The 72089-nt window shown below is 24.3% G+C and overlaps 1 protein-coding gene across 7 annotated transcripts; it reads left to right on the top strand.

The window, feature by feature from the left end:
* Positions 1-12722: 12722 nt before the first annotated feature.
* Positions 12723-69739, top strand: LOC129613574 (pericentrin). Of its 7 annotated transcripts, none has more exons than XM_055527696.1 (17): positions 12723-12841; positions 24268-26541; positions 26610-27200; positions 27275-27682; positions 27743-27886; positions 28942-29169; positions 39232-39357; positions 39444-40670; positions 42515-42682; positions 44001-44030; positions 46199-46393; positions 46700-46882; positions 47570-47911; positions 64127-64840; positions 65681-68394; positions 68454-68564; positions 68663-69739. In XM_055527696.1, exons 1-17 carry the CDS (start codon positions 12800-12802, stop codon positions 68907-68909), a joined length of 9744 nt encoding a protein of 3247 aa, XP_055383671.1. In that variant the 5' UTR covers positions 12723-12799; the 3' UTR covers positions 68910-69739. The 7 variants fall into 7 exon arrangements, with proteins under 7 accessions (XP_055383671.1, XP_055383673.1, XP_055383674.1 ...); XM_055527697.1 differs by lacking the exon at positions 12723-12841 and adding an exon at positions 17256-17549; XM_055527698.1 differs by lacking the exon at positions 44001-44030.
* Positions 69740-72089: the final 2350 nt, after the last annotated feature.

Raw genomic sequence — 72089 nt, 5'->3', positions numbered from 1 at the left:
TATTAATCGAATGTGGTAGACATTCGATTACAAAATTCGGTAATGCAAATTGAAATTTAGTTCGCTACTTAAGAGAACAGAAGCCAAAACTATTTCCTAAAGAAAACTAGATAGTTTTAGTTTTTGAAGGTTCAAAATAACTATAATTAATATTGATTTTACACTACGATTGAATTAATGAAAGTAATCTACTTTAATAATTCAATAATAAAGTATTATTTTTACTATTGGTATGTGTTTAAGTTTTACCCCATATAATATTTCATGGGTAGTTCTTAAATACTTTACATGCATACCAACGTTATAATAATAATTTTTGAATTGAATACTGTTTAAACAGTGTACATACTAATATTATCATTATTTTAAGGATATAGTTCATTATATTAAACAGGGAAAATAAAAACGGGAGAAAAAACAATAAAAAAAACAGTTTGTTTACCTTCATTGCTAGGATGCAAAAAAAATAATCGCGTGCAAATTATTATGAACTTAAAAATTTCATACGTGCATACAGTTGTACCTATACCTACCTATGTATGTTGATATCTACTGTAACGTAGATAGTTAGAGTTAAATATTCACCTATGAACACATTATTATTTTAACGATTTTGTTTTCTTGTAGAATTTACAAATGAAATATAAGTAGGTATATGATAGGTAATGAAAATTCCTTTAAAAGTTGTGGGTTTAAAATTTAAATGGGTTATAAATAAACAGGTATGTTAACTAGAGCAGTATAACAAAATTTAAGCTTATCTAGCTAGTTGGGTTATTCACTATTAAAATACATTTTTCTAATTCCAAATACTAGGTGTTTTCCTATTTAAATAAATAATGCTATCACTAAATTGGTATAAGTTTTATGTATATCTTATCTCTTTTATAGCTTGATGTTACATAATTGCTTAAGAATTTATTAGATTCTTTATATATTGGTATTTACTTCCATATATACTTAGAATTGATTCGGAAAAACAAATTGAATATTTTTGACACACAAATTGATTTTATATTGCTTTTCATAACAACTACAATAAATTTAATGAAACTATTCCATTATCTTATAAGTAGGTATTTATAATTTAGGAAAATGCTGATAACGCCGCCGGAATTATGTTATACTCTTATTGAATAACTACTTATTTGAATTATTAATAACCATTCTTATTATGTAGTTACGTGTTCTACCTTGCATTATCATGTATGATAAGTCAATTGCTTGGTGTATTGGATTTCTGATAAACTAAAATTAGATAGTAGTTTTAAATCAATTGCTATTAAATTATTTTTAGCTGAAGTGAAAGTGAAAGTATTAACCCACTTAACTAACTTAACTATTGCGATTATTATTCACAATGAAATTTTAAATTATTGAATTCGAACCAAAATCTATTGAATTTTATGAAAGAGCCCTCATAATACGAGTACATACATACATATTTGATATTGTATTTTATTTTCTGATGAAAAGAATTCATTTAATGTAGCATACAAACAAAAAATTTTATTACTTATCGATGTTTTCTTTGATTTAAACAATTTTCTAAAAATAATTGAAAAAAAAAAGAAGAATAAATACAAATTATTTTTTTACTTTTGTTGAATAAAATTTTTGTGCCAATTTGCCGATATAGTATACAGACAATAAATAATTTATTAGCACATTAAAAGTGAAAAAAAAAAATAAAAATAAAAAGAAGAAGAACGGAAAAAACCTTAAAACAAAAACATTGTGTAAGGTAATGAGTTTGATTACTTATTTAAAAAAATTTCTTTGTATATAGAAGCGCATATGTTGGATAATATCATCATCTATCGAATTACCTATGGAATATAAGCAATATATATATTCTTTTCAGCTCCATATATAAATTTAATAGTTAAAAATGAAAGGATCACGAAACTTGTCAGAAATATTTGCATATTTAGAAAAAAAAAACAAAACAAAGGAAATTGGATAAATTTTGAATATCGCGTAGGTATGTGAAAGTAAATCAAAAATTAATTTAGGTCAAATGAAGAAGAAAACTGTTTTTGGAATACATGTGGAATAAATATTATTTTAGTTGAATATGAAGTAGATGAAAGAAATGGAAATGTTATTGTTTTAAATCATGTAAGATCTATTTTTATAAGTGATAATAATTTTCGTCTTCATAATTTTTAATGACTATAAGGTTTTGATTTAAAATTAATGCCAATCATCTAGACACTAAGACGGTGAAATGTTTGTTTTTTTTTGCAAATGACCGTAAATGTAGTAAAAGTGAGTTTATTATCTTCATGACAAAAGTAATTCAATAATTTCATTGTTAAATTTTAATAATTTCTTGTAAGTTTAACAAAGATAAAATGATGATCTAAAATTAATCTTTAATGAACATTATGAAAAACCGAAGATATTTATTGTTTATTTCAACACAAAGGATTTAATTTTCATAAATTTTAAGAACTAAAGTACATTTTAAAAATGTGATCTACTCCATAGCTGTAAGAAGTAATCGAAGTTAGTAATTTTTGTGTTCTATGTTGAAAAATATTAAGAAATTAAGTTTTGTCAGTATTTGAAGAATTTAAGAAAAGAAAATTGTTAAAAAGTTAAGAAAACAAAATTCAGAATTGGAATTTTCTTCAAAATTTTGAATAAGGGATTTTCAGTAGTTGTTAATTTTTAATTTGGAAAGCGTGAATTCATCGGAGGAGTCGCTGATATTTTATACTTGTACTACTGACTGTGTTAATATAAAGTTGAATAAAGTGTTTTTAAGCATAATTTATTAGGAAAATATTAGAGTCCAAGATTAATATTCAACATTCACAAACAAGTAACTTGAATTAATTCACAATAAGGTACCTTACTCTTGTACAAATATTTTAATTTCATTCAATTTTGATTTAATTTAAGAATTCTATTTCAAATAGTGATCGATGCTTGGGTTACTTTTGTACAAATTTACAATTCAATATTGCTATGAAACCCTTTTTCATTGATAAATAATAATCAAATTTTCATATTCACCATGAATGAAAACTTTTGCAATAAATTCACAAAAAATTATTTTTGATAATATGAGTAGCCCGTTAATAATTGCGTTTTAATTACTTTAAGATAATTTAAGAAATACTTGCGATTTACTCAATTAACAAAGTGAGTTTTTTATTTTGTTTTCTTCATTTAATTAATCAAAATGACCTCAGATACTAGTCCATTTCATTTCGTACGTATTAATGTACTTACTACACATTCGCAAATTATTTTTTTTTGTTTTGTATTGTTAATATTTTTAGGAAATGTGAATGGGGGTAGCAAAAATTTTTCAAGAGTGTGAAAAAAAGCTGTTCTTTTTGTAGATATTTTAGTTATAAGTATTAAATTATTTGTGAACGACTTTTTTTTTAATGAATTAAATTTTGCTTTTTTAAGCTTTGTGGGATGTCTGCATTGAATGAGTCTTTCAATTAAATTATTTTTAAGTGATTAAATCTTAAATTTTATTTTCCGTTTTTATTTTTTTGTTTTTATTAAAAGAGATCTTGAAATTTATCATTTTTTCCATGACTTTCAACTTTTGCAAAAATATTTTATATTATTTCAAGATGAAATAACATAATTATTTCAAGAATCATTGAAATTCGGGGTTTTTTTTGTGGTAACTATAATAGAGACTATTGTGAGAATTAAAATGACCGGCTCTTTGAAAGCTGTTTAAATCATTTGACTTATTAACATCAAGTAAATTGAAGTTCTTCATGTAAGATCATATTTTTTTGTAAACATGAAGTAGGTTGAAGCATAATGTACTTGAAGCTGTGGCTGAAATAAAATAATCATTTTTTACATATTTGTCATTTAGTGTTAATTATGCTAGGTTTTAAAATGAATTTAATATAAGAAAATAACGTTGTTTATTTATAAGAACAGCAGTTCTATTAATTCCATATTGAATATTGTCAGGTCTCAACAAATTAAATCACAAATGGGATCACACAATGCAGGTCCATTTCTAATATCAAAATGAAGCAGATTCAAATAATATCTGAAAATAGCATTCAGGTTAAGCTCCAAAACATAAAATATTTAAAAAATTTTTTTAAAAATCTCATACTACTCGTAAATCATAATCTTGCAAAAAATTCACTTTATATTCTTCTCATTTCAGTTGCTTGCACAATTCCAAAAATATTTTTATTAAAAAAAAAATACCAAAAACTCAAATCAAAAATGGAAAATTGAATTTTAATCATACAGAATTTAATAAGCATATAAAAAGACAAAGTGGCACTACATGTATAGAGAGCAGAGAGCTTATGTTATGTACACATGTTGCATACATTCTTAAAAAAAATGAATTTCAACATAGAATATTTTACTTAGAAATTCCAAAAAAAAAAAATATAAATAATTCATTTGATTTCATTTATTATTTTTAATTTGCTTTGCCCCCGCGATTTTTATCATATTTTATAAACAAAAAAAAAGAAATATTCAGGGGTATTAATTACTCATGTTCTTGTATGTTTCATATACTCAACAAGATTTATCCACTATATCATCAAATTGCAAAAAAAAATGAAAATCAAATGGAATAAAAGAATAACAGGAGGAAAATTTTTTATAATCCGCTGACCAAATTAATAAAATTAAAATAGAAAATAATGAATCAAAAATTTTTTTTAACTTTCAGTTCAAAAATTAAAAATAAAAAAAAAAATATTTAAAGATGGATTGCTTTTGTTGTTGCGTTTTCTTTCTATTTTTTTTCTAATGAATCGTATCTGATTTGATGAAGAGAACACCTTAATAAGTGGCACGAAAAGGGCAATCGTAAAACATATTAGAAAGAATTCATAATTATGGTATAAATTATAAAATCATGGAAAAATAAATAAATAAAAATTTTTTATTGAGTTATCAAATCCACATTGTCATAGGATAAATCAAACTTGTTTTTATTTCACTGTGTTTCATGAAGACTGTAAAGTATCTACAGTCTTCGCTATATTATTGTCGTAAGATAGAACAGACTGTATGTACACTAACTAGAAATAGATTTAAGATTTGTAAGAATATAAGCTTCAGAGGAGTTTGCTGTCGATAATAAAATATCATTAAGCAAGCTTAATGCAAAACCGAATAGCTTGTACAAATTTTGGGCTAATGGTGCAACAAAATACGGTGTTGCACTCCTATTTTTTAAATCTGAAAGTGTTTGTTCTTGAAGACGGTGAAATGCTATGCAAGAAATAGAGATTGCAATGTAAATCACTCATTAAATATTAAAATTCTTCGATATAAATGAAAATTATAATTTATAATACCAGTCGGAATTAATAATTTACGAAATTTAATATTTTTATTCTGCCTTTTTTTTTCTTGTTTTTGTAAAGCAAACCATATTGCATAGGTCTTTTTTTATGATCACTTACACATGAATATTAAGAAAAATTCTAATTTTAATGAAATTTCACCATAATATTTTTCTTTTTATAACCGTACAACCAGTAAGTTCGAAGCTTGTTATATGTTTGCCACTCCGTTTGCATGGAATAATGGTGTGTTCGTCCGTCAATCTGTCCGCTCCGGGTTTATTTTATTAGTGCTGTTGTATTTGATAAGATTAGTTGAAATTTTTTTTGATGAACGATTTTTTGCGGGGTTGTAGCTGCCACACAACTTTGAAAATCATTTAGTCGTATAGAATCGAAACTATTGAAACTATAATGCTAAAATTTTACATAAACGATTGTGGTTATATGGCCATTATTTTCTTTAAAAGTCTTTAAGACTTTTCTTTAAAAGACTTTCGTTTTTTTACGAGAGGTCGTATGAAATAGTGTACGGGTATCACAAAGTTGACACGGTCAAATCTACCTATTCTCGTGTTTTTTTTTTATAAAATCTGTTGAATAAATTCTTAAAAAAAAAATTACTGGAAATTCTGAAAATAGATTTTTTTTTTCTCTATTCTTAAGAGATCATTTCGTTTTTGCTTAATTTACTTTTAATTACTTTTTATGTCTATTTGACGAAAAATGGCTTAATGAATTTTTTATTTTCAAACAAAATTTATAAGTGTATGTAAGAATATTTGAATAAAATAAATTTGAATGCATTTTGTTGAAAGATTATTGACTTTGTATACTTAGTTGGAATTTTATTAAAAAAATATATTTTAAGTAATTTGTTAACAATTTCTCAAAATTTAATCATAATGAACATTCCTGTGAACATTTATTGACTGTGCGTATTTGTAGGATATTGTGAGGGATTAAGTACATTATAGGAATTTGATTTTTATGCAATATTAATTGAATCGCTAATTTGTAATTAGATTATTATGGTATTCTTCTTTCTTTGTTTTAGATTTAGGGGATTTAAAAGTATGTAGGGCAAAAAATTAAGGAATACCTTTCAATGCCACTTTCGATTCTCTTAGAATTGAGATTGTAGTTAAAGCAGTGTTAATCAGGGAAAAAATTAATCGTTAAAGATGTTAAAATTTTCAGCTCAATAGTTTTTCAACTAAAAGCATTATATTTTAAAATTGCATATTTTATTCTTTTTCTAAATTTCAGACAGTAGATATTATTTCATCCATACCCAACATATAATTTCACCATAATGGGTCAATTCTATTAGAATTTTTTAATAGTGCATTAGAAACACTTAAGTAATGTGTTCAAGTATGTGTTTTAGAATTAATGCCCATGTGTAATTTAATTAGTACATAAAATTCCAGTAACATGAAATCTTTTGAAATCCGGAAAAGCTTTAAAAATAAAAACAAAAACAATTGTAACTCTTAATCATCTTTACTATATAAATGTAAAATTGCCTGCTATTGCAGTAAAACCACTTCAAAGTTACATAAAAAATTTCATAATAAAAAGTGGAAAATATTTTTGTATGGCATGGCAAGTTTTTTTTTTCGCCAGACAAGAACACTTCATTTTTAAAATTTTTAATTTAATTACTAAGAAAAAAAAAAAGAAATTTTTTTTTTAATTTAATTTCCCGATAATTCTTTAGAATTACCTAAACATTGTGTTTTTCATGATGATTTTAATGACGGTACTCTTCCGTTTCTGTATAAAATTAACCCAAATTTTGTGATAGAATTTTACAATTCTTATTTAATTTTCCTATGAATAAATTGAATTTTTTTTTCGCATTTATTTCAGGATTTTAAGCACATACCAAGAGGAATGATTTTAACTCATTGGTATTTTTACTTATAAACATTGCATATAGATATCAGTTAAAATAACCTTATACACACTTATACAGTGTGTCCGAGACTCGAACACAAAACACATACTGATATCAAACGCTTATTTTAAATCAACCGTTTATTTGATATCAACGGACTGATAACTAGTATTAACTAGTCAAAGAACATTTCCTTGAATTTGGGAAGAAATCAGCTAAGATCTGCTTGATTTATTGTAACTGTTTTATATGATTATCTAATAATCTTGTTTGAAATGCATGAGCTAATAATTTTTTGATTTGGAAAATTACCTAAAAGCAAGCCTAAAAGTTACAGTCTAGCCTAAAAGATCGAGCCGATGATTCTCACTTAATTTAAGTCTGAGTGTAATTTTTATTGAAAAAATTAAGTAATATTTCCGATTTATTAAGAAATGGTCACCTCATTATTGTAAATCTATTTATTTGACACAAAATTTCGAATATGTGAAGATATTTTAAATTTTCCGCCCGCTTTTCCTGGGTGAAGCAGAATGTTTTTTTGCTTTTGTTTTTGATTTTGTTGTGTCTGATGTTCAAAATTTTGTATTGAATTTGTATTCTTTACCTCTTTCCTCCTTTTTCAAGAATATTATTGGGATTTGTATTGCAACTTTTCGTATATTAAAAGTAAATTTGTTATAAAACATGAGTGATGTCACTGAGTGAACACTTTAAAGAAAAAAAAATATTTGTTGAAAAAATGTCACTTTTATTTAGGCAAGTTTTGTGTTATTTTTATTAATTTGCTACTTTAATGCCGTCGAAATGAACAAGTATATATTAACTTATGTTAGTTTTGTATAGTGAGACATTAGATAAATGGTATCAACAGGAAACAATGAATAAAAATTTCAAATAAGACCTCTTATATTTTTTTCTCTGTCTTGTTATACCCTGCACCTTAATGAAAGGTATATTATCTTTGGTATAGAGTTTCTTTTTAATTTCTTTGAAAATTCTTCTCCATAAAATTCCTTTTTTCTTTTTGCCAGCTACGAAATCTGTTTCATATTTTAATCGCGTTGTTAATAATAATTTTGTTTGGGCTTCCGTCCAATTTTCGTTTTTTTTTTTGTTAATTCATTACTAAAAGTTAATATTATCAAAAAAAAAATATAACTTTGTTAGTTATTAATTTATAATAGTAAATTACTTACTTCTCAGCATCCATTTTTAAAACTCTGCATCAACACAAAATCACAAAAAAAATTGATGCACAGCTGATTTAATAAATGACGCATACGATGCCTATTTTTGACATTTTTGGACGCTAAACTTTGAAAGTGCTACCGTATTGATGCATTTTCGCACATGATTTTTGAATGATTACGCATCGATGCTGCATCGATTACTTTCCGATTATACCCTTTGTAATCACTTGGAAGAGTAGTTTGCGGCATGAACATGGTATTTGCATTCTTGCTAAGCGTAAAATTGTGCGTTGATTTAGACATGTTCATCCGATCGCGTTGTAATGCAAAAACGAATTAAGCAACACTACGAAACTTTCACAAATTGTATTTTTCTTGCCAATTGACGGTTACTATTGTACAAGTAATTGAACCAATTCGGACTACAGGTTCGGGTCGCTGCCATGTACAAACCATAAAATACTGTATGAAATTTGTTCAGGCTCAGCTCAAACATGCCTGTGAAGTTTTTGGTGGAATAACTTGGCGGGTTCCAGTAATAGTTCTTAAACCAATACAGATTTTTATACTCAGATTGTTAAGGTGTAGGGTATGATTCAGTCGGTTTAGACCGACTGAAACGTTTTCACTTGTTTTTTTTTCGTTAAATTCTTTTAAGTTAGAAATCAATTTATATGCGTCAAGTGAAAGTAAATTTATTTTCGCGATATTTTTTAAGTATAATTTTAGGTCTTTAGTAATGTAAAGTTCAAGATTTTTTGTTTTGTAAGTTTTTTTCTTGATTTTTTTCTAAACTAATTTTTATTTATTAACACTAATGATATTTGTTTGTAATTTACTTAGATCTACATATTTATTATTAGATTAAAATTTGGTGAGTTCAAAGAAATTTTGTGCATCGGGTGAGATTCAGTGATGCAAAAACAGAATTCGTTTAAAGGTTGATGGGAAATATTGAGTGAGTAATGTGGAATTAAGTATAAAAAATTAAAATCTACGGTATAAACAAAAACTTGTATTAATTTTAATTATAGTCTAATTTCACTTTAATTTAAATTTATTGTTTTCATTTCGAAAATAATTTTAATAAAATAAATTTCCTAATACTTGTCATATGTATTTGAAAAGGGCGCTGACCTTTAAAAACGAACATTTAATAATGAATGTCAATTTTATTAGGCCATATTAGTAAATGCTTACATATACATACATATACATATATTATGAATGAATACACTATTTGTGATGAAATATGTGTGTGTTTTGTCTACAAGTTTACAGTATTTCTCAAATTGAGACCATGATGCAATTTAAATTGTTTTATTTTAATATTTTTATTTTAAGTTCTACTTCTTATTGAATATATGGAATAAGAATTAATTTTAAATTGGTATAACAAATTTGAAATTTCATTTGTAAGATGATAGAAAAAATATATGTATATGAATATGCTAATATGAGAATTTTTCGAACTCTTTTTTCACTTAATTCTTTCTTTTTCTCCATTCAATTGGAATGCAACTGATATTTATTCGAACTTTTCATCAAAGATTATCGAACATTTGTTTGTTGTTATTGTGGACTTACCGCAAAACTGTATTTTTTTTATTATTTATTTCCTGCTTTTTACAAATATCGTAATCACATTTAATTCGAAGTAGAGTCCGGACTATTGTATCCCAAAGTTGGTGAAAGTAATTTTTTCTTCGAGCACAGATGCTACATTTAATTTATTATGTAATTTTCCAAATATCTATACTTACATAGTAATTTAACATTAAAAAAAAAATCTTTAAAAAAATTCTAATTGAAAAATTTACTGTCTATTAAAGCGACGTATAGTGTTTCTCTCCCTTCTCTTTAAAATCGATTACGATTTCATATTGTCATATCATTCAATCTTTTGCATTCTTTGTCCTCATTTAAAATATAATTTTACTTTTAAGCGAGTGCCTTTCTTATTTTTTATATTAAGTATATTTTATTTTAACAGTTGGTTGTACGAAATAAGACCAAGGTGTATTAACATCCAAAATTTCAGTAGTTTTGTTGTGGTAACAGAGTAATTGAGAATGTTTGAGAGTTTTGAGGGTTTGTTTTTTATGTGATAACAAAATCTAGTAAAATTAATTATCAAAAATTTTTGAAAATAAATATTAGAACTTACGGAATATTTTACGATATTAAGCAAAATTTACGATATTGGCCACTAATTTTTTGGCAGTATTAATTTTTTACGATAAATCTTTTGTTAGTAAATTATTTAGGGATGTTTTGTTGTATGGTTTTGTGATCATACCAAAATTTTGATGTGATCACAATGTAAAATTCACGCAAATGACTCGTATCTAAAATAAAGCTTTATAAACTTTTACGATCAGTTAGTGATTCGATACTCAGAATAAGAATCATTGATTGTTCAATTGCGGTGAGTAAAAATATGAATACAATACTGATTTTCGAAGTGATCGAATTGATTATCGTAAATTGGTTTAACATTAAATAATCTCGTATAATAACGTAATATTATTATTAACTTTTTATAACACTGTTTTTTATTTTGGCCATTATTCATTTTGCCCCAAAATTTATTGTTAAACACGATTAATTTTTTCTTTAAATTTTAATTTCAAATTTTTCCTATCAATAAACATATATCTTGTCATTTTACCACCACCATACCAAATGTATAACGTATATACTATGTACGATATATGTATATTAAAATAAACATCATGTTTATTTACAATAACAAAAATTATATTCTAGACTCTATATAAATTGAGAGCTCTTCTTCTAAATAAATCTGTATATTTCGAAAATTTTTCAGATGATAGTGACTGACTCGCCTCGCCATACGAAAAATAAATAAATAATTCGTATAAGTATGTAGTTTTCCCATCAAAAAAAAAAAACTATAGAAGAAAAATTGAAAAAAAAAGAAAATTCTCCCAATCCAGAATAACGTCAAAGGAAAAATAAAAATAAGAAGGCACACACACGGTAAACAACAATAAACAAAATAGAAAAACAAAAAATTTTTAAGAATCTTTGTGTGGTTCACTTTATCACATCTCCCTCAGTAGTATAATGCCTGCAGTTATACTTTCTCACATAAAAGTAATAAGTAAAATTTTTAGTATTTACGTGATCACTGGAGGAATCGATGTATCCGTTCGATTGAACGGATTTTTTTTTTTGTTTTCGGTTCGCGCATTTATAAAAGATTAATTTTTTTCGGTTTTTGTAATTTTGTTTTTGCATCATTTACTCGTACGCTTCTGACGGTTATTCGACATTTTCATCGAATTTGTTTATTTATTTGGTGTTTTTTTTTCTGTACTCTTCATATACAAAATGTGAAATTGTGATGATAAAAAAATGCATTTAATTTGTTTTTAAATTTTAACTTTAGGGTGAACATTAAAATAAAAAAACAAAAAAATTGTCACCGATCAGATCTTTATTGACATCGGAGTAGGATAGAATCTAAAAATATTTCAAAAAAAAATTTGTTTATGTTGCATTTTTCACTTGCTATACGCTTTCTGTATTTTGAGACGATAAAGACAAAAGTCACACGTTTCAAAACCTAAACTATAAATTAATGAAATTAAATAGAAAATAGAAGAGTTTTGAGATGTTATACATGGACATTTTACATAACGTAGGGTTTTTTTTATATCTATCCCCACTTGTTATTCGTGGGGTTCTTTAAATATACATGTATATGTAAGTGCATATAGCTTGTACGTCCAAGTAGATACACTGAATTCGTACTGATATTTTTCTAAACGATTGATGATATTTTTTTATCTGTAGTTCTTTAAAGGAATTCTTTTCTCAGTTTAGAAAACACACAACAGTAACAAAACAAGTCTTTTTTTTTGAAATCACGTAAAAAAAGTGCAAATCCGAGAAAATTTTAATAATAAAAGATTTTTTTGCGCGCGCATTTCATATTATATTTTGTGTTTATTTTTTATGGCTGGCATAGAGCTAGAGTGAAAATCTGCAACAGTTTAGATAATTAAATTATTTTCGTCCATAATTTTGGCTCATAATCAAAAAAAGCGAAAAATTTTTTTTGTCGTCGTCAAATATAATAATTTTGTATATTTTTTTTCTCTTCTGCTTATAAATGAATTAAATTTTATAAATATTATGTTTTTGTGCAAAAAAAAAATTTATTATGAATATTAATCAAAAGTCATAAGAATATTTGTTAAAAAGAGGAGACAACTCTGAAATGAATAACAAAAAAATGCTCTTGAAATAAGAATAAACAAGAAGAGTCTATGTGAAATTTTAAAAAGAGTTTTAATTCAAGAAAAATAATTTTTGTATTGAAAATTTTTTAGCGGAAATGCTTTGATAAATTTTCAGACATAATGGACTTTTTAAGTTCAACATCAAATCAACTTTATGGCTGGGTAAGATTTATTTTAAATTAAACATGGCTTTGTATGTTCTATAATGTGATAATTGTAAGGATAAGCGTCTAATAAATAAAGAGTGACGGAAATTGTGAGTTATTAGGATGTATAAAATGTCAAATTATTTTTGAGGTTGTATGGCAGATATTAGTTTGTTTTTGATTTAGTTATAAGGTAAACTATTTTTTGGATAAAGGGAGAATCGGCTCAAAATTTGTATATCAAGGAGAAATTGTAAGCGTAATATTTTAGGAATTAATTTATTAGCGTCACAAACGGAGTAGCAATTTCGTAATATCCTTCAAAACGTGCAGCTTGTATAAGGGGAATTCAATAAAATTAGAATAATTATTTTTCGAAATTATCTATTAAATTTCGGAATTTTGTGTCATTTTACTTAATTAATAAAAATTTAATTCTTTTTGAATTTTAGAAATTTTACTTGGTGGCAGACATTAATAGAAATACACAATAGCTAGTAAAGGCTGTGTTATTTTTACTTGTACATAGTATACCTACTTACAGTATTCTTAAAAAAAAATTATAAATAAAATCATAAAATAATTAATTAATTAGGTTTTGGATGAGTAGGTAAATGAAAAACTTTAAAAGAATAATTTGAAAGAAGAAATTTGCCAATAATGAAAAATTCTCTTAAAAGCTTAAAAAAACATAAACTTTTATTAAAATTTAATTGACAGGAATAAATTATATTTAATACTATTAAATGGAACTCAAAACCTGATTGATATTATGATTTTGTGAATCAGATTATTAATTTTAAAAAAACTAATTCCAATTTTATGTGTTTTATGAATTTTCTTTTGAAAAAAATTGATTTATTCTACCAACTTATTCACTGATTCACTTAATATTTAAAAATTTAATCCTTTTATTGTCATTTGTGACATGCGTCATAATCTCATTTCATACGTATACGTAAGTATAATAAAAAAGTGTGAACATGAGTTTATTTTGGTTTTTTAACGAGATCGTTCAATATTGTGGTTGTTAATTTTTTTTGAGAATATTTCATTTTTTAATTTTATATTTAATTATAGTTTACTTATAGCAAAGACCCCCAAGGTCTTAATTTCTTTTGCATATTTATGTAATTGTTAAATCATAATACCTATAATAGTATTATAGCGGTATATGTTAAGTGCTATCTGTAGCTATGATATATTTTTTGAAAATGAAATGTACATAATTAGATTAGGAGATGAAATATTGTTATAATTATGCTTTATTTTCTAATTAAGATTGTTAAAATTTTGAATTTCTCGTGGATTTATATCGAAAAAAATAACAAAATCCGCTATATCTCTTAAAATATAATTACAGGCTTTACTTTTGCCAGATTGAATTTTGAACATATATTTTTAACAACGACCGAAAATTTGAATTTTCATTATTCATTAGAATTCTGATAAGCTGAACTAACAACTAAAACAATGATATACTGTGATTTTGTATTTATAATTTATTGTCGAATCATAAAACAATACAGTTAGCACTATTTTAATTTTAAAGACACGTTCTTACTTATATTTGAATTTAAGATTAAAATTAGCATTTATATACAAATTTTATTCATAAATATTGAAAAAAAAATTAGGGCTCATCGATTTTCTTTAAAACATTTAACTGAGTAAAATCATACCGTAAATTATTACTAATTATATAATTTTTTTTGATACATCAAGTTCATTCAATATTTCATAATTAATTTCCGTTCAGAATCGAAATACCTACATAAATATCGATTCTAAATCTCAATTTACACATTATAAATACATTTATAACAATATTTTCGTATAACAGAAAAAACTATTTTTAATAATCGATTTAGAAAACAAAAAAAAAATTGAAAGTTGTAAATTATATTTTTTATACATAAATAAATTATTTATAAAATGAAAATTAGCGTGACTTCATAAAAATAAAATGAAAATAAAGAAAAAAAAAACAATTTTCATGAATAAAATTAATGCAAATATGAAAATGATAAACTAAAACAGGTTGATATCGACTGAATCCTTTTGCAGATACCGAGAAAAAGGAAAAAGGAGAAAAATAGCAAATTTTTGTAATTTTATCAGTCTGTTTTCGCCTATAGTATTGAAAATTCTTGTTTTACACAAAAATTACAAAATTGTTTCAACGCGAAAAGCAAAAAGAATTTAATTTAATTTTGTTTACATTCACAATTATTTTTTGAAATGTAAAGAAAAAAAATAAGGAAATTTTTATTTTTCGTACATTTGCGTGTAATTGTCTTTTATTTTGTGAAAATAAATGCTAAGTATTTGTGTAAACATTATCAAATTGACACTTCGTTTACAATATGTTATGCGATAGAGATGGTTAAATTAATTGAAAAACTAGTTTGACAGTTAAAAGTTGTCAAAATGTAAATCGTATTAGTGATGATGAAAATAACGTAATAAAGATGAAATAATTGTGTGGATCTAATTTCGAAATAATTTTTGAGCTCATTTTTGACAGATCTCTGACTTATATCAAGAGAACAATCTAGTGAAAATTTTTGAAAAGTGTGAAAACTAAAATATTAGGTACGTACATATATGGGTCATAAGGAATATATTTGTACTTATGTACATTAATATTTATCCATAGTTTAATACGTAGTTTTCAATATTGAAGCTACGTCAAATCTTTGTGGTTGTCTTTAGTTATAGTGAAAGATTTTACGGTATTAGAAACACTAGAACGGACAATTATTTATATTCCATATAGGAATCTACTAAAATTACTTAGAAAAACTATTTGTTAACGACTGTTTTTGACTTGGGAACGGAAGACAGAGAAGAAAAAAGTGATCACAATCTTAGAATACAAAAATATCAGGTAACTAGAGTTGCTTTATTTGCATATGATTGTCACTAATTTGCAAATGAAAGTGATTGTAACTATTAAATTTTGTCATTCCAATTTGAATTATTTATACGTAATTTCATTTTTGATTTTAGAGTTCAGTTCATAAATGTCAAAAATGAAAATGATTTGAAATTTTTGGAGAATATGACAGCTCAAATTTCAAAATTAATCTGCTCAAGATTTGTATTAAAATAATAATTACTAAATAAGAAAATAGGCAATAATTTTGCATCTTTCTATACATCGAACGATTAAATGCCATAAATCTTAAACCATATATTCTATAGTAGACCATACTCTATAGTAGGCAGATATAATTTGCACCCTTCATAGTACATTTGCTTTTACGTATGTAGATATATGCATAAAGAAGCGCATATATAACAATAAGAACCTACAATATCTATGCTAAAAGAAAGAACAAAACAAAAATATTAAATAAATTTTTCTTTTTTTTTTCCCCCGTTAATAATTTTGAACCGTTATACATTTTTATATTAAATATATTGTTGATATTTGATGTAAAAGTCGCGGTCGCGATTTTTCATTGTAAATTTTCATTTTAAATTTTTTTTTTATGGTTTTCTCTTTTTCATATTTTTAAAAATGAAATTTTTGCACTAATTTTTTTCTGAACAAAAAAAAAAATCAAAAAATCAGAAAATATGAATTAAATTTTAAATGGAATTAGAAGAGATTTTTGTGTACTCGCGAAGAAAATCTAATAAAAAATTAGAAAAAGAGAAAAATAAGGTTCTCTATTCTTTAGAATTTTTTTTTTTTGGTGTAATTTATAAAATAATTAAAGGAGAACTGAATACGGTGAATCAATTTAACTAGAACGTACTTACATACATACATGTGTACCTAAATACATTAATTTGTGTTTGTGTGTTTGTGATTTTTTTTGGGTAAAAGTGTACAAATTTTCAAAAAAATATTGTAAAAATTTAAATGCGATTTTTTTTTCTTGTATTTTAAATGAAAAAATTCATTTTAGTAACTCGCCCATAAGGACCATACGCGGTGCGCTATTACGCTTGCTGACAGCATAAAATCAGTGAAGAATTTTCATTTTAAGTTTTTGGTTGTTGCGCTGCTGCTGTTGTTGTAGTTGTTTCTGTTTTTTTTTTTTATTAGAAAGAAAAGTGAAATTTTTTTTTTTTGGAAAAAGTGAAATTATTTTTCTAATTTTATTTATAGAAAAAATCTATTTTCAACACAGAAAAAAAAAACACATAGAATTTTTTAAAAGACAAAATTTTCAAATTAAAAAAAAATTTGTTTTTTGTTTTGAAGAAAAAAAAAATCTGATAAAAAAAAAAGTGAATTTTATTTTTGCACGTGAATGCTTTTGAACTTGCTATCAGAATAAAAAAAATTATTGCGAAATTTTCTAATAAAACTTCAGAGGCTTTAAACTAAATAGAAAAAAAAAACAAAAATTTTATTTTTAATTCAAATAGAAAATTGATTTTATCGTACGTGTTTATTTTGAATAATATAAGAAAAAGAAAATCAATAAAAGATATTCTAATAATAGAAAATAATCAAAGCAAAGCAAAGAAAAGAAAAGATTTAGTGTACTTAAAATCTAACATCGGCATTGTTTCCTAATCAAACACCAAATAGAAGAAACAAAAACCATTGCAAATTTTAAAATTTTATTAAACTATTGAGTGTAATTGAATTTGAAATACTTAGACTGCACTAAGAACACATCTGATAATAAAATTACAGAAGGTACAAAAAGGATTACTTAATTTTTTTTGGAATGAAAGGCACTAGAGTTACTCATATTAAAGTACGTCTCAAATATTTCATTTCATAATCACTTTTCTTTACACTTTTTTTAACTTTAATTGAAATTTAATTTAAAAATTCGAAAATCAAATTTTCTTTTACAGATTAATTAACTTTGAATATCGAGTTCTCTACAAATTTAACTTTTTACTATCCAAAAATATTTTATAAATATTCGAAAATTCGAAAAAGTATTATTAAATAGTAATTAATAAAATAATATAATTCGAAATAGTACTTTTAGTACCTAAAATACTAAATATGTACTTAAAATACTAAATACTAAAATACTAAAAATACTACTAATTTAAATTAGTAAAATACTGGAAGTAATAAGATACTAAAAGTATCTACTATTACTTCCAGTATTTAGTAAAACAAAAATTAATTTCTACATGAGAAATTGCCAATGATTCATATGTACCCCTGCGTCTCTTGTTCTTACAAAGAAAAGCAGATGACTGTTACCGGTGTTGTCATTTGTAACGAGTTTTCGCTATGGTAACTTTTTTCACAGAAATTTACCTTCTAATATAAGCGTTTTTGCAGCGAATTCTCAGATAATAACTCAAAAATAAAACAAATTTTGGAATATATTTTGGTTTTCATGCGATATTTCAAAGTTACCAAATTCAAGTGACACTTGTAACACAAATTGCTACATAATATATTTGTTAAAATTACTATAATCAAACACTTCAATAATCAATCATAAATTTCAAATACAAATTACATACATGATATCGAAACTTTTGACATACATTCCAAAATTTTCATTAAACGGCAAGGTGATCTTTATGTTTCAATCAAATAAAAATGCTCTCATTTAAACATCAAATTCTTATTCCACCTCAGAACAGAGGTAGGGCTGTTCTAAAATTTGTTCAAATAAAATTAAATCAAACAAAAATTTTTTTCTTTTTGATTGTGAACCAAAAAAACTTGTTAGAACCTAAAAAATTTTTTTTTTCTTTTGGGGTCGTTGTCATGTTTTTTTTTTATGTATAAAAATGACATGCCCTTTGCCAAAAGTTTATTTTTGATCTTTCAATTTAATAATTGAAAATTTTGTTGAAAAATTATTAACGGAAATGTCTGCTATTGCGGGTACTCAACCATCAATATTTTAGTATATTTGTATACATGTATGTAAATCCGACCCAATGACCTAAATTTTATCGGAAAATTTTTAATAGCTTTTAACAAATTGTATCAAATTGAAATTTACAGTTAATTGTTAAATAAACTTCTTAATGGAAATGAAATACAAATCAAGTGATTTTGTGTGATTTTATTTGTGTAACAATTAAGTATATGTTTTTAATGAGAAGAATTGAATGTTTAAATACTTTTGGATACGCATTTTAATTATCTTAACTTTTTTAATAGAAAAGTAAACCTCAACTACACACATTAGTCACTAATTCTTAAACTGTGAAGTACTCAATTTTAAAAGCAAGAGCAAGATCCTGGTTTTGTTCTGCGATTGGTAAAATAATTTTGTAAATATGAAAAAAAAATCTTAATTTAAATGAACCTGAAAACGTCACCCAAAAAATCAAAAGAGTCTTTGTTGAAAATTGAATGGAAGTTTGAGATTTATAAATGGCAAGCTAATAAAAAGGGTTTAAATTATTTACTCTTTTATTTATTTCTTTTTCTTATAAAATTAAAATTGGCATTTTTGTTAACCTAATTTTTATCACGCTGTCATATTTCTTTGAATGTTTACTAAATATTAATTAGTTTGAGAGTATTGTCACAATTTGGAGTAAAATTTTAAAAATTATGCTTTTTTATTATTATTACGCTAGAATCTAGATCATAAAAATACTCACCTGCTAAGAGGTGTAAACGCTTTTTTAAAAAAAACATTTGTCACACTTTTTCTTAATGACAATAGGACATTAGATATTGCTTTGAATTTACGTCATAATTTTTTTTGATTGTAATTCGCATATGCTGAGCATCGTTGCTCATGCTTTATTGAATAAATAATGTTAAAAATTTTCCTTGAACTCATTTCAAATATTTTACAAAAACAAAAAAAAAAATGAATTGTTTTTAATTTTTGGCATATCTACACTTGCTCAGATTATGCACTTGCATATTATTCAGATATCTGACATAATATTGTTAATTTTTCTTTATATAAATTTAAGCAAATCTTCGTCAACGAAAATTAACAAGAAATCACAGAAGAAGAAATTTATTTCAATATTGAGCTCATTTATTTTTATCAAATTTGCTTTTATAAATTTTTTTATAAGAATAATTAAAATAATTTATAAATTTATTTTCTGGTAATGTAAGAAGAGCAACAACAATAAAGTAAAATATTTTTCAAATTTATACTTATATACAATCTATAATATCTAGACGGACAGGTTGTCTACCCATATTTCTAATAATAATATTTAATTAATTAGAAAAAAAAATTACGTACATATTTTATTTTGTTTTTCTAAATAATTTATTACAACGTAAAAATGATTGAATTTTTGAGAAATTTATGAATTCTAATGGCACATTTTAGCGCCATATGACTGACGTAACGTTTTATGTCGTAAAATTTAAAGTTGAAAAATTGTTAATCAAAAACTTCTTTTCAAAACCTATAATTTGAAATTCTTATAGGATTCAAACCTGTGCCACATTGTAAACTATATTACTTTTAAAAGTACTAATTATTTGTTGTATTTAGATGACAACTTTTACATCTATGGTTATCATACGTTTCATTCTTCTTGTCAATAAAGTTTGTGCAAAGGAAACTGAGCGTATGTATGTCAACAATTGACGCGAAAGCTGTCGTGTAAACGCTATATTAATGACAATCTCCTATGACAAAATTCAAAAAATTTATATTTCAGAAAAGAGACAATGAAATGTCAAAAATGAAAGTATCATAGGCATGTTATTGCCATATTGAAAACATTAAATTCAAATTTAAAATCAACAATCATTTTGATTAAATCATTCATCCGTCAGAATTTAACAAAGGAAAATAAAATGTGTTTTAATTGATTGAATTTCCTTAAGTTGGTTTTGGATTTTTATAAATACAAAAAAATAAAAACCGCAACAATTCACTTCTTATGTAAGACACCAGTGATATGTATAAGATCACTTGCAACCACAAGAGTAAAATTTACATTATTGTATTTAAATATTGTTCGATTTTGTGTTTATGAATGAATATTTTATATTTGGATATAATTTGGTTTATGAAATAAGTATTAAATTATCGTTAAATTAGAAACTTATGTAAGTAATAATCAATCAAGATGAATACAAACAATTCAAAATAACAAATTGAACTCAATATGCAAATGTACATCATTCAATGGTGCAATTGTAAGTGGTAAACTAGGTTTGCCACTTATTTCTTCGCTACATTTCTTTCTGGTGAAAAGATTGAAATTAAACTTTAAATTATTCAAAGCATAAATAAAAAAATCACTGCTGCCTATTACATTAGAGGGCTTAATAATAGTCATTGCCACAATAGAACTTACTAAGACAATGGTCAATCAAATTGTTTACTACATACATACACGAAATTTGTTGGAATATTGGTAATAATTTTATTATATTGCTGTTCTTTTTTAATATCGCCCCTGAAATCGAGACCATTGAATTTTTGATAGTTCAAACCGATTAGGATTTAATCTCATTGTTCCATTCAACATCCAAGTTTTACAATAACGGAGCTTATGAGTTTCGGATTTTTTAAATTTACTTCTTATGTGTACGCATGTATGTATTATTCTTATTCCTTTTAATGAAAAACTATATTATTACAAAAATCGTGTTCATTTTTCCATTTTTTTAAAAAGAATTCTTAAAATAAAAGATTTAAGCAGCTTAAAAATTAGGCAATTCGAAAAATCAATTTTGTTTATAAGATTTCGCAACACAAATTTTAAATGAAAACAAAAACTTCAATAAAAATAAATTAAAACTCGAACATTTTAATTAATTTCTTTAAATATTTGCACTTAATTTTCTTTTTATTAAATTAAAATTTTCATTTTTCATAATATTATTAGAATAAAATTTATGATTCATATATGAATTGAGTTTCTTTATTATGCAATTATTAATTTATCATTGTTTATTTGTTAAAAAAATATTTTCTATTCTTATTTTCTCCCAGTTTTTTTATCTTAACCACAAAGAATAACAACTCGTTCAACATCGTCATCATACAAAGCACCAATTATTTATAAAAAAAATATTGATGTGCTCAGCACATAATCGACCGCATTGTTAAAGTGTTGCATAAGAATATGAAAATTTCCTTTAAATATTTAATTCAAATTCTATATGAAAGATAGATAGTACACTTTAGTTAATGTATGCCTCGAAAAATGTGTCTTCCGCTTTTGTTACAAATTTTCCCATAGTTAATTTCGTTAACAACTAGATTTCAAGTATTAAATTTCAAGAAATTTCGTCAATCCGATTCTAAGATATTGTCAAATATGTAAAATCAGCCCGTGTATTAAATGTTCACATGTCCATACCTGGTTTCCTCAAAAATTTTTACCTCGGCCGTATTGGAGGTACTGATCTATGCAGAAAGATTACAGGTATCTCTCTAATAATAATTTATTTACGCTTTTTTTTACCATGGAGAAGTTCGTGTCTATCGAAAAACGTGCGAAATTTCGTCCTATCACATGACCTCCCTTATTGTATGTATGCAATAGGTAATAATATTATGTACAAATAAACTACATAGATATTGTACATATGTTCTCTATTCAAATGTTGATATTTTTTATTTTAAACAAAAAAAAAATTATTTTTTTTCTTATAATATTGCATTTAACGTGATACAAGACAAACATACTTTTGAAACTTTCAGCAGTTGTACGTTTATATAATTTACATATTCTGATTTCTGCTGACCTCAAATTTTATAATATTTATAAATCTTGCATATACATATGTATGTATGCTTGTATGCATTTCTTTTAGTTTCTCATTCAATTCACTTCATTCTGTAACAATTAATTCAAATGATTAATGAATTTTATTTCGTCTTCTGTTATTCCTCTAATTTTTATGTAAATATTTTGATTTGAGTATAAGCCCCCCCATTGAATAAATATATACACTAATAATAATAAAGTCTGCATTTTAAAAATTCGAATGAAATCAGGTGCAATTTAAATGTAAACATTAATTAATGTTAATTTAATAAAAAATGGAATCCCAAAACACATTATAAATAGTAAATAAATAAAATTTTAAATGAATATACTTAGTGTTTTTAAATTTCAAGTTGTTTAAAACCTTTGTGCCAGTAAATAATTTTAATGGTCAAATGGAATTTGATTTTTAGATTTTGGAAATTATCCAACAATAAAATGAGTCACTCAATATGATGAACATGTCTTAAATTGGGAGAAATTGGAGTGCAAGGACTTGATAATTGGTCAAATAATTTTCTTCTGATAGTAATATCTCAATATACAAAAATACTTTTTAAATGTTTGGCTGTGCATAGTTTATTGGTGAAGTTACATCTAACAAAGTGGCAATAGCTATGTATGACTCTACTTACAATTACAACAACAGCGTATTGCACTAGAAAGTTAATATTTGTTTGCCATTATCTTCTCAACCAATAATTTGTCCGTTTGATCTGCCATAATTATCATAATCTAGATCGCCATAATAGTGTGCAATAACGCCGCAATAGTGTGTTTCTATTTTGTAACATAAAAATCATTTAAAATTAAATTCAATTACTCAAAATTGTTTTTAAAATATCATTTTCTGTTTAGAGGCTCAACTGCAGGCTCATAACCATATTGAAAATAGCTAAAAATATTGAAATTTCGATTCACTTCATTGCAATTTTCAAAAAAAAATTTATTTAAATATACAAAATATGCGGTCACGCACTTAAGAAAATTTTGATTTCAAATTTTTCTACTTAAAAATATTGATTTAATGATTTTGCACTGAAGAATTACGGAAGCAAATAAATTTATACAAAAATTTTTTATGTTTTCTTATCAAATTTTAATATCTTGTAACGACGAGTATTTGAAGTATTAATTTCCATTTCTTCCAATGTAATTTTACTTAAATAATATACTCTCGAGTTTTATTAAATTGTTTAGAAGAAATGATAAAAGAAAATTGTTTTTTTAAATTCTTTCATGCTATATCTTAATTATCAATAAACTGGTAGACCTAATTGTTAAGTTATAATATATTTAACATGAACGCGGAAATTCTATATATGATTCTTATTTGAAAATATCATATTAACCTACTAAAATAAGAATCTATTAAAATTTTTGTTTTCTTTATTTCATACTCATGAAAAGTATTTCTAAGAATCATTCTAAATTTCTCAGTTCATTTAAAAAATAAAAATTTTACTCTTTTCATGTCCCTCGCGCATCAGGAAAATTAAAAATTAAATAAAAAACTTTGGTACTTCAGTCCAGCAATTTATGATGCTTTTGCATGTTCAAATGCAAAATTCAATTTATTTTAAGTATGAATAAAATTTTAGTTTGTAGTACCGAGTTTCATATTTAATTTTAAAATCCGTTTCCTGATCTTTAATTACCATAAAGCTTTAAGTTGAATTAATTATTTATTTTAAAATACTTTTCTCACTATACAATAGTATTTTTTTGTATATCAAATAAAATATATTAATTTATTCGTATTTTGTTCTTCTATTTTAGCTTTCAACATTAATAAGAAAAGCTAGCCGAAGAAAATCAACTGCAACAACAAGCGATACAACACAAGAACAATCACTAGATGAAGAAAGCTCTTCAGAATCCAATGAATCAATACAAAATAAATCTGATCAATTAATACCAAATTTAACATTTATTGCAAAAAATGATGAACAACAACAAGATGATCGTCTACCACCGCCAATAGTACCGAGAAAAATATTGCCATCAACTAGTCGCAGCTGTAGCACAGAAAAACAATCAAAAAACAATTTGAATGACTTAAAGAAATTGCAAAATAATAAAAAAAATCAACAAACATCTGAAGACATCAATTCTAAAATGGATGACTCGAAGAAATCTACAAGTGACGATAATAGTATTGAAGAAGATATTGAAGAAATATTACCAACTGCTTCTTCATCCAATGATAGTGATAAAAGTAGTCCAAAGAATATAAATAAAATTGATGTCAACAAAAGGCGAGATTTATTTGGTATATCTTCGCAGGATTCAAAATTTAGTATTGATGACGAAGAATTGTCAGGAATTGGATTAACTCATCATTTTTTCATAGTTGATGAGATAAATAAAACTAAAAACGGTGAAGAAAAATTAAAACCTATTCAATCAAATAAACCAAAGTTATCAGAAACATCATTAAAAAATAAAAGCTCTGAAGAGGCTAACGAAACGGCAACCATAAAAAATTTAGCACAACCTAGTCAAAGTAATATTAAAGAACAATTTAGGAAAAATTCCAATGATAGTATTGAAAAAACGATTGATAAAAATGTACATCGACGTTCATCATCAGAGGCAAAATCCACCGAAACACATTCACAAGAAAGTATAAGCAACAGTACAATTAAATCAGAGGTTCCAACAACGTCTGATGTAGGTAATTTTGAGAAAAATTCACAAACTTCAGAAAAGGTTTTGCCGCACAGAAGTAGTAGCAATGTAAGTAATAGATCCGAAGATACTGAAAAATTTGAAAAGTCGTCAACCGTAGCTAGTAAATCGGACGTATCAGAAAACGTGTCAAACCATAGAATTCTAGATGATAAAAAACAACAATCCAAAGAACAATTAGAACGTCATTCTTCAGATGATTCGAATGTAAAAACAAATTCAAATAGCGATAAACTTGCTAGATCATCTGAACTAAATGAGTCTGAGAATGTTTCGGTTCACAAGAGTACTAGCAGTTCCGGCGGTAAATTACTGAACAGAGCCTCTACTAAAGAGGAGTCCATAGAAGAATTTTCGGAAAATATTGTTCCTGCCGAAAAAGTAGAACGTCCACATTTAATTATTAAGATAAATTCTCAACCAGATGAGTCAGGAGACGTACTAACCACTGGGCCAAATGAAAGTCTAACTAATCAAAGTACGGCGAATGAAGTCTCCGAATTGATTGAAGAAAGTAGTGATCAGAAAGAAACCCAAAGTTTAGGTTTGAGTAGCAAATCAATTAATGATAATAATCAGCAATCGTCCAAAATTATAGCAAAATTGTCTGAACGTAAAAATTCAAAAGATTCAGTTACTGATACTTCACGTAGTGATACCCAAAAAGCAGATGCTCAAATTTGTAATGAACTTATTAAAAATTTAAATACTGATCTGAGGGAAAATGAAATTTCAAAAATTAATAAAATTTCTACAAATTTTTTGACTGTTCCGAAGGAAACGATGGAAGAAGGAGGTAAAAATTCAATGCCATCTATTCCGTCGTCCTCACAAGAAGACGACATGGATGCATTAAAAGAAAAAATTTTGTCAATAAAATTGACTCCAAAATCTGGTCCTCCTGGACCTCATATGGCTCGTGATGTGTCTTACGAACAAGCTGATGATCAACATATTGCAATAAAACCAATGGAAAAAGTACAAATTGATTTTAATAAAGACATTTTAGAAGATATCACTGAAGAATCTGAAAAAATTTCAACAGCCGGTTTGGATCAATTAAATCAAATTACAGATTTTGACAATAATACTTCAAATGATTTCGATAGTATTGTTAGTTTAAATATGATCCAAATGTTGGAAAACAAAATTAAAGATTTACAGGATGTAGTTACTGCTAAAGATATTTGTTTAAGTGCTCTTAATATGCAATTAGATGCTGCTCAACGGAGAGAATCGTATGCCACAATAGAGAGTTTTCGAGAAAGTTTTGATAAATTGCCCCCCAGTGGTAGAGATTCATCAAGTTTAGCTACTAATTCCACTGAGTATAGAGGCTTGCAAGAAGAGTTGGGGAATAAGGTAATGTTATTTAGAAGTAATTACTTATCTTTTATGACCTTGTATAACTGAACTTATTTTTTTTTTAGCTTTTTGATTTTCATTCAGAAATTACACAAAGAGATACAGTAATTGAAAAACTTACAGAATCTTTACAACAATCTATACAAATACGAGAAGATCATCAAGTTCAAATCGACAAGTTACATACGGAGCTTCAATCTCTAAGAAAACAAATTTCAGAACTAACTCGTAAGCCATCATTACCACCATGGTCTAACCGTATTCAAGATCAAGAAAGTAATGGTCAACGTTTGTCTGAGATTTCAATTGATTTGGTTAGTGAAAGTGATGAAGATTTAGATCGTAACTTTCTTACTGATAATGAGGACCGTAATTCGAGGCACTCAAGAGAACGTAAATTTTCACTTGATTTGGGTCAACCATCCGGTGTTGAAAATTTCGAGCAGCAACCCGGGTCGCAAATGTCAGTTAGTAAGCAAATAGAACAATTTCAAAAATATTTAAATCCAGAGGAATTAAGAATATTTTTTATGGTTCAAAAAAAGTTTGATGATTTTTTGAGTCAAGAAATTGCAAAATTTAAAGCAAAATATGATAGTGAAATTAAAATTTTGGCAGATCAAATGGAAGCTGAAAAACATGACCGAGATTTAGAGGTATTTTTGAAAATTTACAATTTAATGAAAAAATTTTATTTTTTTAAAATATGTTTTTTTGTTTTTTATTTTAGATTGCTAGATTGAAACAACTTTTAAGTAGCGTTAAAAATGGATCTACGGAATTAATTCAATTACGACAAGAGCTTGATCAAATTCATGCCAAGGAAATGGAAGATCTTAGGACATACTTTGAGAAAAAATGCGCTGATTTGGAAAAGCAGTACTCTGAAGAAATATTTTCTCAGCATAGTTTACGTAATGATGTTCAATCAGATGTTTCAGATCAAGAAAATTTACCTCATGATGATTCTCCTATCAAAAATCAAACATCTAGTAAAACCAAAGAAACAAATATTCGCAAAAGAACACGTGAAGAATTGTATGCAAGCCCAAGCCACCGTCAAATGACACCGACTGCTATTTCTCCAGAAAGAAATCAACGAAAATCATCGTTAATTGAAGAAAATGCTAAAGAAGGGGTAAAAAATGAGTTCTATACTTTGCGAAATGATAATTAACAATTGAAATTTTACTTTTAGGAACCAGATATTGATGTTAATGAACTAAAAACTTTCTATAAAGAAAAAATACAAGAACTTAATGATAAACATGAAAAAATAGTTAAAAACTTGAATGAAAAACTTAAAAGATTTGAATCAAAATATGCTGATGATGAATTTATGGTAATTAATAGGATGAAAATAAATTTTAAGCATGTTTTTTTATTCATTTAGAATTTTGTCTAATTAAAAGAAGTACATACTTATACATAATTTGGCTCATACATGAAATTAAAATACAATTCATTTCGGTTGGTAAAGGTATTTGTGAATGATTAATTTCAGGCTTTAACTTTATATTTTGCACATCGAATTTATGATAATTTATGATAAGACATTACAGTCTTCATTATTATTACATATATACCAAATTTGTGAAGTCTATATATTTCTGCACAAAATATATGCGAATTGTATCTGAAAATCAGCTTTCATATTTTTAGTCGTCTTTCACGTTCACCATTTTCCGTTGTTTTATAAAGATTAAATTGGAAAAATATCAATATCATATTTTTTTAATTAGATAAAATTATAGATACTCAAAGGGCTCATAATTTATTTTAAATTTTCGAATTTAATATTTAAATTTTAAAATTTTTGTATGGCACTAATTATTTCAATTTTTCCATTACTAAAAGTTTTTAAACTTTTTTGGTGAAGAAATAAGTCAAAAATTTAAAACGTGCCAATTCCGAATTCTGCGTACTTATTTGATCAAATCAATATTATGAATTAATGAGCGTCTTACATATTATACGACTTTATGTATGTATTAGAATTCTATTCGACACAACTGCAAAATAATAAAGTAATCGGCATAATATAGTAAATATTAAGCCTTTAAAGGTTAACAAATTTTGATATTTTCAGGATTAAAACTAGAGTTTAGATCATATTTATCTTTATGGCTAGTAAGTTTTATTTTCAAATAACTTTACTGAACGAAATTATGTATCGTTTGTTTTCAATTGAGCTCAATATTTAGATCAAAAATCTATTTTTAATAATATATTAGTATGTTATGTAATAACCGCATGTAATTTAAATTTACTTTATTTTTATGCTAACTTCATCAAAATATTTAAAAAAAAACTTTAATGTACACAATACCTAACAAAATCAATAATCCTGATTCCTACATGAATGTTGTATATAATTAAATAACAAAAAAAAAAAAGAATAAATCCGATCCAACAACAGCAACATCTGGAATTACAAAATCTGCTGTTGTTAACGCTTATGCTCAACCGGAACAAATGTCCTCTTATATAATTATTGATGAAGATGAAATGATGAATGATGGTAATGAAATAGAAAAAATCGCAGCTGAATATGAGAGACGTTTGGTTGAGCAAGTTCAATTAGCAAAAGAAGATTTATTTAAAGAGTTGGAAGCTCAAATACAGGTGAGTAAATTAACATGTGTGTTTGTATTATTTGTTGTTTTTTTTTTTAATTAATCAATTATTTTGTTAATAAGCACAGATTCTGCAAATATTATAACCAACTTGTTGCTGTATGAAAATTCATACATAACGTATTTGCACTTTCATTTAATATTTTTAAATGTTTTGTAAAACACTTTTGTTTTTTATAATATTTGTGTTCATTATATCTTTATCATTCTTAAATAATTTATTCGTTTTGCTTTTAACTTAGTTATAAGACGTAAACGTGATTAAAGTATATTATTCAATTCAATTTTTAAAAAAAATGAACTGTTTAGTTCAATTTGAATTATGGTGTATTTCATCTTAATCGTAAAAATGAAAGGAAATAAAATTGTTATCGTAAAAAATTTAAAAACTTATCATAGACAAACGTCAAATGTATATTAATTATATATGGTTTGTGTCTATAATAATGAATTTTTAAAATTTATACGATATATATTTATTCCTTCATTTGTACTCTGAATGCCAATTGAGTATCTTGCGCGATGAAATGTGATATTTTTTTATTTTGTTTTTTATTTTAATTTAGAAAGCCAATGAATTTTACAAGTATTTAGGGTTCTATTATTAACATTTATTTTATACCCTACACCTTAGTGTTGAGAAAATCGAACAATACCAGAATTTCAGAAATTGTTTCTTTTCTGCCATGGAAAATCCTTTTGTAATTGAATTAAATCGACCGTCGGGTTCGAGTAGCCGGCATACTTAAAATATACAACTTAAAATATTATTTTAAATATTTTCAAACCAATTAAAGATAATAATATTTAAATTTTGGAAATGTGTCCAGTTACCTTGTGTGAAAGTTTTAATAAAGTGGAATTAAAGTGAAGTAGTTTTTGTTCAATGGCTTGACATGTTCCAGCAGTTGCCATACACACAATTTTAACAGCTAATTTTAAAAATTTGAAAAAATAATAAATCAAGCTGTATTAAATTTGGCAGATATCTGTCCAATATCTGTTCTCTCTAAATTCTTTAAACTCCTAAGCACCTGAGTGATGCGAGATAGATTTGTAAGCGATACGCTTTACTTCTATTAAATTACATAATACTTTTTCTTATAAGCAATTAAATTTTTTAAATTTGCATTATTTAAATAATTTGTATCGCAATACGCTGCGTTATTTTTCAACACGCCAATTGTTTTTTTTTTAAAGTTCATTAGCCCTTTTTCTAATTTTACAATGACGCCACTTTATATTTTTTTTTCTTTTTTTCTTATCAAGTTTGAAAAAACCGACTGTCAACAAAAATTCTATAGTTGACAAACTTTCATATAGAAAATTAAAATAAATGCATACGTCATCAATACATAGAACTTTGGAATGATGAATTAGTTCAAATTGGTTTTCTCTGTTAGAATTTCTGTTAGAAGTGTATAATGCACATGATTACGAATAACTTAAACGTTCTTGACTTTCAGAATATTTTTGCATTATTTGAAATTCATTCCCTTTATCATTGTACTTTAATATTTGATATTTTTAAGTTTTGGAATTCAAAATAGTGAAATTATTTTTAGAAAAAATTTTCAAATGTTTTATAATTTTCTGTTTTATTAGCTTTATAACAAAATATTTGTATAAGATGAAAGCATCACACTTATATTTTATGTGGTATACATCATTTTTGTCCACTTCCTTTGTATTCTGTGGCATTTGTTTTCTTAAAATTAAAGGAAGGGTAGGCATGTACCGTAACTGAACAAAGTTTGTACGCTTTGAAAATTAATTATTATTTTTAGCCATTTATTATTTTTCTGTATAAAAGAAGTCATAATATTTCTATTTATAATGTATTTAATGTATTTTTGTATACTTGAAAAGTTCATGATGAAAAAGTTTGAATTTCTAATAAATTATAGAGAAACGTGTAGAATAGAAAAGTGAAATGGACTGCAGTGATTGAAATTCTATACAAAAATAGAAAATGTAAACAAATGAATTTAAAAAAAAAATTATAATGTTATTAATTTAGCAATTTTTCAAATATTACAAGATTTTTAATTTTTATGCATAGGGTCTATTCAATCTGTATGAGTCTATTTAGTGATGTAAATTACAGTATAACAATAATTACAAATATTGATATGTATAATAATTCTTTGCAGTATGGGGATTACTCTTACTATCGCTATTACTTAGCATTTGGTCCGTTTACAAGCAACTCGAAATAGTACATTTTTCGTTGCTTCTGTTAGGGTTTTCGGTATAAGTGAGTGTATTTCTTGTATTTGAACAACTTATTTGAAGCGATGTTTAATCACTGCCAAAGGAGCTTTTCTTATATAAGTATTGCTTACACATGAATCTCATTATAATTCTAATTAAATTTTAACTATACTTAATATATGTCGTTTTAATTGTAATGCCTTTGCATTTTTTTGAATATAAAGAATGAATAAATGTGAAGGTTACAGATCGCAATTAAATTACAATTCTCTGTATTCGGAGCCAAAAAATATTTCAGAAGAAAACATTTTTCTTTATAATTTCTATATTTTAAATTTGGTTTTTAAAGTAAAGGTACCGGATTTAAATTTTGTAATTTTCATTTTTGTCTAATTTTTTTGATTCAATTGAATTTTTTTCATGAAAGTAATGATATCATTATTTACCTGTATATCAAGTATTATACTTATACATTTCAATTTTTTATATTAATTGTGGTTTTTGGTTGCAGATGACTCAATATACAAAAATATATTCAATTTCAAAAATTTAATTGTACAACAATGAAATTATTGTGAAGATTGTAATGTGATTTCTAGTATGTTATGTGGAAATCAAAAGGTGATGAATTGATAAACAACAAGTTGACTCCTAATGAAATTTCTATTTATTCTGTGGCCCGACCAAAACTAGTATTAGGCGTAATCAAACTATTTTTTGTTTTGTTAATTCAAAATTTCAGATGGGAGAACGCAGGATCTATTTTAAGATAAGGATCTATTTTGTTTTTTAAATTCACTAAGAAATTTATGATACGATTGTAGTTGCATATTGGCGTCATAGCTTTAAAGTACCCAAACAATTTTTTAAGCTCAAAATTTTTAGAAACACAATTAGCTCTTATTGCCTATAATTAAGTTGATCCAGGCCGCTATTGTAGATTGAGGCCACTATGTTTATCAAGTTTTTTTTGAATGCTAACAATTTTTACGTGTTCTACCAATGAAATACGAATATGATTTATTTGTTTTTTGTTTTAATTTGTGTTATTCCAATTTTGCCTCCCTATTTTTTGTTTTTTCTTGAAATTTTTTAATAAAGTAATAAATTACTTTTAACTTTCATCATAATGTCTAGGATACAATTAAAAATATCCTGAAAAATATTTATTATATCATTAACAAAAATCTTATTAAATGAAGTTATGGAAATTTAAAGGGAGGGAATTTACAAATGCACCCGACGTGTCTTATATAAAATTAATTTTTCATTCAAACTTTTAAAAAGTAAAATAAAGATTAAGAAAGTTCAAGAGAATTCTATTTTTAGAGAAACTAGTCAACAATAAATGAGGGATAAGAAGGAATAAGTGTGTTAAATATAAACAAAATGTGTACTTCCGGCAAAAAAGAACAAAAAAAAAATTAATTAAAAATCTCAATGTGCGCACATAATGCATTTATTTTGTTTAAAATGAATGCATTTTTATTGGATATTTTTGTTTTAATTATCATAAATATTTTAGAAATTTCAATAAAATTTTATGTTTAATCATACAATTAAATTTTTATTTGATTCAGTTTATATGTTAATTTATATGCAAATTGTTTTGCAATATTATTGTTATAGTGTTATTTTAATTGTAGGCAATTTCCGGTATAGTAGGGATACCATTGCGATTTGATATTCTTTAAAGAAACCGTAGAACAAAGTGCAACCAAAAATTTATATCACAGGAGCTGAATCAATTTTGAATTGAACTAAATTCTAATATGAAATTAACACGATTTTATGCAAATGCTATTAAATTGCTAGCCGTCTTACTGCAAAGTTAAGCTCTTTGAATTTCAGTTTCTTGATGCCTTTCAATGATAAAACTTTAATATTAGAAGTTCACAACAAAATTAGTACAGTTCAACAATTTACTCTCTATCCTTGATCTTGGGGCGAAAAACGTGTGGTTATTTAAAATTTACAACTTAATTAATTTAATTTTAAGCTTTAAATATGATATGAGAATTTTATTCAGTAATTCAGCAGTATAATAATAGTATTCTTATTTAAAAATAACGTTTTTAGTACTCTGCGTATCCAAGCTGATACATGTAGTCATATAAATTAGTAAGTTATATAAAATAGTACAAACTAAAAAAATTCCCTTTTTCTGATTCTTATAGCTAAAGCTTTAACCGTCACTAAAATTCAATTTTTCAAATAAATTTTCTCTTTTTGCTTTTTTCCTCTGGTTTACAGAAAATTTCTCAATTTTTATTTAAAATTTCTTTTTTTCTGTTATACTGTTTTATATACAGTTAGAGTTCTGTATAACTGATAAAATTTCAGAGAACTTGAACATTTTCTCTAGGATTTTCTTTTTTTTTGTATTGAAAATCTCTTTCACTCTATTTATAAAAAAAAAGCTTCTATATATTTGCTCTCTCAAATTTCCCAAACAAATTCAATATTCATTTTAATTTAATTGATAACGGTTTGTTTTGTATGTCAAATTTATTGTATATAATAAAATAAAATATCTAGGTATTAGAAAAGTAAATTATGTTATTGATAAATTTTATTTATTAATAACAATAAATAAATTTTATTCTTGTCTCTCTTTTCATTTATTAAAATTTTAAATTTATGTCTATACAAAATAAATTACAATTTCGGTAAATACTTTTGTAGAGGGGATTTTGTTGCGGAGTCAAGAGAGAGAGAGAGGGAGAGAGCTAAAGAACGTTTGTTTAACAAATGAACTGTATGTAAACGCAGGTTACACATAATGATAGAACAAAATCATAAAAACTATATATATATATAAAAAATATAAATAATATAAAAAACATAAAACGAAATGGGAAAGTGAAATATTAAAAATTTCCTTAAATTTTCTAAATTTGTTGATCAAGAAATTTTTAAACAGAATTTATTTTAGTACTTTTCGGGAGTTTAATGCATTCGTGTCGTTACGGAATTATTTTTGTTAATTTTATGTTTTTTTATTGTTAATATTGTTACAATTTAATAAATATTAATAAAATTATAAAATAATATAAAATAAATAAATAATAAACAAAATTTTCGAAAAGAAATAAGAATAAAAGTATAACAAGGAAAATAAACAATAATAATTAATTTAAAAAACTAAACAAACAAATTGAATATAATTTTGGCGCCCTCATCCGGAGTCAATTAAAATTTCAATTTGTGTAAAAAAAAAAATAAAGTTAAAAGTTTTAAATAAATTGAATTACTTTAATAATATTTCTCCTCAAATATGAGGGACATGATTTGAGTTTTTATTTATTTAGGCGTTGAGAGAAATTTTAAAAGGGTTCAATTTTAAACTACTTAGTATAAATGATTCAATTGGATTAAATGACAAATAAAGTAAAACCAAAATCGGATTACTTACAAATCTATATTTTGATGAAATTGGTAAATATTTTTTATTTTTGTTATTATTGCTGATGAATTCAGAAATAATTATACGCAAGCGCGGCCGTATTTTTGTGCTTTTTCTTTTTGATGCAAAATTTTTATGTTCTGTTAAGAGTTTTGCTGTTGTTAATTGTTATTGTAGTATGCGTTCATGTTCAGCAAAATCTGTTAAATGACAATGCACTATTGAAGCGACCTTCAAAAATTTAAATTATGGACATTCAGTTGAAAATTAGCATCAGACTTTAATAAAATACAAATATAGAAGAAAATGTAATAAATATAAAAGGAATGAGGTTGAAATGAGAAGACAGCAAAATCTATTTTTAAATTTGAATGTTAATAATCTAGATCAGTGTTTGTTACTGATTTGATATTGTTAAGTATATGAAATATTTTTTTTTACTGGAGGTTCCCAATTAATAGATAGATTGATTTGAAAATGATTTTTGATTAATTTCAATTTATTTGTGAATTCTTTAGTGTTTGCCATTTAAGCAACAGCAATTTCTAAAAATTTTTACATGCTAGAGTCTAGCAGCTAGACTTTATCAAGAATCTCGTAACAACTAAATACTCTATTAAACTGTTAAATACTTTAAATTTACTACATATAATGTAATATAATTTTAATAAAATCAAAAATCTTCAATCGTAGGAAATCTTAAAAAAAATTTGGCTCAATGTCCGAATTATTAGAAAGACGTGAAGTTTATTTAGAGGTCAAATTTATAAAATTATTTTTTAAAACATTTCAATATTTTCCGTTAAACATAATCATTTACTAAAAAGTGTATATAATGTTATATAGATCATATTATTATATTTGCAATATTCACACGCGTGTTATCAGTCTTTTGTTAAAGAAGAAACATAAGACAAATACGCCTCTTTATATTCATTTGTTTTTTCTGGAATTATTAAGAGAAACAAAGACTAAGTGCAAAACTTTTGTTTAATCAAAAAAGTCATAAAAGGGGTTAAGCAAAATGTGTTACTAGGAAATAAAATATGTATGATGTAAGGCAGATTTTGAGCTGTATCTTTCACATGCAGATAATGTTAGACTAATTAAGTACTTATTGTAAAATTTAAATAGTAAGGGAATAAGTTCGTAATTAGACTCTAAAAGATATTTTGTCACTTATTTTATTTTGGTTCAAATTTAAAATTTTGTTAAAATACATGCATCCTATTTCAATTTATGTGAAGGTAAATTACACTGAAAATTACTTTACTCTGAAAAACGGAACATATTGACTATTAATAAGATTTTGTTGAGACAGAATGCACAACAGTGTTAAGTCTTATTTATAACCACTTTTAATTGAAAAACCATTAAACTCCAAGATAGCGTTCTCAGTTGGTATTTATTGTGTTCTAATGACTATACCACAATCTTTCGTCATACATTTCTAATAATTTAAAAGTTTACTTATTAATTATTTTGAATTTTGAGAAAATAAAAAATAATTTTCATTTAGTTTAGACTATAAATAAATTTGTTAATGTTTGTGGTGATGTTCGTTTTTTTTTCTTTTAGTTCCTGAAGGCCATTATCACCTATTATTCTTCATATATTATTATTATTATTATTATTTCAACTTAATTTAATATTAATGTTATATAGAATGTTAAAAATAAACCAAAAATAGATCACAAATAAAAGAATAATTATAATGTAATAGACTCTATAGCCCTCTATATTATTTTATTTTTTAATTGATTTTACCCCATCGTAATAAATTTTCTTTATTTTCTATATTATTGTGGTTTCTCATTTGATATGATGATAAAGATGCTCCCTTAATCTTTCTTTAGTTTCTTTATTTTCTTTTTTTCTTATTGATTACTTTTCGATTTTATATTATATTATTTATTGCAGAACCTATTGAGGCCGATCTATTGTGGCATAATATAATATAATTAAAGTTGAATGAACGTTTTCTGTTATAAATTTCAAAGTACAATTTCTATATGTTAGAATGGCACAAATTTATTGAGATTAATTTCAACGAAATTTAGTCTGTTGTACACACACATACGTATACCGTATATCTTGTGCCATTCGTGCATTATTGTTATACATGCTAATTAAATTCAAGTAATGGTATTTATTCTATGCATTTTTAAATTCAAATCACCTAAACAACATACTTACAATTTAAAAACATAATTTTGAACCAGTCATTTAGAAAAAATCAAAATAATTTTTTAAGTATATTTAAGAATACATTGAACGCGGAAACAATTTAATTTTGAAAATATTCTTTCACGTTTACCACCTATAAAACAAAAAAAAAATATTAAATAACGTGATAAATTTATTAGTCTTAATTAAAATTGCATTTGTTATGGGGTAAATGCAGTTGTTTAGTTGCAAGTACATTACACTAGAGAATTGAGATCAACGTCAGATAATTTTAGACCACAACAAAATAAAAAATTTTCTTCTTTTGTTTTTTGGTTTTTTTTTTGGGGCTTATAATTTTGTCACTTTTTTACTTATTTTTTATATTTAGTTGTACTTGTGTTGAATCTTTTGCAAGATACCGCTACAAAAATTTGAGATTTTTGGAGCGTGAAAATGATGAAAAAAAAGAAGAGAAGAAAAACTCAAAATTAATTTGATTGTGAGGCTACATTGTCCTGTATAAAATTAGGATGATTTATAAAATTATTTGGATAAGAAATTTTTAATTTTATTTCGCGATTCTTCAATTTTTGAAACATTAACGGAGTTTGTACCACTCCGTGAATACGGATATTTACGAATTGTATTGTTATTACTTCATGTATTGAGGGCAGAATAACACAGGAAAAAGACTGAGTTTAAAGTCACAAAGAAATGTTTCAAAAGAGTGCGAAGATTAACATCCATGTGCATCACTGGTCCATTAAAATGTGTAAAATTACAGTGCGCGGAATTTTCTAAAATTCAAGCCTTTAAACCTTACAGTGCAAGCTGCCCGAATAATAGTGGTGTGAGGTAGGTTCTATCTGTCTTGGAGACTGTTTGTTTTGATTTCCCACTTAAAATTAAAAAAAAATCCTCATCTTGATAATAGCCATTTTATTATAATATCAAAAATTTAAATTCAAACCCATATAAATTATTTTACAAAGCAAAATTTAAATAATGAACGCAATTGTAACATCCACTTAATATACATCGTAATTTTAAAGTTTTTATAAGACGGATTTAAAAATAAAAACAAAATTGTTCTACAATTGGACCCTTTCATTATTTTCAATCTGTAAATCATTATTTTCATGGTTAATATGTAAGTCCCTTCGGAAATGAAAAATAATTTCAAAATTTGTAATGTGTAAATGCATAAATCAACAAACCTCTTAGGATTGAATAATTGTTAAGCGTAATGCAGAGACTATTTTGTTTTTTTATTTCCTTGCTGTCAAAAGACATTAAAAAACAAAAAGAATAGGAACTTTAAGAAATTGGGCGGGAAAATTCTTAAAGAATATTAATTACATTCAAAAGACTTGCCATGAAATGCGATACACTTCATCAACAAAAAAAAAAGAAATTATATAAAAATTAAAGTTTATTTTTTAATACTTAGTTTTTAAATGGTGATTCAATGCTATGGGATTTCTTGTAATATAGAAAGATATAAAACACATGTCGTGCGACGACATCAACTTTGTTATTGCAATATTCCTTAAAAAAAAAAATTCCGGTCGTTGTTTTATAGAGTTATGCTTCGGATAGCCAAGGAAATTTTAAAAGATATATGGAAAAATTTTCTTTAATAAAATTGTATTTGGCTACATGTTTAATTTTAAACAAATTTCTTAAATTTTGCAATTCAAAATATTCAATTCAATTTTTCATTTTGTGTTCACCACTATTTTACTCAATTTCATTGAAGTGTAATTTTGATTGATGCTCTGCAAAAATTTTGCGCGAATTTTTAATTTTTAATTTCAAGAGCTCTCAAAATAGAAATAAAGAATTACTTATTTTTAATTATAATAGTTTTTTGAAAATAATTCACTTGAAATGTGCTTTAAAATGTAACAAATCATACAGTCATGATGTGATGCGAATTTTTTAATGAAAGCACCCGAAAAATTGAATAGGACAATTATGAAATTTAGGTAAAGAAAAATTTATGCATTTCTAATTCAAATAATCAATTAAGATGAGCTTAAGTAATTAAGATTGTGATTGAAATTTGATTTACAGAATTTAAAACTTAAGTTATTAGTCAATGAGTGAACAACAATATTTAATATTCAAGTTGTGAACTTGCTTATTTGCAGTGGCAGTAAGAAATGGTTTCCACATTTAAAGAAAGATTTGCTTTTAATTTTTTTAATTAACACATTTATTTTTGAATGAAAGATTTTAATTTACGCTTTTCTTTTGCAGGCTTTACTTTCTGAAACAGCAGCAGAAGATCAACATTGGCCACCCGAGTTGATTCTGCTAAGAGAAAAATTCACTGCTAAAAGTCAATTAGAAATTGCTCAATTACAAATTAAACATGAAGAAGAGGTAAAATTCTGAAAATATTTAATTAGATTTTACAATATAATAGAATTGATAAATGAAAAATAAAATTTATTTATTTTATATTTCAGATGGCTCGTCTTAAAGCTAAATATGAAAAACAATTGAATCGAAAAATAAAACGGCAATCAACATTTGACTTAAGTCGGGACTTAGATACTATTATAAGTGAAAGAAATAGTTTAAGGGAACTATCATTAGCTTTCAGAAATGTTACTAGTGAATTAGCAAAATGTGTTTCATTATGTGAAGATGATTTTAATTCAACATTCCTTGAAGATTTACAAAAACTTTCAATATCACAACATGGCCAAAGTACATTAATAGGTGATATTTCGAATGTTTCTGAATCGGGAGATAATTTAGATAATTCATTCTTTAATGAACCGTTAATGAAAAAATTAATCTTTGAAACAACACTTCAAAAACGTTTGGTTCCTGATGTTTCATCTCTTCTTAATGTTGTTGATGATCCTGAATTACTTATGTATATATCTACTAATACCGATTCAAATGATAATAAATCACCGAATACAATTTTAACTAGTGATAAGTTCAATTTAAAAGATTGCATTGAAAAATTAAAAAATGAAGCACAAATGTTATTAGAATTATCTGAAAATCTATTCCAAAAGAAACAATTAAATGACAGTGATTTACCAACTACTACAAATGAAGAAGAAAAACAAGATGCATGTGAAGAAGATGGTCTTAGAAATACAAGATCGCCCAAGAAAGTGTTACGAGCAAATTCAATGAATGAAAATTTATTACGTGCCGATAGTGAAAGACAATCAAACTATTTAAGTCATTTATCAAGTCTTCCGCCTGATTTAAATAAAATTGTAAATTTTGAATTGAATTTAGAAGATTATACATCATCAGGTGGTCCTGTTAGCGAATTAAATTTCCATGTAAATGAATTAAGAAGTCGATTAGTCAAATCAGAAAGTGATAAAGTAAAATTACAGCAAGAATTAAATGCAACAATAAAAAGAAATTGTGAACTTGGAGTAGAATTAGCTGCATTACGAGATCAATTAGAGCATTTAGATTCAAATCGTGAAGAATATACTGAGGGTTACGGTATTGGTGATATTAAAAGTCCTCAGCGTATGAAAAATATTAAACATTCAAATAATTTTGCCCAATTACAAGAAAAAGCTAGAAATTTATTGGGTACACCAAAGAAAACTAATGATGCTGATATACTTTTACAAATTATTGAAGATTTTTGTCGTGAAGGTGATAAAGTTATAGAATGCGGTAAAAAAGATCATGATGATTTACAAGCACAGGTATGGTATTGTGCTTTTATATATTTTTAAATTAAAATGGTTTTTGTGTATAATTAGTAGAGCTATAAACTGTAAATAATTGTAGATATTGGTTTAACGCACAAGAAAACACTTAAAATTTTCAAACATTTTACAATAGTGTGTAACACACTTACACTTATCATTGTTTTATTGTGTAGCACATCCATAATGGTTATTTCATCTGTAGTAATAATTACAAAAAGAACTTTAAGTAGTGATTAATATTTTATTATATTGTAGAATTACTTAAACTTTTACCCTTGACCATTTTAATATTAGGAAAAAATTTTGATTTCGGTAACCTCAAGGTTAATCTTATCTGCCAAAAAATAAAGGGAAAATAAAATTTTTAATATTTATTTTATATTTGGAACAATTTTATGAAATTTAAATATAGATTGTTAATATTTTCATTTTAATTTTTCTTTCAAACTTGCCCTTGATATTATAAAAATTTTATATTTTTCATGAAAAAGTCAAATTTTGTGATTTCATAGTGGCAAACCACAAAACTTTTGTTTTGAATATTCAATCGATTTTGTGAAAACAAAACGTCTCGCTGTTACTCATACAGTTAAAATTATTCATATATTATGAAAATGTTTGCCGCACAGCTCGGTTAACTAAATTTTATGTTTAAGATGTAAAGAAACATATGTATAAGACGCTCTGTGGCATTAATATATTAAATTTGTCTATATTATACAATATTCTATATACATTTTAAAATAGAATAAAAATTACAGAACTAGTATCCTCTTAAAAAAAGTTTATTTCGTTTTTCTGGTAGTACTTATGCTTTAATAGTTAGTATGCTTCAGTAGATTAGAATATTAGATTTAAAATTATATTTTAAAATTTATTCGAAAAATTATTTATATCTCTTGAAAATAGTTTAATGTCGGTATATTGTAGCACATTTCAAATGCTTATATCTCTAAAAATTTTAAATTTAATGAACTAAGAGCTTTTCCAAAATATTTTTTAGTTAAATATTAATTTTGTAATACAAAAAATTTGAAAATACAAAAACTCTTAACAAGTTTTAACTGATATTGAAAAAAATCCTTTAATTGGTTTTCTTGAAAACCTCAAATATAGAGAAAAATAAATGAAAAATAATTTGAAATTGTATTTGGTCTATTGAAATTTTTGTTTTCACCAATTACAAAAGGCATTTAGACCTAATTTTATTATTAACACATTGAAATATTATTTATTAAAGCAAAAGAAATAAGTTTTCTTTTATACCATTATAAAACTAAAAATTACTAATTTGAAAAGCATTTGTCTAAAAATTTTATATGATAAAATCCAATTAATATGTCTGTTTTATTAAAAGTGTTTTTGAATCCTTTAACATATCCTAAAACTGTGATAGTGTATCCTCAATTTTATTTTCATTAACTGTACAAAATTTCATTTATATGATCATCACATCTTTATCAAAATATTAAATTGGGGCAAAATAATGGTATTAACTATAATTCATTTTTCTTTAATTATAATCTTATTTTGGTGAAATTATGAAACTATGGTGAAGGAATCCTTTATTATTTTACTTTGTAAACATTGTCGTCCATTTTATACATGCATATTTCAATTGAATTTTATGATCACACAAAGCACAATATTTTTTATTAGATCAATACAAAATTTATATGTACACATAATATTGTTTGTGTGTTTTTTCCTTAAAATTTTAATTTTAAAAAAATTTAAATTAATATTAATGAAATAAAATATCATTAATATAATATACACGAAAAAAAAAATTAATAAAATAAAAAAAAATACAATAAAACTAAAAAAAAAAATATCAGATTGATGCTGCTGATAAACAACTGAAAGCAACAAGAGTATTTTTGGAAGAGCAGGCTGCTGAACGTGAATTAGAACGTGATGAATTTGTAAAGGAAATTGAAAAATTAAAAAATCTTTTACGTGACAAAGACAAGGAACGTACTTCATTACAAAACGTTTCTAATGAGGTGAGTTTTCCGTTTTTTTTTCGTTGTTGTTGTTGTTTGTAGCTTTTAAATTTGGCTCTGTAGGAGCTAATTTGAAAAAGAAAAACAAAAGCAAGAAGAACTTTTCTACAAACTTTTTTAATTTTTTTTAAATTTCTTCTTTTCGTTGTTAAAATTTCTGTTAAGCTTTTATTTTATTTATAATATTTTAATTATTTTATAAGTTTTTTACAATTTTTTTTTTTGTAGCTCATTTTATTTTAATTTAATTAAGTCTGTATTTCCAAATATCAGTGTGCTTTTTGTTTGGATTTATATTTTTAGATTTTGCTTTTATATATTTTCTAAATTTTATACACATATTTGGTTTTACATACATTTAATTTTTTTTTTTAATTAAATATTTATTTCTTTTTAAAATTTTAGTTTATATGGCTTTGTATTGAACATAGCTTTGTATTGAATATATAGAATAATTATTTAAAATTTTGATCAAAATTTTGTAGGATTGCAAGGGGATCACTTTTAAAAGAAGAATATATTGAATAGAAAATTATTCTATAATCATTTCAAGGGTAAATAATTCAAAATTTACGAGGTAAAATATACGACCCACAAATTATGAAAGTATGATTTTACCTCGAGCAGAGCTGAAATTGAATATTTCCGTAAAGTTTTTAATTTTAAGAATATGAAATTTGTAATCTTTTAAATTTTTTGCAAATACTTGTTAAAACAATTACAAATTTTCATACTATATTTAATGAACTAGACAATAATTTAATATTTAAATGAGTTGTGTTGAAGCCAGCTCAGTAAACTTATTAAAAATGGTTTTATCAAAAATAAATAAATGAAAAACTATAATTTAGAGTTTAGGGATAGTTACAATATAATATTTAAGCTTCAAGTTCGAATATATCAGTTAGAAAAATATTATTTGGCATGAGTCGGATAAGAATTACAAAGCGAATGACAATTTTATTTTTTCAAACAAACTTAGAAAATGCATTTAAACTAATTAAACTATTCTGCAATACAAAAATAAAGCTCAAATTTTATGTTATTTGTGTTTTTGTTATTAATCGAAATTATTTTTAGTTTTTGATTAATATTTCAAATATTATTGATATTGAAAATGTTATTATTGTATATTTCTTTTTTTTTTTATTTATTTATTTTTAACTTGCACTCACTCGTCCAAATACTAATCGCATTATGAAAAAAATTCCTGAAAAATTTTGCACTTTGGACCAATTAATAAAAACATTTAATTAAACAAAACAAAAAATTCAAAACTGAAATTTGCACAAAATTTCTGCAAAATCAATGAAAACAGAATGTGAAAATTTTATCCAATAATCGACCTGTAAGTTTGAAAATTAAAAATTAAAACAAAAAAAATTTAATAATTGCTTTAAAATTTTCGAAAAGTAATCGCATGCATTCATTAATTTTTTTTTTCACAACCATTAATTTTTGTTTAATTTTGATATTTTCATTAAAATCATTTTTTAATTATTTTGCTACGTGCATCAGCTCATCCCATATCATGTTTGTAAGTTAAGTAGTTGATTTACAATTAATTTATTAAATTTAGAAGGCAGGAGGGAAATGTTTTTTTAAATCTTTAAAATAAAAGGTTCGGAGTTTCCAACTTGATCATTTTGTTGTTCTTTTATAGATTGCAGTTCTTCTCTCACAAATTGTTAGAAAATCTGGAATATTCTCTTTTCCTTAGCAATTGTTTATAGTACCGAATTTAATAAATATTCTGTAATTTTAAGCTTCTTTTAATAATAAATCTAGGAATATATTTTTAGTTTTAATTTACAATGGAATTCAGGGATTATTATTCAAAATTAAATGATAAATTTTTATTTGAACAAAGAAATTTAATTTTTCTAAAAATAATTATTATTTGGCAAACATTAACCAAAATATTATTTTTTGACAATAAATAATTTATGCGCGTATTGAAAGTTCATTCTAAGAAATTTTAAAATTTATTTTAGTATTTTAAACACATGATTTTTCCAGTAAATTATTTTAAAAATTCTTTGTTTAAATTAAGTAAAATATTAAGTAAATTTTTTTTTTCTCTATAAATCGAAACACTCATTTTTAAATAATTTAATATGAAATTTTTAAATTGTTTTATTTTCGAATTAAATATACTTTTTGTTATGAAAGAACCGGTCATAGTCACCTTTTTATAATTAGATAATTAAATATATTTTAAACAACGCGTGTGTGTAATTTTATTTTTCAAATTAAATGTTAAGAAATTGTGGTAATTATATTATTGTCTTTAAGTAATTTTTGAAATAATAAAATAAAAAATAGTAATTAAAAATTATATATATATAAAATGTTAAATGTAATTTATACAGTGATAATTATATATGGATATTGTGGTCTGATAAACAAATTTTATGGTTAATCAAATTGTAAGTGTATAAAAGCACTTTAATAAGTGGAAAATATTGATGCTACGGGAGCCAAAAAATGAAGAAATAAAAATAAATTGTAATATAAAATTGCTTTCCATTTTGTCGAATTTCAGGATCCCAATACAGGAACTATTAAGATGAATAATTCAATAATTAATTTAAAATAAGTTCTTATCAGATAATTGAGAAACGGGTTTTATTTAATACCATTATAAAGCTTCTGCGGACTTTTAATATGTATTGGCTAAGAAAGAGTATAATAGGAGTACGGGTAGATAAAAATTGTTTTTAGTTAATGGGGAGCTTAAATTACCTTTAAGTCTGATGATATTCTTTTGAACAATTTTTCATATCACTTCAGTGTATTTCTAAAAGAACTTGTTTTTGTTGTAATCACATGATATAATATTACTCTGGAAGACAAAACGTAAGAACTTTTATATAGAAAACTTAACAATTTATTATAATTTAGCACATGTAAATTGTGGCCATTTTTCATTAAGAAAAATAATTTTTTAAGAAAAATTTAAAAGAAACCAAATGCCATTGAACTTAATGATGGCAATGAATATGATTTTCCATGAAATCAATTAATAATATGATAGTAAATTTAAAATTTTAAAATATAGTTACAATTATATAGCAATTTCCGTCCTAGAATCTCATCTTATAAAGAAAAAGATTTCTTTATACTTAAATTAATTGAAATTTTTCGATTATAAATTTGATAAAGAAAATAAACATTTATTTTGCATTTAATTTCATACATTCATACATACATACATTAATTTTCTTATAATAACAAAATTTTCATTATAAATAAACATACACATACAATCATTACAAAATATTTTGACTCATTCATTAAAAAAATTTTCCATTTTCATCTACAATTTTTTTTTAAATTTTCCTATTTATTTTTGCTCGTTCAATATAAATGAAATTGAACGTGAAAATTTTTAATTATTTCACATATTAAAAAAAAAAAATCAAATTATTTTTTTAAAAAAAAATTAAAATTTAATTATTAAATAATATTTTTTTAATTAATTTTTATAATGTTTGTTTTTGACTTCCTCTTTAGGCTGAACGTATGGAATATCAAATAAAAGAATTAAATGGTCAAATATCAGAATATGAGGCGAAAAAAGATAAATTAGAAATTGAATTGAAAGCATCCATTGATAAAGTTTTTGTTCTAAGAGAAATTATTTCTGATTTAGAGACGCAAGTGGAAAAGAAATCATTAAATGAACGTGTTCTGAATGAAAAGGTTAAGGTGAGTGAAATGAAAATGGTTTTTTTTTTCTTTGTTTTGCTGTTTATTTTTTTGCTTTTTTTAGAGTTGTCTGAAAAAATAAATTCTTTTCCATTTTCTATATTTATTTTTCTTTTTTTTGAGGAAACTGTGCGTAGGTGTTAAATTTAGAAAAAAAAAAAGAAAATTTGTTTTGATTATTATTATTATTATTAGACTATTTAGTTCTTTAATAAACTGTTTTGATTTTTTTTTGCTTTTTCATAAATCTTTTGTCTAAAATTTTTTTCTTTCTTTATTTTTCATATACATATATATCATATATAGGAATTAGAGTCCTATACCAATGAACAGAATCATTCCATAGAAAAATTACAAAATGAAAATGAAGTACTTAAAAATGAAATTGGTCAAGGCTATCAAGACCGTATAACACATTTAGAAGATGCATTACGAAATTCACGACCTTCTAGTGAACAGAGTGCTCTATTACGACAATTTGGAGAGCAGGTAATTTATTTTATAATAGATTTATTTTTAAAATCAACACAAAATACTTATAGCTTCTTTTTACAAAATTAAAAGTGTCTAAAATCTTTTTTTGTAAAATAATTATTAGCTATATTGAATAAATATCGAAATGGATAAATATAAAATATTTTTTAATAAACAACTTAAGCACTTAAAAATAAGAAAATAAAAATATAAGAAAATATTATAAAATATTTTATCTTCTTTTTTTTATGAATTTAAATGAGATTATGCCCTAGATTTACAATATTAATTAACATAATTTTTGAATAAATAAAAAGAAAAATATTGATAATATTTTAAATTTTAAATTAGGTAAGCCGAACAGATGGCATTTTTGAATTTTGGTTCTTTAAATTTTAAAGATTTCTTAATGAGACCTAATTATTATTAAATTATTTATTTGAATATTTATTTATTATGTAATTTTTTGGATAATTAATTGTGTCACTTATAAGATTTGGATTCTATTTAATGTAATAAATTTATTAATTTCGACATTTCGTTGATTGCATACAAAAATTTACATGAAAATTGTATTTATTTAAGCTATAATTAAAATTTTAAAAATAATAATTTAATAAATTTTAAGTAAAATTATGTAAACTTTAAAATTTTTATCTAAATATTATTAATGTAAAATTTTATATTTTTTTTTCACCGTAGCTTCGAGATATTTCATTAACATTAGAACAAAAGACTAAAACTATTGAGGCTTTATGTCAATCAGTTGCATCAATATCATGTAGTGATACACCACGTGAAGATATTTCAATTTGTGATCGAAAAAAACCATCTTCAACTGAAAAAGAAAGATCATCATCATCACCATCAAAAGGTTCACCAATGCATCAAACAGTAACATCACCACATCCTCTTTCATTACCAATTGAAGAAATTGAATTAATTTTTGAGAGATTAGCTAAACATACTCGAGTTGAAGAGGCTGTAATTAAACGTATTAAAGATTTGGAAATGCATGTTAATATAACAAAAACATCACTTGCGGTAAGTTACATCAAATCTTTTGGTTGTTAAAATTTTTTAAGTATTCAAGAGCTATCTCTTCACTCTGGAAATACTTTAGTTTTCTGTTTAGGTTTTTGTATAATAAATCTGAAAGTTGAATTTAAGGATTTAAATGTAATTACCTTACAATTTTTCTTATAATTTCAGTTTTATTTGGAAAATAATGTGTTAATAAAGTAAATTACTAGTTATACGAGCAAATTAAATTGAAATTTCTTGGTCTCATATGAATAATAATAGAATCGTAGGTCAAGTACCTATAAATTTTCTTCTCTCTACAATTGGATTTTCATTCCTTTTTAAATTTTTATATTAACGTGTGGTACTTAAAAACGCATATTTTGACGTAAAATTAAGTTTTTTGCTGACGCACATTTTTTTTATTTTATACACAATGAGACTAAACAATTCATAAAAATAATGAAATTAATTTATATTAAACTATTTAAAGAGCTCTTAAAAATTGAGAAAAGAAAATTATATTTTATGATAGAAATTAGTCAAATTTTTAAAATCTCTTCAGCTACATTAAATTTAATTTTATTAAAATAAATGCTTATCTTTTCGAATAAAATAAATTTTTATCAGCATTATTTAGTCACGTAGTATGCAGCTGGACTGACTCTTAATAACTAGTTGATTATTTTCATGTTTGCCTTATCAAAATAAATTTTTAAAATAAATGCAATCAGTTCATGAAATTTTGAGTAATGTGACCTTCATATACTTATTCTTTTCAATTGGTTAGCAGCATTTTAATCATCCAGTTTTTAAGCTATTGTACCCAGAATATTTAAGAATTTATAAAGGAATCAAACAATTTTTAACATGAGTCAAATATTTAAATAATCGAAACTTTTTTTTATTAATTAATTATCATTGATTTCTTTTTGTATTTATTCCAAATTTTTTATGAATTGTGTAAGAAGCAAATCGAAATTTTCTAGAAATTGATAACATTATTTTCTTTTATTGTAAAAATATTGTTAAATAATTTATTATAGTGCAGGTCAGTACTTTCGATATTCTACTCTAATTAGCTTCTTTTTTCTTTTGAATATTGTAATATTTTTTGTTGAAATTTTTTGACAATCAAGTTAAAATTGTACTTATAATATTTTTGTACATTTTAAGATTTTTTTAACAAAAATATAAATAATTAATTTCTTTGGCAAAATTTCAAATATTTATGACAAAATATTTATATGTAGGCATGTAAATTTTTCTATTTCAATTCTAATTATTGAATTCGTATTTTATATTTTTATAATATACATATACTTATAGGGTGTCTCAGGTGTAATTGCTAAAGTAAATAAAAAAGTCCATGACTTTTAGGCCTTTAAACTATAGGAACCTGTTGAGCTGTAAACATTGTCTCTATACAAAAATTTTGTCTACTCATACTATGGTGTATGTATAGTAGTAGATTTAGGAAGGAGACACCCTGTATATTTCATTATCTATGAATATATTCATATAATTTTTCTCATACATGTTTTTAGAATAAATTTTTTTTTTTTTTGAAATAATACAATAACCTAAATTTTATTGTTTTTGGTGGTAGTTCACCATTTTGTCTCAAAGGAACATTTATTTTTCTTGCAAAATATATAATTTTAATATTCTTATGGTTTTTAAAAAAAAAATTTTATTGGAATATTTTGCCAAAAAGTATTTTAAAACAATTTTCTTTTTTACTTTCTAAATTTATCATTTTGTAATATACAAGAAAATAAGAATATAAAAATATTTTCAAATTTAATATAAAATTTACGCACTTTATTATTATTTCAATTTATATGTGTACAATATTATTGTATGTAGCTTTATATGTTTATAATTAATTTGGGATTTTTATTTTAAGCAACTGGAATAAATTTTACACGTAAATTTAAATAAGAAAATTTGGGACCCAGACATATTACAAATAAAAATATTTAATTTTTTTTTGATTATTTATAAATAAGGAAGTACATGAAAATGTTTAAAAATATTTTTTTAATTTTTATTTTTTGCGTAAATTTTTGTTGTTCTCATTTTAATTATTAATTTTTCAAAAAATATTCTATTCTATTTGAAATTGTAAATTGTATTGTGGAATAGGTCGCTATTTTTTTTTTAATTTTTGGGAGATAAAATAGGTGGTATTTTGAGCAATATGGTAATTTAAGGGAATATTATTACTGATAGTAAAAATTAATTTGATTTTACGAACTTAATTTGGTTGAAAATCTAATTTATTGCTGTACTTATTGTATAAAGTAATAAATAAAGGTTATTACTTATTGGTAATTTTTATTATTCTTTAAAAGAAAAAAGCTTTAAATACAATTAACCTAATTGTGTACGTGAACGTCACAAAAAATTCAGAACTAAAAGGAGAAATAGAAAAGTAATAAATCATTTTTTAAAATTATAAATAAAATTATAAACAAAAAAGATGCTTTATTCGAAATAATATTGTGAAATAAGGAAAAAACCAAAATGGTTTTAAGAAATTTAACAAAAAAAATTTGAAATATCGAAACAAATTCAATTTTTTCCTGGACTTCAATTTAAAGATTTGGAAAATTTGTAGTTAATAGTGGCTATTACATTGATTTAATAGCTTCAATTTTTTCAATTTTCGTTAAGGATCCGCTTATGTGTGTATGCACATATTTCAGTAATGTTCAGTAGCTCAGGGTGGCGTTTGTATTCTTAAAATATTTAGGTTTTGCTTGAAAAATTTTAAATTTACTTTTAATATCTTCCGAAATTTTGAAAATTTAATTCACATATTTTCATCCTCATCATTGAATTACATTATAAATTCAAATTTATTTATTTTGATGACAATTTTAATTAAATTTATTCCAACATTTTGTTACTATTCATTAATCTTAATAAAATGTATACTTTGTGTAAACTCATTTTAATCTCTTATTAGTCTTTAAATTACCAAAATAAGAAATTTGATCGTATTAAATAAAGATTTAAGCAATATTTGTGTGTTATTACTTAATCAGCATCAAAAAACGAGATCAAAACAAATGCAGTAATCATATTTCCTATATTTATTTTGTATACAAAAAAAAATAAATTCACAAAAAATTTTGTTTTTATAATAAAAGATTAACCACGAATTTGTTGACGTTGATTGATGTAAAATTATTTAACAAAAATGATGAAATATTCGAAACTTTTTCGGTTTTATATGATAAACAAAAAAAAAAAAACGTGTAATAGAGTTTTGAAACTGTTCCCGTTTCTCCAGAAATATAAACAAAATTTTCATAGATTTTTAATAATTTCGTCATAAGTATACAAATCTAATGTTGTTTACAAACTTAACCGCACCATAGTTTCCAGAAAGTTTCACAGCAGGTCTGTGATATTTATTCAAAAATTTCGTAATATTCAATATTCATAAATTTTGACTCCTTTATTGAATTTGCTGCTATGTTCCAGTAGAGTTTAAGTTGTACAATCGCTCGACTGTTTTATATTTTTTTTTTTCTAAATCCTTGTGATTTTTATAGCAATTGTGTTAACATAAATTTACTTATGAAGTTCCACAGCTAACATCGAAATTGAAATTCTCATTTTCGATTTCAAATTGTTCGATTCCCATCAGAAATCATTGTTTATTTTTCTTCGGCATTAGTGATTGTTTTTCCGTAAAGTGGCGAATTTTATAATGTAGTTTTTTTTTCACAAAATTAAATTATTGAAATATATACCATATTCTTTATATTTAATAGTACATAAGTATATACATGTATATTTAGTTCTTGGTCAAAAAAAATAATGATAAAGCTTTAATATAGAAAAAAACTTAATCTAGATCATGTGAATAATTTATGGCCCACATAGAATATCTTTAAAATTGTGGCGAGACGCTGATATTTCAATGATAAAAGTTTTATTATTCAATGATTCGGAAAAAGTGGGAAAATTTCTCCTATAAAATAAATCATATATTAAGAAAATAAAGGCCGACATAATGATAATAGAATAATTGTTATTATTTCTAAGTGGCTGCGATGGGTTCTATATTAGAACAGGCTCAATTTCTTTATAAAGTGACAATAATTTATTATTTACGCAGTAACAATACCATCTTCAATTTTTACGCAGTTTTAATAAATATCATTTTTTACTATTTCAAAGTGCTATTAATATCCTAAAATCCAAATTTTACTTTGAATAATCCACAGCATATAATAACAAGTTCTGATTTTATTTATAAAAAAAAACAAATAAGAAAAAAATTTAACACTTTCATGAATAAATGAAAACAAATTAAACTTTGTATTTTTTAGTCATATTCCTTTAGTTTTATTGCTTTTTGTTTTTGTTTTGTTGAATTGTGGGGGTGTTTTTCGAGGTAAATAAACTTTAATATTAGACTATAATCATAATTAATCATACATTTATTTAAAACCATATCAACCGAGCAAAGCGAAAATATAATAAAAAATAGAAATTTTGTTTACATATACAAATACTATTAAAATGAAATTTAAAGAGGCACGCTGTTCCTGCCATTCGCATTTCCATTATTAAATGCCTTTATATTATAAAATTGTTATAAGTGTGCATATGTAAATCATATACATTATGTGTTGCACGTATACTGCTTATATGCACAATTTAACCCCATTCATTACACTATACAATTAATATACATTACAGATCAATTACAAAATATCACAAGTACAAAAAAAAATTTTTTTTCTCCTCTTTTATATTTCCGTAGAATTTAGAATTGAAAAAAACAAGGGTTGCCGATTGCACTTACAAAAAATTATTTGTTATAAAATTTAATCAATTGTTCATTATAATTTATAAAAACTGTATGAAATTAATTGTAGATTATGATCTATTTCAAGATAATTCAAGATATTATCATTTGTAATTTGACATATTGCCTAGCTTCAGGTAGAACTTATATATTATGCTCGTTGTTATTATTTGTGAATCTACAAATTTTACCCTCATACTTAATTCGTTATCAGTTTCGAAATTACATGAGCGAACATGATTTCTTCAATTGTATATTAATTTTGATGTTTTCGACCTGCATGACAATAAAACCGGTTCAGGTATAGTAAAAATTCTGTATAATAAATTTGTATGCCTACCTGTCAGTCTAATTATTTTATAATCAGATATAATAAGGTTTTATAACTATTTTCTTGGGAATCAATACCTCTAATGTGATATTCTTAATCTCGGAAATGATTATTTAATCTTGTATGTATGTTTTATTGCTGTTACAGACCTTACGAGTAATTTTTGATTTTGAGAACTGTTATATGATAAAATGTTTACTGTTTAAAGATTTATTTGCCATACTTTTGTTTTAAAAGATTTGAAGTTCATTATAAATCTACTGGTTTGATATTTTCTTTGTGATGTTTTTTTTAAATCTACGATAAAGTCTGATTAATGTCTTCATATCAGACTCAAATTATTTTAGACTTTACATCAATATTTAACAATTTTGTTACGAAAATTATTGATAAATAAAAATCAGCTGATCACTGCTTCAAATATAAGAATTTCTATACAAGAAATTAATTGTCGATATTTTATACTTTTAAGAAATCTTATAGTAAATCTACTAGTAGAATAGAATAATTTCTCTTATTTGTTGTCAGACAAAGTATGTTGTCAAACATGGTTTACATTTACGACTTTTAATAGACTCAGAATAAAATCGAAAATTTTGTCGGATTATATAAATATAGTGACTAGCACATAGACTAGTTGTAGGCCAATAACATTTTATAAGCTGATTTCGGGAATAACACACAGGATAATTATATTTATAATTATCTTTCTTTTTAATATTGGCATATATTGGCAATCCTAATTAATGAAAATGATGCTGTAAATATTTTTTTAATATCAACAAAAATTTCATAAATCTGATAATAAAAACCTTTACTTTAAATAAAAATAAAAAAAAAACGCTAATAAAATTTATGAAATAAACAACGACCCCTTTTTTTTTATTCAATGAAAATACCTTTATGATCGCACATAAACCATTATTCTTATAATTTTTTATTCTAAATTGTGTCAAATTAAACACGAAGGCAAAATTTTTTTTCGCTTTTTTTTTGTTTTGTTTTGTTAAAAAGCTTCTTCCTTGTTATTGTTTATATGGTTTTTGGGCCATATAATACAATAATGTAGTTTAGAACAAATACAATGTATGTATGTATGTAGTTTGACTCGCCAAGATGGGAGAAAGGAAAGGAAATAAAAATTATAATAAAAAAAAAATAAATAAGAAAATTAGTATGTCTGCTTGTGTCTATTTGGCACCCGAGACGCTTTTTTTTTTTAAAAAAACATTATACTTTCCTTATAATTTCCATATCAGTTTTATTAAGTGATTCGAAGCGAAAACGCGCGACCTTTTCGCCGGACGCTATCTTTTCGCGGTTTAAATTAATTCTCGCCTGTTTTGGTGTTTTTCGTTTTTTTTTTGCATTTATTACTTTTACAATTTAATTTTCTATTGTTAATTTAAAAAATTAAAATATTAAACTTTTGTAAAAGAAAATTTTATAATTCTAAAATTTGTAATTGAATTGAAATATAAAGAGGCAAAAAAAGAAAAGTAATAAAAAAACAAAATTAAGTTAATAAAAATATTTGAATGTGATTTTTTCGCGATTAACTTAAACTATTTGGGGCAATAAATTCGCTGCTTTTTTCCGTTATTTTTTATTTTTGCTCTTAAAGTTTTTAATTTACATATGAGTTTCTATAATAAACTTAATAGATTTCTTAATAAATAACGGTTTTCTTATTAATTGAAATAGAAAAAAAAAAAATTAAATTAAATTTTTATTAAAATTTAAATGATTGTTGTCATTGAAATTGGCATGTGGTTGGAAAACTTTTAGGTTAAGAAATTATTGAAAAAAATTGTTTTTACTTTTTTGTTTGTTCTTAGATCTCAATAAATTTTATTATAGAAGCAATTACAAAAAAAAATCATTAATTTTATTATTTCTGTCTATAATTAAGTTGCTGTAAACTGTTAAACATGAGTAATTTTAGGAAATTAATATTACCAAATATTTAATTTGTATGCTACAGGCCGTTTGAAATATTTTTCGGAATGAAAAATTACACTGAAGGGTTGTTATTTCTCTGCTTATAAGACGAGGATTTCGTATATTCGCGCAGTATATTGTTCGTTATTTGAGGTTATAATAAATATTTTAAATATTTATAGAACAAAATTCTTTAGAGATTTCGACCATTTTACTCTTTTGAAAGTGTGACGTTGTTTATGATCATGTCTACGCAAAAATATTTCTACCCACTCACGTCACCGAAAAAAATTGTCTTTTAAAAAAAAAATTATTTTTTAAAAACTTTGTTTCTTTGAATACATGAATTTAATGTATAAATGTAAAGAATACCGAAGAGAATTCATTGATTTGGTCTAATCAATGTCTAATTTTAAATTATTTATGGGTTATGTATTTATTAATCAAAAACTATAAAGGTACTGCCCGAAAAAAACTGCACGAAAAAATTGCATATTGCTAGAAAACTGTAACCATAACTATAAGAATTTTTAAAATTTAAATTCAATTTTGTCAATCATGATTTCCCTAAAAGTTCTTATAGTTATTGTGAGAGTTTTCAGTTCAGACAAACAAAATGTACTGTTTTCGGGCAGTGTGTTTTAAGAGAGCCTTAATAGATAAATGAATCGAAAATCATTAAATATTTTTTTGAACAAAATACAAAAATATAATAGCATAATAGCATCTCTTCTATTTTAGGAACTCAGATTGATTTATTAATTATGATTAAACATAATTCGGTAATATGAATGTAGAAAATTTGTTTATGAACCTATTTCAATGATTTTGATATCAAATCTAAATAAGACGAATATTTCTTCTTTTCGAAATTAAAAACATTCAAATTCTTGAACTTTTGAACACAAATATTTCCTTTTTAATATTCTACTATAAATTTAAGAAAAAGAAAAAAAAATTAAAAATAGACCTTATAATTTCTATTATTTTCTTATATGATACTTGAAAAATATTCATCACTCACCGGTGCGCGCAGATGTCACACAATTTATTGTAACAATTTATTTAAATTTTAAAAAAAAATTCAAGGGAATTATTTTTTTTTTTCCTAATATTAACACGTGTTTTAAGAGCTTTTATGACTATGTTTGTACATCATTATAAACTAGAACCTATATAGAAAATGATTTTCTAATGTATGGTGGAGGAACCCAATACTATACAGAATTAAAATTTTATTTTTATATTCATTTCAAGAGTCAAATTTTATGGAGAATAGAAATATTTATATGTAGGAATTTAGAGGAACTAAACTGAAAGATCTTATTATTATTTTAGATTTTAAATCTTTTCGAATTGTTATGAGGTTGAAATAATTTCAGAAAGATAATAAATATTCTTAAATTTTTATTATTTTCTCTCTATATTTAATTCTATGTAGGCCACATAAGAACGATAATTTAAATTTTTAATCTTACTGATAGAGAATTGTTAATGTAAAGTCAATTTCTTCTTAAAAACTGTTATACACTTTAAGAATAATATTATTTTAAAGTGTATATTAAAAGTCAAAAAATGATTTAGTGTGAAGGGCAAAAAACAATTCAAAAATTTTCATTTTCTTGTTTTATTTTCAATTTTTCTTCAAGGTTATAAAATTAAATCACTTCAAAATATTTAATTAAAAAATTTTTTTTACATGTATGATGTCTTGCCAAAAAAAAATTTCATACAACTATACATAATATTACAATTTAGTATATTATATGTTATACAATATAACAGCATCTATTACATTAGTTATAGTGTAAACATTTTCGTAGGCAGCAGCGATATTCAAAATAAAATATTAAGAAACGCTCTTCTTAAAATATAAGAGAATAAAATTAAGGCTATAAACAAGTAGAGAAACAAGTATTTCAGATAAAAAAACAATATTAAAATTATATACTAGAATTTTAGAACAGAAACTTAAATTATATATTAAAAAAGTGGAAAACAATTATAATACTAATTCGGTAGTCGAAGGTCTTTAATTTCGAAATCATATTCTAATATTTTCGATGATTTCTCTATATAATCTAATATCAGAAAATTGTGGTTATGAGTAAAACACCAAAACCATTTTATTTATTTAATCAAGATAATTTGAAGGTAAGTTTTCTTCATTAAATTTTTATATAAAATTTTATTTGTATAAAATAATTAGGAATGATTCATTTAGGGTCCTTGTGATGACACAGAATGAATTTATTTGGAATATAAAAATTTTGTTTTTTTTTTATTAATTGTTAATTTTGTCATAATGAAGTATTAAATTTGTTATTTTAAACTATATAAATATAAAATGCCATTAAAAATTTATTAGAATTAAGCAATACAAAATGTTTATACAATAATTGTACACATTAAATGATTCAAAACAGAATGTGATGTGAACAGTATCATGACCGACTATTTCTGAAAGGTTAAAATTTCCATGTCGATCAAAAAACGCAAAACTGCTTATTTTGGTCATATTATAAGAGAACGCAAATACGAATATATTGTCTAGGGCAGAAGGGAAGTTAAACAAGGTGTGGGGCAGGAACAACTGTCGTGGTTACGAAATATTAGGAATTAGACTAACATAACATCTATTGATCCACACGGATAATTTTTTGAACAATTTCCAGCAAAAAATTGTATGGGTTGAAAGGAGGGGGAAGAGGGGTTCAGATGTACTTTTTTTTCGAGTTGCACTATGTTGAAAATTAAAGAATCGTCCCTGAAATTATTTGCCACCTTGTGCGAAACACTCTTTTTATTATCTCTATGGATATTGAATAGTAATAATAATCATTTATCACAGATGAAAAACAAAATTAATGTAGAAATGAAGAGAAACAAAACATGCGAATGCCAAATTTCGGCAATTTGCAGTAAAAATATTCATTTTACAAAATTATTGTTTATTTTCATATAATTTTTATGCTTTTTAATAGAATACATGATTCAATCGTATTGTCAAAATAATATTTCTTTATGCAAATATAAGTTCCTTGTAAAAATGAATGAGTTCCTGGTATTTTATTAAATTATTTTATTTCATTAATCATTTCGTTTTTAAGAAAAAGTTTGCGTTGTTTATTTTAATTGTGTATATTATTAAAAATCTGTTTAAAAATACAGTAATCTCTCGAATAAAGTAACGTTAATAAAAAAAAATTATATAGAAATATAATAGAAATTATGTAGATTATAGAAATTTATCGCGATATAGAAACTGATCCCTTATGTAGATATTGGATTATATAGCATTTGCTGACATTTAGTCATTTTAACCTGGCTTAAAGTCGTAAATTTTCGGTTGCGATAAAACGATCTAAAGCGAGAAATTACTGTACTGTAATTCATAAAATGTGGCGACCATAATATCATAGCTTATATCTACAAAGTTATCTGATTCCAGCAGTAGGATTTACAATATGCAAATTTTTAAACTAAATTTATAGAATCTTTCTTTTCTCTTTAACGTATAACAATTAAAAATTATCTAACCGTAATTTCAAAAATTTTGGATTTCTTTAAAAAGAACCTCATTTTTTGCCTCATATAAAGTTAAGTAATTTAATTAATTTCGATTTTAAAAACGATCTCATAGCCTAATAATAAATATAAAAAATGCAATTTTCGATTACTCTTTTAACCCTCATGTTGTTTTTGTTTTTTTATTGTTTCTCAACTTTTTTTTTTATCATTATAGTAGGTTGTTAATTGCCGATAAAAATTGAATATTATTAAATTTTTTTTTATGTTATCGTTATTTTAGGATCGCATCATACTTTACTTAATGATAACCTTTTGTATGTCCCTTAAAAATTAATTAAATTACGGAATTGAATGATATAATAGAAGAAGGGAGGGGGGAATTAAAGCGATAACGATAATTATTCATACGTGCATGCGATAAAGTTCTTATAAATACTTACATATGTATGTATTTATGTAAATTAATATTTTTAGTCGAAATAAAATTGTAAATATTACCGGCGACATCAATGTACTCGTATACTTTAATATTTTTTGTAATTTGAAATTTCCCATATAGTTAGTTATTACCCATCTCTCTTTCTTCTCTTATCTTCATATTTATTCTTATTTTATAGTTTCTTGCTTAAATATTGTTCTATATTCTAAGTAATTGATAACAATTAAAATTAGAATATTCCAATATACACACATACATGTTATATATACTACAAGGGTTCATTTACTGTGATGCACAAGTAGATAATATTAATAATTTTTTTATTGGCAACACTGTGTAATCATAGATTGCTTTATTTGCATTTCCTTTCCTATTTTTATTGTTTTTAACATCTTTGATGATTTTTTAAAAATTTATTCACTTTGTTGTTACTAGCTAGGCCTCAATGATCTATAAATATAATTTTCTTAATTTTAATAAATTATTTTTAATCAAATTGGCTATCAAGTTTCTTTACACGATTTTAGTCATCATAATTTTATAAATGCGTTCATAAAATAATAAGACCTTTTTTTCATATGTACAAATTTCGTCAACGATACCATAAAATATTTGTATGTGGGATATATGGGTTGAATGTGTAATATTGCGGGGTAATTTTAAGTGATATGGGATAAAAAAAATAATTTATTTTATATGCATTATGTACCATATGCGTATCGTATTGTGTTTCAAGGCATAATTCATGTGAAATTTAGTCATTGCTGCTGTAACATGTTTTGAATTATTTACGTGTATTCAGAGTAATATGGAGTGTAATTTTAACATTGAACACATTATTATTTGTGCTCAAGTGTTTTTTAAACATCTCCTTCCGGTTTAATAGAATTTTAATATTGAAATATTTTGTTATATTGTACGATATTTAATGTTCGCGAAAATAATTTAATAATTTAACAATTTAGTCTGTATAAATTGCAAAGCATTATAATTGAGTTCTAGCAAATATTTTATATGCTTTTATCGAAGCCTTGTCACATGTCCTGCCACAGTGTCACATGCCCTTGTTTAAAGTAGTCTTTAAAATTTTGCATAAACAAGAACTTCTTTAAAAAATCTCTTCATCTCACTCATAAGAATTTTTTGCTTTCACTTAAATAAAAATTTCTTCTAACAAAACAACAGTTCTTACAAACTGTTCTTGTAAGAAACCTTTAAAATTTCATAAATCTTAATGTAAAATCTGAACAATTCACAAAACATCTATAAGATTTAATTTAATAAATAATATTTTGTGTATATTGCTTCATTTGCTCTACTTTTATTCAATTATTCTTGATTTGTACCTACGCTTCAGCATAATTTATAAATTTTTCTTAACATTTTTTATGAATTGCAACATTTTCATAATATTAAAATATTATGAATTTTTTTTAAATTGAAATTTAAATTGTTTAATATATATATAAAAAAAAATTTGTGTTGGCATAGAGTTTCCTGTTATGCACAACATTAAGAAAAAGCGACTTCATTGTTTTACATGAATTGTCCTATAACAATTACAGTATATTATTACACTGCGTTTATAATGGTCAAGCTCTAATAAACTTTATGTATTGATTTTTAGAATTTACAATTAATATACAAACTGGTCGGAATTCGCTTTGAAGAACGTGCGGAAAAGAGAGTGGTGAACTCGAACGTCTAAGGGTAGTACTAGAGGGTTAAAGAAAATCGAATTGAAAAAAATTCTGTTTAAAAATAACCATAACAGCTTTGAAATTGCTAATGTTAGAACGATATATTGTTTGCAAGTTTGATTCTCAATTAATAGACCTACAAAATGGTAATGTACGTAGTTGGTGTCAGACTTACCGTTTCCATGCAATAGCTGCTTAAACGTAAAAGTTTTCTCAATATGGAAAATTTAATATGCGACTAATATACTGACGAAAGCTAGAGTTACTTAGAGTTCAGAACCACTCAAATATTTTCAACATATTACGACATCTAGTAGTTTAAATTTAAAATACTACATGATATTTTAAATTCATTCAGGTTGAAAAGCATTAATCTGGCGTTTCACTGTATATTGTTAATATAATATAAAGAAATTAAGAATTAAAAGAATTAATAAACCATTTATCACATCCTTAAGTGTCTTTAACTGAAAAGGATTCGGTCTTATATTAATAAAAATTTCTATTATACATTTTGAGCGCTTTAAAAATGATCAGAAATATTAAGAATACAATGGCGATTTTTTTTTATAAATTTCAATTGAATATAAATGGTAGACTTTGATCGATTTAAATAAATCATTGTATACTCTTATTGTTCAAAATAATATTGAAATTCAAAGCACAAAAAGTAGCAAAAGCGCAAAAACAGAAAAAAAGAGAAAAATACTTTTAATTTTTTAATTTTCATTTTCTTTCTTATACTCAACCACAAAATTCTAATTTTTCAATTTTTTATGTATTTCAAATATAATACCGTTTTTTTTTAGCCCAAGTCTAGTATAACATTAAAAATGTGCCAATTATACCCAATTATATGCAACTAACGAGAAGAGTAGAACAGAAGGGAAAATTTTTAGGGATGTATAGGGGCGCCCTCCCCCCCTCCCCCTTCCCCTCTTCCTTATAAACTTTTGTATATACATTGTAAACCTATTTAAGTAATTTTGTTTTTTTTAGTAATCTAGATTTTATTTGAAATTTTAATATTTGTTTGTATTTCATGTTCTTTTGATACCAAAAAAAAAAAAATAGCGTATAATTGTAAAAAGGGCGGCTATAGTTCTAGTTTCTCTTTCAACTTGATTTTATTACAATTTAACATTTGTGTTTTCTGTTTTTTTGTTTTTTTGGTTCTTGATAAATGCATCATTTTCAACAAATTCAAAATGATTAGCGCATTTCATCTATATGTACATAATATCTTACTGGTGGGTCGGTCGTATAGTTCTAAACTTCTAAAATATACAATAATAGTTTTGTTTTTTTTTTTTTTTGTTTATTATTAAAATGATTTAGTTTTGTGGTTCATTGAACTAAATGGTGGCTGGCCATTTTTTTGCGTTCTTCTCTCTCTCATCATATACATAACAATTATAATATGTATGAAGTTCTATATAATTTCGTTATTACTAGCAATAGTAGCTAAGTACAAAATTTTTCATGTACGATATTTACAAAATGTATAGTTTGTGTACAATATATTTTGTATATGTAGTAGCAAACAAATTTTTGTACATATTTTCATATATGTACCGAATTAATTTAGAAAATACAAAATGTATAAAAAAACTAAAAAAAAAAGTAATAAAAAATAATTCTTTTTTTGTAAATATTTTTTTTCTTCTTTTTATATATTTTTTGTTATTTTGCCTCTTTAAAGATGTAAAATACGCTTTTAATATAATTATGGAATAGATATAGTCCGATGGTAACCGTAAAGAGTAATATGAGGAAAGAGGAAGGATTTTTTTTTTCTGGTACGTACGAACAAACAAACAAATGAACAAACAAAAAATGAATATTGGAAAATGCATAGAATTTCATTTCATTATTAAGTATACATTTGTATATATATATATTTATATATATATGAAAAAAATATAAATTTATATTATAAAAGTGAAGGTTTTGATTAAAATTTTCATTTTGGTTCATTTCAGTATATTATTGAATATCAACGTTTAAAGTATTGTAGAGAGAATTTAAGATCAACAACTTATACTTAATTTTTCACTTTATTTTTTTTTTAGAAAATTAATTTATTTCATTTATGGTGACAGACAGCAGCCCAGCACAAGTAGCAATAATAAAAATCTATAGAGATGTTAACCAGAAAATTATATCGATTGAAAAAATATATTATTGTTAGTATTATTTATCATAAAGAATTAATTTAAATTTCACTTGGATCTGTTTTAAATTAATTCAACATAGGCACTGTGTATTTCATCTTATAATTTTTCATATATGCATTTAAGAAAAGTCAAGGACTTTTTTGATAATTCAAAAAAAGAAAATTTTAATTTGTAAAATAAATTTCCATCGATATTTTTATATATAGATTTTACATTGTAACAATTATATTGAATTTTTATAATTGATTTTAAAATTAATTTTGTTTGTTTCATTAAACATTTGTAGAAAATTTAAAGTTCAATATTAAATGGATAGCTAGTATAGAATAATAATTTAATAAATACAAAAATAAATAAATAATTCAATTGTAATAAAAATGAAAATATTGAAAATATTTTCTATTTTAAAAAATTCTATTCTAAGTAGTAGGTACATAATATAGGGAAAATAGTTATTTATTGTGAAAATGTGAAAATAAAACTGATAAAAAGAAATATTTTTAATTACAATCACTTATTATCAGTTTAATTAACACATTTTTCCCTTTTCTTGTAATTATTTTATTAAAGCGCCTTTATATCAAGTTACCAAGTGTTATTCTTGGAAGAATCGCTATTTATTTATAGTAAAATTATTTTTATTTTCTTTAATAGATTTTAGCATTAGATAATATTATTGCCTCAATTGTATTTGTTGCAAGACATTTAGAAATGTGAACTATTCTTAAAAAGGAAACTATTTATTGCTACAATAAAATCTAATTTAATTAGTTTAAAGTAATTTTTCTGTGTGATTGTACTTGAATGATTTTTGATTTGTGAAAAAAATTTTGGGTGGTAAAATGGATAAGAAATTATATTGGTACCACAAAAACTGTATACGGCTTTTTATAAACACCATGGATATATAAAAATAATTTATATTTATTATGAAAATATCATTGTTGGACTTATATTTGGGGCCTTAATTTGTAAAAAAAAACAATTATTTATACCATTATTTTATTGCTAACTTCTTTTACTAAGTCAAAGATTCATTGATTGTAAATTGAGAATTTATGGTTATTGATTTATTGCAATCCATTGTAAATTAATTTGTTATACATTAAACATAAAATTACATTGTTTAAATATTGAAATTTTAAAATTGCTACTTATTATGACAAATCTTGTGTAAACATATTTATATTTATTTAAATAATTATTTTAAATTAAATAAATTAAATTTTTTGATTCTCTCATATTTTAATTTTTAATATTTTCATATTTTTTTTTTTCATATACAGGAACTACAACATGAACGTGATGTACTACAGGAAAAAATGTCTGAACAAATGGTACGAATATCATCACTTCAATCAAAATTAGATGAACAAAAGAGACGTGCTGAAGATTTACAAAGAATTGGATCATCTGATTTAAATATACGTATACATGATTTACAAAATGATTTACAAAATTTAACAGAAACATTATCGGCACGTGATAAACAAATATTAAATTTAAAAAATCATTTAGAACAAAGTAAAAATATTATTGATAGACAAGAAGCTGAATTAGCAATGGGTATTAATAGTGATCGTAGTCAATTGGAAAAACTTGAAAATGAATTAAAACAGAAAAATGAAGAAAATAAAAAATTACGTGAAAAAATTAAATCAGAAATGATTAATAAATTAGCATTACCAGATCTAATGGAAACAATGTTAGCTGATAAAAATGAAGAAATCGATCAATTACGTGAACAATTGGAAACAAAAGATAAAGAATTACAAAATTTATTAGAATTAAATTCAATTAATAATAGCTCTAAGGATAAAGATAAAACAAATTCTGAAAATGGTGCCGGTGAAGCAAAATTAAGTGCCAGAACATTAAGTGACATTGTATCAATTTCTGAATTTGATGAACCTGATATTTTACGTAAAGCAATACCACAACAAAATACTCCATTAGTAATACCACAACCAAGTGATACTCATTTACCGGAACAGACTATGGTGAGTTCTTGTTCTATATCGTAAAAAAAAAAAAAATTATAAAAAAAAAAATTAAAAATGTGAAAAATAATAATCATCTAAAAACATAATATTGATTGATGTCTTCTTCTGGTTCCATGTTTTAACACTAAATGTACGATTGATAATTCCTTTTTTGTGATGTTTTAACTACTGCTTGAATACGAATTATTGAAAATAATCTTCCATGAACAAACAATCACATAAAATATAATATGTAATTTATTAAATTATAATTAGTTTTTACTCGGAAATTCAAGAATGTGCATTACTTACCTAATTAAAGGAAAGGTGAATTAATTATGTCTTGTGTCTCTTTCATAGTGCACGTGTTTTATTTATTATTTTTGATTTTACTTTTAATTTTCAAGTGCAATTATTTTATTTTTAATTTTTTAGCACTATAATTTTATATTCTAAATTAAACGAATTTGTTTTTCTATTTAAAAAAAATTTATTACCCCAAACAAAATAATTTTTTTTTTATAATTGGAATCAATTGAAATAGTAAGAAAATTTATGTAATTTATCTATTCATAAATTCGCTATATCTGTTCGATTGTATCATTTTAATTAGAAGCAAACGAATTCTGAAATAAATTCTAATTATTTAAATTTCTTGAAATTTAATTTGATATTTCTACCGCAAGATTTTCTCAGTTTTCTATATAAATTTGAGCTTTTAAGTTTTTGCACTATGCACGTGTTATATTTGTATTGTTTCTCTTAATTTACCAACATTGAAACTAGTTTCTTCCATTATAATACTACTTTCAATTTTATGATAATATTTATAAATACAAACATCTATTTTAATTTTAGAATACATCCAAAATGGGATTAGCGAATTTAACTGAGAAACGCACTGATGATTTAGCATTGTTTAATTCATTACAACAACCACCATCATTTAATCAACCAAATTTCTTTGCACCAGAAACATCAGTTCCTAGTGGAACTTTGAGTAGTGTTCCATCATTTGCTCCACGACAGATAAACTTTTCAGAATTTATTAACGATTCAACACCAAAGAAAGGAAATTCAGAATCAAGTAGCAATAGTGACAATGAAGATGAGCCAAAAAGTTTAAAATTAAAATTAGATTCAGCTCGTGGTGAGATTTCTGAATTAAAAATATCACTTGAACGTATTTCAAAAGAAAAAAATCAAACAGTTGAAAGTTTACAAAAAGAGCTTGAGGAAAATAAACAAACTTTAAATAATCTTGGTACAGAAAAAATTAAATTAGAACAGCAAATCACTGAACTTGATACAAAAATAAAAAAATACACAGATTTAGAAAATGAATTTAAATTAAAAGAAGAGAATTTCAAAAAATTAGAAAATGAGTTTATACAATTGCAATTAAAGTTAGGACAATGTGAAGACTGTTTAGATGAAAAAACCAAAGAAATTACAAATTTAGAAAAACAAATTATGGAAGTGGGAAATGAAAATACAGATTTGAAAAATAAAATTGAAAATTTAAGTAAAAATAATAATTCGGCTAACGAAATTGAAATTTTAAATGAAAAAATAAGAAAATTAAGTGCAGACAATAGCACATTGCAAGCAAAATTAGATGATTTAAATGCACTTAATTTCACAGAGACAATATTATTGCTTAATAATCAAATTGATATATTAAAGGAAACTGTTGAAGATAAAGATAAAATATTAGAAACATATGAGGTTCGTTTTTTAGATTTTGAAGATAAATTAAAAATTTCGGAAGAAAAAGCAAAGGAACTCCAAAATAAATTGTCAGAATTGTCATCCAAAAACAATAATTTTATTGAATTAGAGAAACTAACAGAAGAATTGAATATAGTACGTTCTAATTTATCTGAAAAATCTATTTTGTATGAGAAATGTTTGCTTGATATAAAAGAACTGAAATCTGATAATGAAAAATTAAAAGAATTTTTAAATGAAAAAGGTAAATTAATTGAAAAATTAAGTGAAGAACCAGAAAAAGAAAACATCAACGAAATAAAAGAAAAGTTAACAACAGAAAAAATTCGCAATTCGGATCTTGAAAAGCGTTTGTCGGCATTAGAAGGTGAACTAGAAAAATTGAAATTACAACAAAATAATGAAAGTTTAAATAAACAATTAACATTAGATGAAATTGCTCAACAAGTTGAACGTGAATTAAATTATTCTGCACAATTAGATTCAAACATATTAAAAGCTATAGAGAGCGAAGAAGAAACTAATGTAGAATTCAAAACTGATAGTGAAAAACTAATGGAAAGAGATTTACTCAATCAGTTAAAATCAGTTAAAGACGAATTAGAGCAGCACAAACTTGCTTCAGTTCAAATTTCAAAACAGTTAGAAGACGAAAGGAAACTATCTAAAGCACTTAAGGATGAATTAAACTCATTAAAACTATATTCAGAAAAGATTGCTGCAGAACTAAATCAAGAAAAAATACATTCAGCTGAAATTCAACAACAAGATTCTGAAATCATTGATGCATTACGTATTCGTTTAGAAGAAGTCTTACAAAAAGAACAAGAATTACATAAATTAATAGATGAAGAACGTGAAAAATGCAATCGTTTAACAACACAAATATCGGTTTTACAACATTCGGAGGCAAAGAAAGCTAGCTTAATGTTAAAGTCACCACCAGATTCACCTAGAAAAGCATCAGGTTCTCCTGATTTTGAAAATAATTTAATACGTCGTTTAAAAAGTGAAATAGAACTATTAACTTCTCAGAATAAACGTGAACGCGAAAGAATGGCTGACTTGCAAAAACTTTTTGAAAGAGAAAAGTCTCGATTTGAAAGTGAATTGAAAGATCATATTGATCATGGAGAATCATTTAAATCTAAACTTGAACGACTTATCAAAGAAAAAGATTTGTCCGATCAGGAAATAGAACGCTTACAGGAACATACAATTTTACAGACACAAGAAATAGAATCTTTAACAAAACGAGTTGTAGCACTTCAGGAAGCCGAAACAAGACGTCTTCAGAGACGGGAAAAAGAACGTTCAGAAAGTACTCAAAATTTAGTTGATTTGCAAGACTTAAAAACAAAACTTCATACATTAGAAATAGAACGTAATCATATGAATCAAACCATAGATTTATTAAGAGGTGACGTTGAGCGTAGCGCTAAACGTGAAGCAAAATTAGCTGAAGCTTTGGCATCACAATCACCTGATGCAAGTATTCCACAACAATTTTTAGGAAAAATGAAAGAAATGAATACATTACTTAAAGAAAATATGAAAGAGTTGATGGATGAACGAAAAGCTTTACAGCGCAAATGTGAAGAACTGGAAAATCATTTGGCTAGTAGCGGTTCGAGTGGAATGACTAACACAAATGAATTAGCAGAAAGAGCAAATCATTTACTGGGTCGTTTACTACGTGTTGAAAGCCATAGAAAGGCTCTTGTTCACCAAAAACGTTATCTCATGATTTCACTATTAAGCTATCAGGAAAGTGAAGCTAAAGCAATGGCATTAATTAATGGTAGTGATAGTATTTTGCAACCTAAAAGGAATTTATTTAAGTAAATTGAATATTGAATTTAATTATTATTTATAGATTTAAAAAAAATAATAATTTTAGGTCGGTAGCATTAGCAATTATTGCAATACAAAGAATGAAATTTATAGCTAGGCGTTGGCAAACTGGAAAACGAATAGTATCAAAATCAGTTTTTACAATAACGCAACAAAAGTACGTTCACTTCTCGTTTATTAATTTTTTAATTTTATCTTTTATTTATAATTTTTAATTTTGCTTTTTATTTCAATTTATAAATGCCTTTTTTATAGACGTGCACCATTAAATGCAACAAATTTTTATAATGCTGCACCAATATCAATTTCACCACCATGTAGGGATACAAATCCACCAGCAAATGCAACAACTGCTATTAATATAAATTCTCCACCGTTCCAATTACAATCTCCAACTTTAATTACAGAATACGTAGGAAATCAGCATCATCATCATCAGCATCAGCATCAGCATCAACAGCCACAACCTCAAAAATTTGATTGGAGTCGACTAAAGAAATGAATTAAGAAGAAAAGCAATTATTGAAGAAAATTTAATTTTAAAATTTGCATGTATTATAATTTAAATCTCTTGTTTATCTTTTATTTTTTATTTAGTTTAGTTTTTAAGTTTTATTTAAGATGAGTGATTCCTTTCTAAATTTCTTTGTAGGTGAGTGAAATATTATTCTGTTATACGTAGATATTTTACTTATTTTTTTTTTTTTCTTTTAAATTTACTAGTCTCCAGTATTTATTAGATTTATACTTTTTTCATGTTTTTTATATTAAGTTTCTAATTAGTTATTTTAAACTTAAATTAGATTTAGAATTTATTTTTATAAAAAGGAATATTGTTAGAATCAACTGCAAAAATGAATTATTAGAGAAAAGTTCTAGTGCCAAATAATTTTGGTTATTCTGGTTTTATTTTTAAATGGTTTATATCTGATTTAATAGAATTTTATTTATCGCCTCATTCAATTTGAGGCCTCGGTTTTGTTATAATACACTTTTGTAATGTAATTTTTGGCAACGTTTTCATTTTATCATTAAACCACAATTAATTGCATCCTAGCCCATTTCGAAAAAGTTTTTATTTTTTATTAAATTTATTATAATTAATTTTTCAACTGAATTTCTTCTTTTAATAAATTAAATCCAGTTTATCAGTCCAGTAATATTTTATTTTAATACTTATATTGTGCAGTTTATTCTAACAATATTTATAAAATTAAAATTGACCTCTTTCAAATTTTTACATCAAATAAAATTTTGCACTTTTTAAAAAAAAAATTAAAGAAACAAATAATTTTAAAATTATTTTATGAAAGATTTTCTTTTTTTTTTTTTTGTAAAAATAAACTGTTTTAGAATGTTGTTTTATAACATATCACAAATAAAACTTTTCAAAACTGTTAACAAAACCATTAAGAAATTACAAAATTACAAAAATTTACAGTGCCTTATCACAATCGAAAATTTGGATTTAAAATAAATTAAATTAATAAAATTTATAAATGAAAAAACAAGAACCCTTGTATAAAGGCTTAATATACAAAAAACAAAAAATTCTTATTTCGTACACAAATTTGAAAAAAAAAATTTTTGAATATATATATATGTATGTATATTTATATTTTAAGGAGAAAGGAAAAAGAAAATTTATTTATTTATATGTAGAGTAAGTGTATATGTGTATAAAGTAGAATAGAATTAGTTATGTTCCTGTTTTTTTCTTTTCTCATCCTTTATAAATTTCTTTATAGAGAACGCATTAAAAACATTTGAAAGAAAAATGTTAAATTATTAAATTTTGTTAAAAAATTTTTAAAATTACACTTGTAAAAAAACAAAAATCAATCAAATTCTTATTATTTTTTTTCTTTGTGTAATTTAAAATTTCTTATATTGGCCACTAGAATTAGATTTAAATTTATAATTAATTTTTTTAGTTTAAAAAAATAAAGAAAATAGAAAACAGTTCTCGAAAAAATAAAAAAAAAAAATGAGAATTAAATTATTAAAACTTTGTTTAATTTATTTTATGTTAATATAGAAATAGTAGAAAATTTTTCAGGTTAAAGTTAAAAATGTAAATAATTTTATACAAGCAATTATTGTACAAATAGTTTGCTGTCTGAAAATAGTTTCTAAAACGTGTTTCTAAAGTTTGAGAAACAAAATATTTGAATTTTTGCTGTCCTGGCATGTTCCTTTGCCAACGTAAGAAATTTTCTTTGATTATTTCTTTAAGGAATTTTAAACAGATAAAATAAAGAACTAGCTAGAACATTATTATTATTTTGAGGCACTCTTAAAGTTTATGATAATTTTTAAAATCTTTTATTATGAACAAGTAAATGATTTTGAAACGGTATGTAGGAAACACAAAATTTAAGTCTTATATGGCATAGTTTGAATGAAGAGATATTGTAGATGTCGAATAAATAGAAAAATAATTAATGTCTATTGACTGGGACGCATCCATTTTGTAACCCCATTATAATATCAAACATTCTGTTAGCCACATCACTTGCGGTGAAGGTGATGGGGTACTATTGAAAAGCATTTTACTTTACAGCTTAGAATTTTTAATTTCTTAATTGATATTATTCTGAAAATATTGCAAAATTTTAAATAAAAACTCTTATGAACTCTGTTTTTATGAATAACAACTGAATGTTAAGACTTCAAGTGATGCGACTAACAGAATGTTGGTGATTGTTCTAATGTAGTGTTAAAAATAATTTAAATAATTCGTTGAAAAGCTTTAAAATTTAAATTTAAATAAAAAAAAAGAATATTTAGTAAAAAAAAAAAGCTTTTATATTCATCTGCACATTTTGAGAATCATTTACAGAAATTAAAAATTTTCTGCTGAAATATCCTTGCTGTTATCCTTAAGGCTGAACTCGAAATGAATCTAAATAGTATTGCTGACTGATATAACTAATAATATAAGGGGTGTGGGGAGGGGGGTAGGTCTAGGTATGTTTGTTTTCGTTTTTTATTTACCTGCATTAATTCTAGTAGAATTTGTTTTATAACTTGTTGAGAGTTAATTTCTCTTTGGAGAAAATTTAGTAATCATGTAAAGAGAATTTATTTTGTAATTTATATAAAGGAGACTTTTAAAGTATACTCGTAGTTATTTATTATAAAATCATTTAGTGCATTCAAAATTCATGGTATGTATATGTTAAGGATTTGATTAGTATTAGTCTTGACTTCTCTTAATGAAATTTATGTTGAAACGTAAGTTCACAGATTTTTATTAGTGCATTGGATTATTATAAATTTAAAATTAAATTTAAAATTAAATTTTATTAGAATTTCTATTCGCTAACATTCCACTATACTTATTGTGATGAAAAATATTGTGTTACAGATATTTACAAAATACTTATTAGATTTAATCAATAGGAAAATTATTAAATTAAAATATGGCAATTACAACAATAACCCAAGTAATAATTTATGTAAGAAGATTTGTTGTAAAGCTACGATTTCATTTCGAAATCTCAAACCAAAGGAAGTACATATATGATTTTCACTTCCATTTAAATAAATTTAATTGGATAATTTAAGCAAGCGTTGTAATGATTGAAATTTACGGGAAATTTTTTCAGAAACAAAACCATGCTGAATATAGGACTTTAATTAAGAACTATCTCGAAAATATTTGCAATGTACAATCGGT

This window comes from Condylostylus longicornis, unplaced genomic scaffold (assembly GCF_029603195.1).
Source record: "Condylostylus longicornis isolate FDR11 unplaced genomic scaffold, ASM2960319v2 ptg000084l, whole genome shotgun sequence".
NCBI classification, from domain to species: Eukaryota; Metazoa; Arthropoda; class Insecta; order Diptera; family Dolichopodidae; genus Condylostylus; species Condylostylus longicornis.
Note: the sequence above shows the minus strand (reverse complement) of the source record. Positions and strands in the feature narration are given on the sequence as shown.

Coding starts and splice junctions, on each gene's coding strand:
- LOC129613574 (XM_055527696.1), top strand. CDS start 12,800: ATGGACTTTTTAAGTTCAACATCAAATCAACTTTATGGCTGG. Junction 27,683..27,742: donor AAGAAAATGCTAAAGAAGGG/GTAAAAAATGAG, acceptor TTTTACTTTTAG/GAACCAGATATTGATGTTAA. Junction 46,883..47,569: donor TACGACAATTTGGAGAGCAG/GTAATTTATTTT, acceptor TTTTCACCGTAG/CTTCGAGATATTTCATTAAC.